Source organism: Periplaneta americana, chromosome 2 (assembly GCF_040183065.1).
Source record: "Periplaneta americana isolate PAMFEO1 chromosome 2, P.americana_PAMFEO1_priV1, whole genome shotgun sequence".
Lineage (NCBI taxonomy): Eukaryota > Metazoa > Arthropoda > Insecta > Blattodea > Blattidae > Periplaneta > Periplaneta americana.
The window spans coordinates 73,931,149-74,003,237 of NC_091118.1; the positions used below are offsets into that span (position 1 = coordinate 73,931,149).

Sequence of the window (72,089 nt, forward strand, 5' to 3'; positions counted from 1 at the left end):
AGTGAAACATGGTTTTTGGAGTAAGCTTGAATTAAGATATATAAAATGACATCTTTTCAATTTAAATAAAAAAATGAATCCAAGAACACAAGGTAAATGTGAACTTAAATTCTTCTTCTTTCCTTCAAATATTAGGCCTTATGGCCTGTTGCGATCAGTAGCGAAGCGTGACAAAAATTTTGGGTAAGCTGGGCTGAAGACATGGTGATCTAGGCCATGCTTTACGTCGCTAAAAGGTAAACGAAACACGGAAACGCTCCTGTTTTTAATTAACTAAATTCTAAATTGATCTTGTCCCGTCTTCGAAAATGTTTGGGAAAGCTCAGCTTACCCTGCCTACCCTGATGCTTTGCCACTGGTTACGATGTCACTGTTCAGTTTTCAACTCATCTCATTGGACGTCGTATTGGAGTACTGAGTTCACCTAAATGCTTACTGTGCACCAGAGAAGAGGACATGGAGATGGAGCACCTGGTTAATAGTGAAACTCTTAGGACATTTGTGGACCTTCCATCAAAATATTGGCAAGCAAGAAGGATGATGACTTCATTGTTAAATCCAGAGCATTAGATACACACACACACACACACTAGTTTGGACGATAGTGAACAAGGCTTTTGTAGTAAAATTGAAATTAAGATGTATAAAATGAGATTTTTTTTTAATTAATGCAAGAACACAAGGTACCTAAATGTAAACTTAAATAATTCTTTCTTCTTCTTCTTCTTCTTCTTCTTCTTCTTCTTCTTCTTCTTCTTCTTCTTCTTCTTCCTCCTCCTCCTCCTCCTCCTCCTCCCCCTCCCTTCAAGTATTATGCCTATGGCTTGTCACGATCTCATGGTTGTGTATTTTTCAACCCAACATTTCATTATACAACATAGAGATCTCTTGCCATTTGGACAATAGTAAAACATGGGGAAACTTAAATTGAGATAATATAAAATGAAATCTTTTCAATAATTTATATCATTAATACGTGATAAGAAGAAGAAGAATAAGAAAATTGAATGCGGGAATACAGAGTAAGTGTAAACATAAGGATAAATGTAAATTTAAATTAAGATATAAAGAAGAATCCAGGAGAAAAAGGGGGGGATGTTCACTTTCAGGCAAAATTCAGATTTCCATTCACTTATGTACTTCATATGAAGTGTATTCATTCTACACTTATAAAAGGGGAAGAAAGTTCACAGTTACCGAATAACTGCTGGTTAAATTAGCAGTATTATATTTGGAATGATAGAGTTTCAAATTTTAAAATTGATTTCCTGAGAATTGTTTAAAAGTGGACATCCCCTTTTTTCCCCTGGACTCTTCTATATATATTCGTAGTGTATCCAGCTATTTGCTGACAACACATGTTTCACTATGAATTTCCTCTTCTTACAAATGATGGGTAAAAAGCAGGATGCTGGTTGTATATTTCAGCAGCCACATTCCAAAGATGAGGTGTATTCACTATGTATTGGAGAGAATTGTCCAAGATTGCAGGGATTGCAGATTTTAGATTGGTTCTATGGATGTTTGTGACAGAGCTGTTTAAGAGGATATGTTCCAAATCTTCTTTGTTATTGTTGCACCAGCAACAACTACTAGAGTCAACAAGATTAAAGAGGTGAAGATACTTCTGAGTGATAATATTTTTTTTGTTATTTTATGACGCTGTATCAACATCTAGGTTATTTAGCGTCTGAATGATATGAAGGTGATAATGCCGGTGAAATGGGTCCGGGGTCCAACACCGAAAGTTACCCAGCATTTGCTCATATTGGGTTGAGGGAAAACCCTGGAAAAAACCTCAACCAGGTAACTTGCCCCGACCGGGATTCGAACCCGGGCCACATGGTTTCGCAGCCAGACGCGCTGACCGTTACTCCACAGGTGTGGACTGAGTGATAATATGGCCTGTCCTGGCTCTTATTAAGAAAGTTGGTGTTTACAATTACCCCCTCTTAAAGGGGTAAATGTAAACAGGTGGGGGTAAATGTAAACTAGCTAAACCCATTTTCAGGGAAAAGAAAGATCTAAAAATAACACAAGTTTTCTTCGTCATGCTTACAGTTACTGAGGTTTGTGTAATGTTGAAATATATTTGAAATCAGTGAAAAGTGTTTACAATTAGCCTGGTCTACCCTATTGTTGAAAGTATTTGCTGGCCTGTAGGTCAGAATTAATTTTTACCATAAAAATCAGGAAATAGAAGATTTTAGGATTAGGATGATTTTATGTATTTTAGTCGCAAGCAAATATTTTATTGTTTTATTACTCTTATAAATAAATGCATAAAACATCATACCAGGATGCATGCAGTTATATTCACATAATCAAAAAGATAAAGCACTTCTATAATTTCGAAAGAGCACAATTATCTATGCAGGTTTACACTATTATATATATGTATAATCATTTTATTCTGGAGAGCAGAAGGGTAGAAACTGGCTTGTACTCAAGCCAAGACTTTCTAGTGTTTTGTTCACTTCAGCCAAAGTTTCTTCCTTAGGATTTCTGGACTGGAACGAAATCCATATGAAACCTAAAAAGAAAGATCCATTGCAATAATATACACTTCATTACATACTTGAATGGGCAATAACCAAAAATTAACTTTTATCCAACACCACATAATAAAACAGCATGTTATGTTGATATTTAATACCACCTGATTCTGTGACTTTTATAAAAACTTTGAAGGATGGTAGAAGAAATCATTGTGAACAGTTTTCGTATAGCAACCCGTGTCCGGAAATTTATTATTGTTATTTTTTTGTAATTACAGCAATGTAATGTGCGTAGTCAAAATTTTTCTCAACCCATAAGAATTCGAGCATAGGCATGGAGTATACACGAATGTGACAAATCTAGAATTGTCGGTAGTGAAATGAGATTTTTAAGACCAACAGCACTTTATACACGACTGAATGAAAATCAGGTGACAGAGGATTTGAAAAATCCCTTTGATAGTGCCTACACAGGAATTAGAGTAATGGAATTAGAATAAATAAATACAATTTTCTATAATAATTAAGTTTGGAACTGTGTCTAATGAGCCGAGTGAAATGTGCTATGATTCAATCCTCCAATAATTAATTAAAACAGAATGTAGGCTTACTATTAAAAACAACCTAGGGACAGGAAGAAGAACATCAATAATATACAGATAAGGAAATAAGGGGAATACAATACGGACAAGTGTAAGACAACGAGATCAAAGAAAAACAAGGCAAACAAAGGTAAGAGGAAGAAAAAAGGCACATACAAGAACAGGAAGAGCTTGATAACGAAAATAACGGGAAAGGAAGAAGAAATAAAAGGAATAGAAGAAAAACAATGGGAAAGAAAAATCAACAATGAGAAGATAAGGATAACAAGCGGAATACAAGAAGAATAACAGTAATACAAAAAACAAAGGAAAGACAAGTTAACAAGAGGAATTAAAAAAGAACAAGGGGAAGGCAATTAAAATAAGAGGAAGGCATGAATAGCAAAGTCAAGACAAGAAGAATAATCAGAAATTAAGAAAAACAAGAAGAATATAGCAAGGAAAAGTGGAAAGCAAGTAAATCAAGAGGAGAGCATGGGGAATACCAGAAAAACATGACGGAGACAAGATAAAGAAAGGGAAGACAGGAAGAACAAGGGAAAGACAAGGAAAAAGGAACAACACACAGAATAAGGAAATCAAAGGGAATGGAAGGAAAACAAGGGGAATTCAAAGAGAATGGGGGGAAAGAGAAGGAATAGATGGGGAATGGAAGAAGGAGAAGAGGAAGATAAGTAGAACAAGACGAAACCTAGTAGCTGATAGAGCGTCGGTAGGACAATAAGCAGAAGTAAAGGATAACGAGTGGAATGCAAGAAGAACAAGGAGAAAGAGATAAGAAAAAGTGGTAGGTATGGAATGCAAGGAGAAAAAGAATAGAACAAAGGGAAGGCAAGGAGTAGAAAAAAAAGACAAGAAAAACATGAGGAATACAAGAAGAAAAAGGGACAGACAAGAAAATCAAGAGGAGAGAAAAAGAACAACGGGAATGTACGGAACACAAAAGCAATAGAAGAGAAGGTGAACACAAGGAAAACAATTGGAAAGGAAGAACAAGGGAAAGGTAAGGAGAAAAGTGGAAAACAAGTAAGGACAGGAATAACAGAAGCAAATCAAGGAAAACAATGGGAAAACAAGGAATTCGAGAAGACAAAATCAAGGGAAAGACAAGGAAAACAATGTGAAGACAAGGAATTCAAGGGTATCACAAGAAAATAAAGGGAAAGACGAGGAAAACAAGGTAAAGACAAGGAATTAAAGGATAACAAAAGAAAATTAAGGGAAAGACAAGGAAAACAAAGTTAAGAGAAGGAATTCAAGGGTAACAAAAGAAAATCAAGGAAAGGCAAGGAGAACAAGTTAAAGACAAGGAATTCAAGTGTAACAAAAGAAAATCAAAGGAAGACAAAGAGAACAAGTTAAAGACAAAGAATTAAAGTGTAACAAAAGAAAATCAAGGGAAGAGAAGGAAAACAATTAAAGAGAAGGAATTCAAGTGTAACAAAAGAAAATCAAGGGAAGAGAAGGAGAACAAGTTAAAGACAAGGAATTCAAGGGTAATAAAAGAAACGCAAGGTAAAGACAAGGAATTCAAGTGTAACAAAAGAAAATCAAGGGAAAGACAAGGAGAACAAGTTAAAGAAAAGGAATTCAAATGCAACAAAAGAAAATGAAGGGAAAGACAAGGAAAACAAGGTAAAGACAAGGAATTCGAGGTAACAAAAGAAAATCAAGGGAAAGACAAGGAAAACAAAGTTAAGACAAGGAATTCAAGGGTAACACAAGAAAATCAAGAGAGAGACAAGGAGAACAAGGTAAAGACAAGGAATTCAAGGGTAACAAAAGAAAATCAAGGGAATGACGAGGAAAACAAGGTAAAGACAAGGAATTCAAGGGTAACACAAGAAAATTAAGGGACGACAAGAAGAACAAGTTAAAGACAAGGAATTCAAGGGTAACACAAGAAAATCAAGGGAAAGACAAGGAAAAGAAGGTTAAGACAAGGAATTGAAGGGTAACAATAGAAAATCAAGGGAAAGACTAAGGAATTGAAGGGTAACAAAAGAAAATCGAGGAAAAAAAAGGAAAACAAAGTAAAGACAAAGAATTCAAGGGTAACAAAAGAAAACCAAGGGAAAGACAAGGAAAACAAGGTAAAAACAAGGAATTCATGTGTAACAAATGAAAATCAAGGGAAAAACAAGAAAAACAAAGTTAAGGCAAGGAATTCAAGGGTAACACAAGAAAATCAAGGGGAATACAAGCAGAACAGGGTAATGACAAGGAATTCAAGGGTAACAAAAGAAAATCAAGGGAAAGACAGGGAATTCAAGGGTAACAAAAGAAAGTCCATGGAAAGACAAGGAATTCAAAGGTAACAAAACAAAATCAAGGGAAAAACAAAGTAAAGACAGGGAATTCAAATGTAACAAAAGGAAATCAAGTGAAAGACAAGGAAAACAAGGTAGAGACAAGGAATTCAAGGGTAACACAAGAAAATCAAGGGAAAGACAAGGAAAAGAAGGTTAAGACAAGGAATTATATGGTAACAAGAGAAAATCAAGGGAAAGACAAGGAAAACAAGGTAAAGACAAGGAATTCAAGGGTAACAAAAGAAAATCAATGGAAAGACAAGGCGAACAGGGTAAAGACAAGGAATTCGAGGTAACAAAAGAAAATAGAGGGAAAAACAAGGAAAACAAGGTAAAGACAAGGATTTCAAGAGTAACAAAAGAAAATCAAGGTAATGACAAGGAAAACAAGGTAGAGAAAAGGAATTCAAGGATAACACAAGGAAATCAAGGGAAAGACAAGGAAAAGAATGTTAAGACAAGGAATTATAGGGTAACAAAAGAAAATCAAGAGAAAGGAAAAGGAATTCAAGGGTAACAAAAGAAAATCAAGGAAAAAACGAGGAAAACAAAGTAAAGACAAGGAATTCAATGGTAACAAATGGAAATCAAGGGAAAGGCAAGGAATTCAAGGATAATAAAAGAAAATCAAGGGAAAGAAAGTAAAGACAAGGAATTCAAGGGTAACAAAAGAAAATCAAGGGAAATCCAAGGATAACAACGTTAAGACAAGGAATTCAAGGGTAACAAAAGAAAATCAAGGGAAAGACAAGGAAAACAAGGTAAAGACAAGGAATTCGAGGGTAACAAAAGAAAATCAAGGGAAATACAAGGAAAAGAAGGTAAAGGCAAGGAATTCAAGGTTGACAAAAGAAAAACAAGGGAAATCCAAGGATAACAAGGTAAAGACAAGGAATTCAAGGGTAACAAAAGGAAATCAAGGGAAAGACAAGAAAAACAAGGTAAAAACAAGGAATTCAATGGTAACAAAAGAAAATGAAGGGAAAGTCAAGGAAAACAAGGTAAAGACAAGGAATTCAAGGGTAACAAAAAAATAAAAGGGAAGACGAGGAGAACAAGCGGAAGAGAAGAAAACAAGAGGAATATAGGAACAACAAAATTGCAAGCAAATCAAGGGGATGGAAGAAGAACAAGAGGAGATAAGGAACAAAATGAGAATATTATTATCACCAGGGGAAAGGAAAAAGAACAATAAGAATAGAACTACGGGAAGGAAAGAAGAACAATGAGAATACTAGTAGAATTAGGGGAAGGAGTGAAGAACAATGAAAATACCAGTAGGACTAGGAGAAGGAAAGAAGAACAATGAGAATACCAGTAGAACTAGGGGAAGGAAAGAAGCAGTGGCGTATACTGGTTAAAGGGTTTGGGCTACCGCTGACCCTATTATTACACAAAATATATCTAACAATTACTTTAATTTTAATTACTATGGTAAAACTAATAATACAAAATTATTACATTATGTTATATTATAAACTTTTTCTTTTGTAAGTTCCTTGGGCTACCGCCAGTAGCCCCGGTAGCCCGCAAAATACGCCCCTGGAAAGAAGAACAATGAGAATATCAGTAGAACTATGGGAAGGAAAGAAGAACAATAAGAATACCAATAGAACTAGGGGAAGGAAAGGAGAACAACGAGAATATTAGTAGGCCTAGAACTAGGGGAAGAAAATAACATTTAGAATACTAGTAGAACTAGGGGAAGGAAAGAACAACAATGAGAATACTAGTAGAACTGGGGGAAGGAAATAAGAACAATGAGAATACTAGTAGAACTAAGGGAAGGAAATAAGAACATTGATGATACTAGTAGAACTAGGGAAAGGAAAGGAGAACAATGAGAATACTAGTAGAACTTGGGGAAGGAAAGAAGAACAGTGAGAATACTAGTAGAACTAGGGGAAGGAAAGAAGAACATTGATGATACTAGTAGAACTAGGGAAAGGAAAGGAGAGCAATGAGAATACTAGTAGAACTTGGGGAAGGAAATAAGAACAATGAGAATACTAGTAGAACTAGGGGAAGGAAAGAAGAACATTGATGATACTAGTAGAACTAGGGGAAGGAAAGAACAACAATGAGAATACTAGTAGAACTGGGGGAAGGAAATAAGAACAATGAGAATACTAGTAGAACTAGGGGAAGGAAAGAAGAACATTGATGATACTAGTAGAACTAGGGAAAGGAAAGGAGAACAATGAGAATACTAGTAGAACTTGGGGAAGGAAAGAAGAACAGTGAGAATACTAGTAGAATTAGGGAAAGGAAAGAACAGTGAGAATACTAGTAGAACTAGGGGAAGGAAATAAGAACAATGAGAATACCAATAGAACTTGGGGAAGGAAAGAAGAACAATGAGAATACTAGTAGAACTAGGAGAAGGAAGAAAGAATAATGAGAATACTAGTAGAACTAGGAGAAGAAAGGAAGAACAATGAGAATACTAGTAGAACTGGGGGAAGGAAATAAGAACAATGAGAATACTAGTAGAACTAGGGGAAGGAAAGAAGAACATTGATGATACTAGTAGAACTAGGGAAAGGAAAGGAGAACAATGAGAATACTAGTAGAACTTGGGGAAGGAAAGAAGAACAGTGAGAATACTAGTAGAATTAGGGAAAGGAAAGAACAGTGAGAATACTAGTAGAACTAGGGGAAGGAAAGAAGAACAGTGAGATTACTAGTAGACCTAGGGAAAGGAAAGAAGAACAATGAGAATACTAGTAGAACTAGGGGAAGGAAAGAAGAACAGTGAGAATACTAGTAGAACTAGGAGAAGGAAAGAAGAATAATGAGAATACTAGTACTGGTAGAACTAGGGAAGGAAAGAAGAACAGTGAGAATACTAATAGAACTAGGGGAAGGAGAGAAGAACAATGAAAATACCAGTAGAATTAGGGGAAGGAAAGAAGAACAATGAGAATACTAGAACTAGGGGAAGGAAAGAAGAACAATTGGATAATACAAAAAGAACAAGTGAAAGATAAGAGAAGCAAGTGGAAAGGTAGAAGTACCAGGGAAATATAACGAGAACAAAGGACGTGGAAAACGAGCGGAAGACAATAAGACGCAGGCAGAGACAAGAAAACGAAGGGAATAGATGGAGGGGAAGGTAAAGGCAAAAGGAATAAGAGGAAGAATATGGGAAAACGGTGGAAGGGAATAGTAACAGGAAAGTAAGGAGAACAAAGAAAATATAAGAATAACAAGAGAAAGTAAGAAGAAATGGGGAAAGAAACAGAACAATGGAAAGATAAGAAGAAATTGGAAAAGGAAAAGATCAATGGGAAGATAGGAACACAAGAGGAATACAGGAAGAACAAGGGAGTGACAAGGAAAAGGGAATAGAAGAAGAACAGGGAGAACATAAGGAGAACAAAGACGATGTTGGAAGAACAAAAACAAGACAAGGATAACATGAGAAATGAAAAAGAAAAAGGCGGAGATAAGCAGAACACGGTTATTACAAAAAGAATAAGAGGAAGAAAAGGAAAATAGGGGTGAAGGACGAAATGATGTGAAAATAAATATGACAAGGAGAATATAATGCGAACGGGGGAGAGGAGAGAGAGAAGATAAAGGAAAATATGAATTGTGGGAAGAAAACGATAAAACAGGAGTATATGAGAAGAACAAAGGTAAGATATAGAGAACAAGAGTAAAAGAAGAAGAAGAGGGAGAAAGTAAGGAACCTTAGGAGAATACAAGTAGAAGAATAAGACAGGGTTAACAAGGGAAAAGGAAGATAATATTGATATTGATATTTATTTGTCAATCAACTTTACTATTCACAGTTATGGTGGACCTTCACATTTCTGTTTTTCGATCCACCATCCCTTTAATATATATAACTCTTTTCCATTAATGTATTCTTTGCCGAGAATATCTTGATTTTTTCTAACGTTCTGTTATGACTGAATTGCTATATATCCTTCACCCTCTATCCTCTTCTATTCTCTCCTTCTTACCTAGGCGAAAAGGAAGATGAACATGACGAAGGTAGGGGAAATATTGGGAAAGGAAGAAGGACAAGGGGAAAATATGGAACACAAGGAGAATGGAAAAACATCAATGGAAACAAAAGAAAAACAATAGATAAACATTAGCAACAAAGGGAACACAAGGAGAACAGTGGTAATAGAAGAACAAAAAGAACTTAAGGAGAACAAGGGGAGGCAAGAAAAACAATGAGAAAGGAAGGAGAGCAAGCAGAATACAAGGAGAATAAGGAGAACCGAGATGAATATAAGAAGAATAAGGAAAGCAAAGGAATTTAATGAGGATAATGTGGGAATAAATGAAAAAAGGGGAAACAAAAAGAAGAAGGGAAGTACAAACAGAGGTAAGTTAAGAAGAACAATGGGAAGACAAAGAAAAGAAAATAACTATAAAGAGAACAATTAGAAGAAGAAGAAGATGAAGACAATGAAAGCATGTGGAATACATGAGGAAGGGGAAAGGAAGAAAAACAAAGGGAAGATAAAGCAATATTGGGAAAGGAAGAAGAGCGAGAGGAAGATAACAAAAACTATAGAAAGACTAGAGAAGAGGGATCAGGAAGATCAGGATGGCAAGGGCAAAGGAAGTAGAATGAAGGGAAGACAACTGCATGACAAAGGCAACAAGGGGAGTAGAAGAAAAGCGAGGGAATGTATAGAAAAAGAAAGGGAAACGAAGAAGAATAAGTACAAGACATGGAAAACAAGGGGAAAGGAAGAAAAACAAGAGAAATGCAAGAGGAACAGGAGAAAAAGAAGAAGAAAACAATAGGAGCACAAGAATAAACAAAAGGAGTGCGAGGATAAAAAGAGCAATGGGAATAGAAGAAAAACAAGGTGAAGACAAAGAAAAGAGTAAATATGAAGAAGAAGAAGAAAGAGAGAATATAAGGAAATAGGTCGAAAAAGAAGAATAAGGTGTGCATAAGGACAACAAAGGGAAAGGTAAAAGAACAATGGGAAGTCAAGGCAACAATGGAAATACAATAAGGACATGGGTAAGACAAGACGAACAAAGGCAAAAGAAGACGAAAAAAGGAGAAGACAAGGAAAAAAAATTGCGTACAAGAGCAAGCTGAAAACAACAAAAATGAAGGGAGAGGAATAAGATCGAGAAGAATAGTAGGAAAACAAAGAGAAAGAAAACCATCATGGGGAAGAATAAGAAGGAAAGAAGAAAAACAACGGAGCGATAATAAAATTAGGACAAGGGAAAGAGAAGGAGAAAAAGAAAAAGACGAGGAAACAAGGGGAATACAAGAAGAACAAGAAGAAGGCTAGGACAAAAGGGGGGAAGACATGGAGAAGAAATGCAAGACAAGGAAAACAAGAAGCATAGCTGGAAACAAGGGGAAGGACGAAGGTAAAAGGGAAAAATCAGCAGAAAAAATAAGATCAAGGGAAATACAAAGAAAACAAAGGGAAAAAGGAAACAAACGGAAGAGAAGAAAAATGAAAAGAGAGGAAGAAGAATATATGGTAGACGACAAACATAAATGGCAATATAAGCAGAACAAGGAGAAGACAATAAAACAAGGGGAAGGAAAAATAAGGAGAACAAGAGGAATACAAGAATATCATTGGAAGTAAATAAAAAGGAAGAGAAGAAGACGAATATAAGGAGAACACGGAAAATACAAGAACATGATGAAAGGAAAAAGAGCATTGGGGAGAAGAGGAACACAAAGGGAATACAAAAAGTACGAGGGGAAGGCAATGGAAACAAATGAAAGGCAAGCAAGCTACGGTAATCTAAGGGAAGCAAGTGGAATACAAGGAAAGGAAGCGGAAGGCAAGAAGAATAAGTAAGAACAAGGAATGCAAAGGCAATAGAAGAAGAACATGGGGAGAAGAAGGAGAATAAGTGAAATGAGGGAAAAGGAATAGAATAATGCGAAGATAAGGCGAAAATAAGGAATACAAGAAGACAATGGGAAGACAAGGAAAACAAGTTGAGACATGAAGAATAAGGGAGAGTAAAGGAAAAGAGGCGAATACAAGAACAAGAAGTGAAAAGGGAAATAGAAGGAAAACAAAAGAATGATAAGGAACGTAACGAAAATGCAAGAAGAACGATGAAAAGAGAAGTGAAACAAGGGGAAAGAAAGAAGGAGGACAAGGGAAAGAAAGTAGAATAAGGAAAACGCAAGAAGAACAAGTGGGAAGAGAACGAAAGAAAACGTAAGAAGAACGAGCAGAAGTAAAGGAGAACAATTGTCATACATTAGGAACAAGAAAAGACGCGGAAAAAAGAAGAAAAGAAGAAGCACAAGCGGAAGTTATGGAACACTACGGGTAATAAGGGAAGAACGAGGGGAAAACAACGTCAAGGAATAACCTGGAAAAGATAAGGAGTAAAATGGGAATACAAGAAGAACTAGGGGAGAGGAAGAACAGGATAGAAAAAGAAGACAAGAAGAACAGGAGGAATACAACGAGAACAAAGGAAGACAAGGAGAACAAGAGGAATAAAATAACGAAAAAAGAAAGACAGAAAATCTAGAACAAATGAGAAAGAACAATAGGAATATACAGAATACAAGGGAAATACAAGAAAAACAAATGGAAAGTAAGAACGAGGGCAGAGCAAGGAGAAGAACGGGAAAGACAAGGAGAAGACAAATGAAACAAGGGTAGGGCACGGAAATCAAGGAGAACAAGTGTAAGACAAGAAAAGATGGGGAATACAAAAAGAAAAACAAAAAGACAAGTAAAACAAGGGGAAGTAAGAAGAACAAGGAGAAGTAAGAAACAAAATGGAAATACTGGAATAACTAGGGAATAGGAAGAAAAACAAGTGGAATTGTATTAGAACTAGAGGAAAGAAAGAAGAACAACGGGAATACAAAAAGAACAAGTGAAAGGCAAGGGAGACAAATGGAAACGAATAAGTACCGGAGAAAGATAAACGAGAACAGGTGACAAAAGAAGAACAAGGAGTGGACATGTAAAGCAATCGGAAGATAAGGATAAGGGAAATACTATGAATCAAAGGGAATAGCCTGATAGGAAGGGGAAGATAAGAGGAATAGAAGAAAGAATATGGTAAGAGGTGGACAGGTAGAAGAATAAGAGGAAAATGAGGATAAGGAGGACACAAGAAGAGCAAGGGGAAAATAACGAAATGAGAGGGAACGGAAGAAGAACAAGGGGAGATATTATGGTACACGAGTGACGTACAAGAAGAATAGAGGAAAAACAAGTAAATGAAATGGGAGAAAGAAGAACAAGTGGAATACTAGTAGAACTAGAGGAAAGAAAGAACAACGGGAATACAAAAAGAACAAGCGAAAAGCAAGGGAGACAAATGAAAACGAATAAGTGTTAGGGAAAGATAACGAGAACAGGTAACAAAAGAAGAACATGGAGTGAATATGTAAAACAAGTTGAAGATAAGGATAAGGGAAAGACTATGAATCAAAGAGAATAGGCTGATAGGAAGGGGAAGATAAGAGGAATAGGGGAAAGAATATGGTAAGAGGTGGACAGGAAGAAGAATAAGAGGAAAATGAGGACAAGGAGGACGTAAGAAGAACAAGGGGAAAATAACGAAATGAGGGGGAACAGAAGAACAAGAGAGAGATATTATGGTACACGAGTGGCGTACAAGAAGAACAGAGGAAAGACAAGTAAATGAAATGGAATGGAAAAGAACAAGAGGAAGATAAGAAGATAAGAAGAACAGAGTTAATACAAGAAGAATGAGAAGATAAAACAAGTTGAAAAGACGAAAAACATGCGAAAAGAAATAGAACAAGGGTAATATGAAGCGAATATGGAGAAAGTAAGGAAATCAAAGAGAAAGCATGGAGAAAGGGAAGACAAGGAGGAGTAGGGGTAGGCCCACAGTCTAGTATATACAGTTACGAAGCGCAATACGTAGTAAATATGCATCCATAGATAGTTGCTAAACACTAGGATCGCTACTATCGCCTCATCATAGACAATGCGAAATAGTTCCCGCACAGTCTATTGTTTCTAGTACCCTCACAAGTCAAGCTTCGTGACTGTATATACTAGACTGTGGTAGGCCTATGTGAAGAGAGTGAGGACAAGACGTGGAGAACAAGAATAAAGGATGAATTACAGGGAGGAAGTAAAGAACATAAGGGAAATGCAAGAAAAGAAGACATAGTTAACAAGGGGAAAGGACGAAGAACAGGAGAAGAGAATTAGAAGAAGGGAAATAATACATGAACAACGAGAAGACATGAAAACAAGGGGAATGGAAGACTAACAGAGGGAAGATAAAACAAGGGGAATGGAAGACTAACAGAGGGAAGATAAGGAACACATCGGGGAATGAAGAACACGATATGGGAATATGAGGAATGAAAGAAGGACAAAGGCAGGACAAGGATAACAAGGGGAAAGAACAAGAAGATGAACATGAGGGAATAAGGGGAATACAAGAAGAACAAGGGAAACACGAGGTAAACTAGGGTATAGTAAGGACAGGGGAAAGATAAGGGGAAAAAGAGAATATAAAAGGGTGAATGAGAAAACAAGGAAATTAAAAAGAGAAAGAAATAGAAAAATGGAAAGATAAGGAGGATAAAGGAAATAAAACAAGTACAAGAGAGAGACAATGAAAACAATGGGGAAGGAAATAGAACAACAGAATGGTAAGGAGAACAGGTAAAAAACAAGAAGAACAAAAGGAAGAAAAGATAACATGAATGAAGTAAGAAAAACATGGAATGAGATCAAAGGGAGTAAAAGAATAGCAAGAGAGAGATGAGGAAACAAGAGGAAATGGGGAAGAACAAGAAGATAAGGAAAACAAGGGGAACAGGAAAAAACAACGGGGAAGAATAGGAAAACAAGGGGTAATGAAGAAGATAAGTGAGAAGAAAAAAATAAAACAGGGGGAATTCAAGAAGAACAAAGGGATGGCTATGAAAGCAAGGGGAAAAGAAGATGATGCTGAAGTTATTGGAAACAATGGAAATATTTGAAGAATAGGAAAAACCAAGGAAACAAGAGGAAAGGAAGAAGCACCGAGGGGGAATAAGGAGAACGAGGGGAACACAAGATGAAGAAGAAGAAGAAGAAGAAGAAGAAGAAGGGGAAGACAAGAAAAGGAGTGAGAAATAAAGAAGAAAATGGTGAGACAAGGAGAACGAAGGGAAGACAAGAAAGACATGGGGAAAAGAAGAAAAACAAGGGGAATGTACGAAACACAAGGAGAATGTTTTCCAAAATTTGGCACCACTCTAATGTTTATAGTAATTTCCTGCCCATTGCATGCTAAAAAAAATTCTACATCCCTCTATCTTGGACATCCCCGTTAGGATGGACAATTTCTTTATTGAACTGTACGTGTCCAGGTTAGAGAAGTTTCACTGTAACAACAACAATAATAATAATAATAATAATAATAATAATAATGCATTAAAACATGAAGTAGTACTGTAACATTATGTATTCTTGTAAATATTATACTTAATTTTCATTGTATTTTGTCAAGATCTAGTACAATTTTAATTTACTTATATTAAATTCTGTATTATCTATAGTAATCTCAGACCTCGAGTGACATTCATTATGACTATTTCGTGAATGAAATAAACAATATGTAAATAATATATCCCTAAAATTCGCTCACAAAAATTTAATTATTGTATATTTATGAATACTTAACCTATTCAGATATTAAGAAGTCGAAATAGATGAATAACGATTACTGTAATAAAGAAATTGAATGCTATTCAGTAATGTCAATTGAGGAAAGCGAAATAAAGGTTTAAAAATGTTAATTACATGTATTGCGATTTTCTTTTGTTATTATAACAGAAATACGTTTTCATCATCTGCTGAAATCAAAATTTAATTTAAACATTTTATAGTTTAATTACAAATAACCTGATTAATACATTAATTAAATGAACAATGGTTATGAAAGAGTGTCATTTTCTTTAGATACAATGGACATGGAATTAAAAGATGAAGTTGTAGATGTGGAAGTATGATTTCGCACTTTATTTACTACAATGAATTCATGCTAATCGATTTACGTGGAAACAATAATTGGAGACACTGACTAAACAAAAGAACGACCATGCGATAAATTGGTAGTGATAAATGGAGCTGCAGAAATTATCGCTGCAGAAATTAACTGTGATTGATTGGAATTTAAAATTTCATTACACTTCATTGGCCGAAAATGGAATGACGTCATATAAACGAAATAGTCATTGTAAATTTTTTATTGTATCCAATTTTTAATTCTACACTATTATCGTATCACTTGTGCTAGGCTATTACTGGCTTATGGCTTGTTGATAAATAAATAAAAAATAAATAAAATAGTTATCATTATCATTATAATTATTATTATTATCATTATTATTGTTTTTGTTATTATTATTATTGTTATTATTAATACTATTATTAGTAGTAGTATTATCATTATTATTTTATTACTCTCATTATTAATATTATTATTATTATTATTATTATTATTATTATTATTATTATTATTATCATCATCATAAATTAACTGTTATTCAAAGCTAATTTTATTCCGTTTTTCAGACATACTTAAGTGATACAGTAAATATGTTATTTATTTGGGCTATCCTAATTCCATTGCCCTAATAATTCCTGTACTGACGTTACACGCAATCTTAGGGATTTCATCACATCCTCTGTCACATAAAGATTTTATTTCTGCTTAATATACCATACTTACGATTCGGGTATGCATCAAGACATCCGCCAAGGACAGAGTAGCTAGTATAATCTGTGGCGTAAGCATAGTAGTCACCGTTGAGATCCGCTGCGAGTAAAATATATGCAAATTACTACCACAAACAACAAATGAATAGGTTATTTGAGAAACCACACATGTCCTTAGCTATAAGTTTTGAGAAAAAAGAAAAGAAAGAAAGAAAGAAAAACTGTCAGCAGCGTATAAATAGTGTAAGCACGTTCTTATCTTTTCAGGGTGAATTTTTCATATGAATTGCAATAATTTTAATCAAAAACTTCCAATAAACTCACAATCTTCTCCGTAGAACACTCTGTAGGGATTGTTCTGCCAATTGAGTACAGATCCCTCGTATTTCTCTTGTTTTCCTTCTCTGTAAAAAAAATATAAGAATTAATTTTAAAGTCACAATATTGGTTCATTTCTATCGATCATTTATTTAAAGCTTTAATTTTCTTTATTTTCAACGTGTGTATTTCAAATACGTTCCTGACATCGGTTTTTTAGGCGTGGTCTAGATCTTGTGTCAAAATTACCTGCATCGAAATTTTTGTAGTTCAACGTAATATATATTTACCAAGCAATATTTTACAATTTTACTATTTCCCTGCTAAAAATATATTATTATTTTATAACAATCTTCAACGTGAAATAAATACGGCACTAATATTCATATAGGCCTCCAGAGTTTTTACAGTTAAATTGAATGAGGAGATTTTGGACAAAAATCTCAGGCACGTCAAACCTTATATCGTCGTTGTTCCTGCAATAACTCCTATGTGCAAAATATGACATTTTTCAGTAGGAAAAAAAAAACACATTTATTCATTCTATGGCAGTGGTACATAGGAGATTATGAATTCTTACATTTTCGAAAGAAAGAAATATAATTACATATAGAATATTTCATTATTTGCTGTATCACTATTTTAGTTATTTAATAGAGCAAAAATCTGAAAATCGATAAATATGTCACATAGGAGTTATTGCAGGAACAACGACGATATTTAGAAAGGAATATTTTATGGAAACAAAATACGTTATTTTTGCATTATCGTTGTGTGAATTATGACGTCAATTGAGAGAATTTTTAAGTGGTACCCTGTAGTTTTTAATAGCATCTGAAACAGCTATTTTGTAGTATTTCATTTGTTTTGTACAGAATACAGAATCACTATGATTATAGTTTCTATTGAACAGTTTTATTTTTGATACACTGTATTTTGTTAGTCCCTGTATTATTGTAGCAGGTTCATTGGTGAAATCAAAATAAAACAAGATGTTCTTAACAGAAAATAATCTTTTTATGTCTGATATGTCCATGTTCTCTGAATTTAGCTTTTATTCTAATCACAATTGACAGAGAAATAGGTGGCCGATTTGGATGAGTATCGTTAAAAAATGCGCATGCCTCTTGTTGTGTAGCCTATATCATCTGTCACCAAACCCTATCTTCATCAGAATGTCAATTCTCCCATTTTCTGTTATCTTGCTTCATGCTGAGCTCATGAATAAAACAGATTTCATAATACAGGACCAACAAAATACATCAACAATATTTATTGTTACCATAGGAACCATAAATATAGTGCTTCTGTACAAAACAAGAGAAATACACATTAAAAAATGATCTCTCTGATGATATTAATAAAACTATAGGGTCATTTAAAAATATTCTCGATGACGTCATACAACGCACAACAAGAGTCACAAAAATATTTTATCTCCAACGAAATATTCGTTTCTAAATATAAGTTTTGTTGTCTCTCATCTTTTTGTCAAAAATCCCGTCATTTAATTTTAATTGCAATTATGCGTCACTTTTGAAAAACCTTTTATATGTTATTACATTATTATTATTATTATTATTATTATTATTATTATTATTATTATTATTATTAATATTACTTACTTACTTACTAGCTTTTAAGGAACCCGGAGGTTCATTACCGTCCTCACATAAGCCCGCCATTGGTCCCTATCCTGAGCAAGATCAATCCAGTCTCTATCATCATATCCCACCTCCCTCAAATCCATTTTAATATTATCTTCCCATCTACGTCTCGGCCTCCTCAAAGGTCTTTTTCCCTTCGGCCTCCCAACTAACACTTTATATGCATTTCTGGATTCGCCCATACGTGCTACATGCCCTGTCCATCTCAAAAGTCTGGATTTAATGTTCATAATTATGTCAGATGAAGAATACAATACGTGTAAGCCTGTAGCTTCATCCCTCTTAGCCCCAAATATTTTCCTAAGCACCTTATTCTCAAACACTCTTAACTTATGTTCCTCTCTCAAAGTGAGAGTCCAAGTTTCACAACCACAAAGAACAACCGGTAATATAACTGTTTTATAAATTCTAACTTTCAGAATTTTTGACAGCAGACTGGATGATAAGAGCTTCTCAACAGAATAATAACAGGCATTTCCCATATTTATTGAGTGTTTAATTTCCTCCCGAACATCATTTATATTTGTTACTGTTGCTCTCAGGTATTTTAATTTTTCCACCTATTATCATTATTATTATTATTATTATTATTATTATTATTGAGTTAATTTTTCTCATTTTTCTACAAGCAAAAAATGGTACTTGGCTTAATGATACGAATTTACATCAAGTATAACAAATTATTCAGCATTTAGGAAACGTCGGACAATGTGACATGTGCCTAAAATTACTGATTTTGATATAGTGGTAAAATATTAAAATATTTTCAAAATATTATAACGTATCAATAAATCGTATTATTCAAGACATATCCTGTGTTATTTTTATATTTCTAAATCTTATGGTCACTTCAGAACAGCATGCTGAAATTTGTCAGAACCAACTGTTCGACCGTGTATGAGAATCTTAGTAAGGACAGAAAGAATAAAGTCAAGAAAGTGGGAATAAAGAAGAACCAAAACAATGCAGAAGGAATAAAAATAATATGATCGAAAAAAATATAAACATTGCAGAAAGAATAAAGGAAGGACACAACCATGAAGAAGTAGTAACAAAGAATAAAACAAGACTGATAAAAAATTAGGGAAAAATAAAAGGAAGAACAGAAAAAATCAGAAAGATTAAAGAAAGGTATAATGAGAAACAAGGAAGAGAATAAATAGAGCAGGAAGAACAGAAAAGTGAACATAATCAGGGAAGAACAGTAGAAAAGAAGAATAGAAATAAAATGGAAATGATAGGGAAAGAGCAAAGAAAGAATATAAACAAGGAAGACTAAAAGAGATTAAAAAGAAACAAACCAGAAAAAATAAAGGCAGAACATAATCAAGGGAAAATAGAAACAGGGAAGAATGTAAACAAAAAGAAAACAGAAAGATAAGAGGAAGACAGAAACAAAGCAGAAAATGAAAAGAATTTAAGCAAGGAATAGGAACATGGCAGAAATAATGAGAGAATACAACGTAGGAAGAAAACAAAGAAGGAAGAAAAGCAGGAAGACAGAAAAATAAATAAATATAATCAATAAATAGAAACAAGATATAATAAAAATACATAAATACAAAAGGTAATTAATAAGTAATAACGAATATACTGTACAGAGTGCGAATTATTGGAGGGGGATGGGGAAAGTTAGAAAATTATCCCCCTTTCATAAATTTATATTAACATCCCTGTCAGGGTTACCTTCTACCCCTCCCCCTCACAAAATATAACTATTTTAATACGAGTATACTTATTAAGTACAGTATAAAGTAAGCAAATAGAATAATATTGATGTATTATCATCACCGGCAAGCTGATAACAATCAATAACTTAGGAATTACACATCTTAGCTTATTCTTGCTCATGGATATAATTATTGAAATAATCAAGATGCAAGACAAGCAACTCAGTGCGACCAAGGGTTGAGCGGTATCGAATGATGATAATAATAATGTTATGTATTCTCTATATAGGATTCTATTCCTCCCCCCCCCCCCCACCATCAGAAATATTAATTCGCACCCTGCGAATATATCTTACCGATTGTTGAAGATGTCTGTTGTCAGTTTGACATTCTCTTCGTCCACCTGGTGGTAGTTGTCTTGGCAGCAAGAGTAGGCATCTGCTATCTCTTTGGATGTTATGTACATCACGGTCCAGGTACCCAAATACTACGTTAGAGATATACATTATACAGCGGCTCCAATCAGGAAAGTGGAACGATTGCTTTACAAATTCTCCAAATTAGTATTTAACTATTTATTTTAAACAACAAAACATTATAATAATTTGAATTTAAATTACAATGAAACTTTTAATTAGGCTACATAAACTACGAGTATTACGCAGAGTAAACAATAAGTGTGGAATCTTGCTAACAACTTCTTAAATTTTAATTTTACAAAAAAAAAAAAAAAAAAAAAAAAATTATACAAAAGCTGTTGGAGATAAGCTATACAATATGATATCAATGTTCGAGAAAAGTTAGTTGTTCATATATACAAGGTGTGACAGTTAACTTTACTTTTTTAAATGACACCCTATATTAAAATTTACATATTCCAATCTCCATTAAATTTTATGTATGAATATGTAGAAATTTTACCCATTTTATATCTTTTAAATACCTATTAAACTTGTTTCGTGGACTTCAAACTTGAGGCAAATAAGTAGATCTATGTAAAATCATGTTGAGTAGGCCATAAAAGTTACCAGACATTCACAGCCAAACAATGTTCGAGTCTATCACGAAAACAGTCTACTCTACAGTAAATATGGGTTGGAACAGGTGTCATGCAACTATGAGGAAGTTTCCGTTGTAGACTGGGCATTGTTTGGCTGTTAATGGTTCTCATTTTGAGGGTTTGTTGTCAAGTTTGGTTAGCCATAGTGTTCTATCTAGTTTTATGGCCTACTCAACATGATTTTACATACTTATTTGTATCAAGTTTGAAGTCCACGAAAAGAGTTTAATAAAATAGTTAACAGACATGAAACGGATGAATGAATTTAATTTCTACATATTCATACGTACAATTTAATGGAGATTCGGAACATGTAAATTTTAATATAGGGTGCCATTCAAAAAGTAAAGATTACTGTCACACTCTGCATACCTGAATAACATTTTTGAAACACTGGTATCATGTTATAAAGGAGTCCATAATTGTACCTATTTTTAAGAAGGGGGACAAGACTAACTGTAGTAACTTTCGAGGCATATCACTTTTGTTGACGTCGTACAAAATTTTGTCCAATATTCATTTGAAAAGATTAACTCCGTATATATATGAAATTATTGGGGATCATCGTGCGGTTTAGGCGTAATAGATCGATTTTTGATCAGATTTTTGTATTCGACAGATATTGGAGAAAAAATGGGAGTATAAGGGTACAGTACATCAGTTATTCATAGATTTCAAAAAGGCATTTGACTCGGTTAAGAGAGAAGTTTTATATAACATTCTTATTGAATTTGGTATTCCCAAGAAACTAGTTCGATTAATTAAAATGTGTCTCAGTGAAACTTACAGCAGAGTCCGTATAGGCCAGCTTCTGTCTAATGCTTTTCCTATTCACTATGGGCTAAAGCAAGGAGTGCACTATCACCTTTACTTTTTAACTTCGCTCTGGAATATGCCATTAGGAAAGTTCAGGATAACAGAGAGGGTTTGGAATTGAACGGGTTACATCAGATTCTTGTCTGTGCGGATGACGTGAATATGTTAGGAGAAAATCCACAAACGATTAGGGAAAACACGGAAATTTTACTTGAAGCAAGTAAAGCCATAGGTTTGGAAGTACATTCCGAAAAGACAAAATATAAGATTATGTCTCGTGACCAGAATAGCCTATTGTACGAAATGGAAATATAAAAATTGGAAATTTATTCTTTGAAGAGGTGGAAAAATTCAAATATCTTGGAGCAACAGTAACAAATATTAATGACACTCGGGAGAAAATTAAACGCAGAATAAAGATGGGAAATTCCTATTATTATTCGGTTGAGAAGCTTTTGTCTTCTAGTCTGCTGTTAGAATTTATAAAACAGCTATATTACCGGTTGTTCTTTATGGTTGTGAAACTTGGACTCTCACTTTGAGAGAGGACCAGAGGCTAAGGAGTTTTGAGAATAAGGTGCTTAGGAAAATATTTGGGGCTAAGAGGGATTAAGTTACAGGAGAATGGAGAAAGTAACACAATGCAGAACTCCATAATTAGGAACATTAAATCCAGACGTTTGAGATGAGCAGGGCATGTAGCACGTATGGGCGAATCCAGAAATGCATATAGAGTGTTACTTGGGAGGCCAAAGGGAAAAAGACCTTTGTGGAGGCCGAGACGTAGATGGAAGGATAATATTAAAATAGTTTTGAGGGAGATGGGATATGATGATAGAGACTGGATTAATCTTGCACAGGAGAGGGACTGATGGCGAGGTTATGTGAGGGCGGCAAGGAACCTGCAGGTTCCTTAAAGTCATTTGTAAGTAAGTAAGGTATCATATTATATGGTTTATCTTCAACAGCTTTTGTATAAAACTTTTTTTTTTGTAAAACTAAAATTTAAGAATTTATTAAGAATATTCCATACTTATTATTCATTCTGTATAATTCAAGAGCACAATAAAATCTATTATATAATGAGTGATGACCATAAAATATGAAGTTTCTCGTTTATATGATAATGACGAAATGACGATGGTGATAAGATCATAAGTGTGATGATGAGGACGATGACGACAAAAAGATGACAAGAACAATATTAGAGAGGAAGCTCAAAGTATTTGTGTCACAATTTGCTTGATATTTTCCCAATAATTATTGCTTCTTACATTATTTCGATACTCTTCTTCTATAGTTTCTTTAATCTTTCTTCCATTGCTTTTTGGAACTCATTTATTTTGTCGGTATTCTTAAAGTTAACCCTGTTAGGTTTGTTTAGCCTATCTTCGTGATAAACCTTTTCTTCCTCTATATCTGGTAGGCTACCTATATCTTGCACTTACTAGTATATAAGCAGATTGTGAAACCTTCCTGTCCTTCCATTCCTTCAATAACATACTTCTTGGACGCTATTTTTTTTTCTTTGGCATTTTAGAGGTAGTTAGCATACCCAGCTAACAAGCAGATTGAAAGAAACAATATACTTCGAGTAACAGTACGAAACTGAGAGGAAAGCAGCCAACCTAATGTCATATTTATCTCGATATATTACTGGAGAAGCGGTTTCATTAAGGGCGCAAATTTATTAAATTTATTAATATATGTAATGGAGGGGGGAAAGGAACTGGCCACCCTACCTCGTTATCTCCCGGCTTAGTTACCTCATGAGTAATGCCTTATTGGTGTCACTTATGAGGTTCAAATCTGTCTTCGGACAGTTGATTAAACAAAGAAATAACATTGTATTACTCGACCAAGGCCAATGGAGTCCTGCGGCCCGGAGCCGTGGCGCTACTCCTATTTTTCACAAGTCGTCTATCTTGTTGATTGGTAAGAGTTTCAGTTGATTATATCAACCCTTCCTCTTCAATTATGTAATATTTTATAATCTTTGGTATCCGCATGGTATCTAAATTCCGTCGACACGAATGCGTCCAACGGAATATAAATTTGTTTCAGCTATGGTAGGTGGCTCTGAATGAGTATAGTATAAATCTTGTGGCTGTCATTTTATTGGATTGAGTTTATGCGAGTAGTTGTTTTGGTTGTCGATGTTTGTATTTCCTGTTTATATCATATCTACCAAGAGAATTTATTAGTTTGTTGTTACACGGCCGACTTGATGTGCTCGCTTCGCTTCTCCTTTACCGGCCTTGACAATTCATTTTGATCCCTGTGTTAAAGCCGTAATCGAGAAAATATGAAATTCCCGCCAGATGCCACTGACTCCCAAGGTTCACTGAGGAATGTGTGTATGGTTTCTTGTACGATTATAATTAGTAATATTGCGCTTCTTTCTACCGGTATGTGAGTTTATTTTGATATGATTCAAAGTGACGTATTGTTGTGTACTATTGTGTACTTCGAATAGAAAAAAAGAGTGAAGGAGCAATATCATTCCACGAATTTCCGAGTGACAGGGAAAAATGATTATATTTCGTGGCCATAATATTGTACGAAATGGAAATATAAAAATTGGAGTTGTATCCTTCGAAGAGGTGGAAAATTCAAATATTTTATTTTATTTTAGTAGGTTATTTTACGACGCTTTATCAACATCTAAGGCTATTTAGCGTCTGAATGGGATGAAGGTGATAATTCCCGAACGGGAATCGAACCCGGGCCACCTGGTTTCGCGGATAGACGCGCTAACCGTTACTCCACAGGTGTGAACAAAAATTCAAATATCTTGGAGCAACAGTGACATATAAATGACACTCGGGAGAAAATTAAACGCAGAATAAATATGGGAATGCCTCTTATTATTCGGTTCAGAAGCTTTTGTCATCTAGTTTGCTGTCAAAAAAATCGGAAAGTTAGAATATATAAAAACAGTTATATTACCGGTTGTTCTGTAATTATGGTTTTGAAACTTGGACTCTGATTTTGAGAGAGGAACAGACATTAAGGGTGTTTCAGAATAAGATTCTTAGAAAAATATTTGGGGCTAAGAGCGATGGAATTAGAGGAAAATGGAGGAAGTTACATAACGCAGAACTGCACGCATTGTATTCTTCACCGGACATAATTAGGAACATTAAAATAATCCAGACGTTTGAGATGGGCAGGGCATGTAGTATGTATGGGCGAATTCAGATATGCATATAGAATGTTAGTTGGGAGGCCAGAGGAAATAAGACCTTTGGGAAGGCCGAGACGTAGATGGGAGTATAATATTAAAATGGATTTGAGGGCGGTGGGATATGATGATAGGGACTGGATTAATCTTGCACAGGATAGGGACCAATGGCGGGCTTATGTGAGGACGGCAATGAACCTCCGTGTTCCTTAAAAGCCATAAGTAAGTAAGGGAAAGATGCGAAAATGGCTTAAAGTGATTTCACGCCAAGACTGTTCCTAAAGCAACTCCCCATCTTCAGTCGTTTGTAGTTTACATTTCAGGGAAGAAGATTATTCTAATAATGGGAAATTTAGACTATTAAAACCAAATGCTGTGCCAACAATATTCCCTCATTATTCTAAGTATAAGTGACAGATATCAGAAGACCATGACGAACAGTTACTAAAACTGATCTCCCTCCACCCAAGAAACGCAAATCTTTTAGTAATATTGGTTTTTCACTATTTGACCACGGATGTTCCGAGTGGCTCAGTATCAGTTAATGACATTCCCTTCTTGCCAGTTGAAAATGACCATAAAGCGACGCAAACAGACGTTGTCAACTTTGTGGAGCTGAAAAGAAATAATTAACAGATTGCATGTGAAAATTACACAACTTAATCAGGTGTTATAAGAGAAGCAAGATGAGATAACGAAAACAACCGAAAAACTCCAACTAACTGAAAGAGATCCGTCACATAAAGAACAAGAAAATGTATGGAAAGAGGCCGATGAAGGCAGTATTCATGCAAAATTGATTCTAGATCAGCTGCTTAATCATCGAAAGAGAATACCAAACAAGAATATATTAGAAAATTTGTGTTCAGAACTTGAGCCGTTACTGTGTAGATGCCCTCTCTTGCAATGCCAATTTGTGATGAAAACGGCCAAAACGGTCTTGCTAATATCATTACTATGAAATTTGTTAGGCCGCTTCTAGATAGCATTGCAGCAGCTTTAACTGAAAAGCTTGTTCCTTCGAATAATGCGGCTTATAATCAACTGAGTCGCAAAATCTTCTAACTATGATTCTTGAATCTGCAATATCAAGTGGAAAGTATCAGTGCAATGAGTGAAATTATAAAACTTAGTACAAGTTATGGTAAATAATTACCCAAGTGATTACTTTGAAACATCGCAGTTTAGTCTAGGGGTGCTACTCAGCGAATGAACTACAAAATTACGTCTCTGTCATCATGTTACTTAAACTGAACAGGTTACTATGTGGTACCTTCCCCGCTTTTAAACTCACGCTTTTACCATAATTAACAGAACTAAACATAATAATACTTATTATTTTCTTATTTATTATTTATAAGTGTTATTATTAATCTTTAATCATTTATTTTAATTCATATTGATTTTTTTTCTGTGGACACCAGAGCTTGGCAGACAGCGCCTAGTGGTGGAATTTAGAAATTATCCAATTTCAAGAAAATATTACTATTGTCAAGGCCGTATACAAAAAAGCGAAGGAAACATCAAGTCGGCCGTGGTTGTTATTGAGTGCTGCCTTGTGATAGAGTTTATTTGTGATTTTTTGTATATATTCGTGAAGATATTCTATTTGGAGGTCATCATGAAGTTGTCGTGTACTTGTTCCCCATCCACTGCCGTGAATGGTTCTCAGTATTTTGTTCTGGATAACTTGTATCTTGTTCATAACGGATTTGCTAGCATATGCCCAAGCTGGTGCTGCATATGTTATCATACTTCGAATTGGGGCCTTATAGACATGCAATTTAGTTTTATGTTTTAATGCTGGAATTTTTATTAGTGGATATAATTGAAGAAATCTACCCATGGCTTTTCCTGTTATTTGAGTGACATGTTGGTTCCAGATTAGTGTTTTATCCATAGTTATTCCTAGATATCTGATTTTAGAGGTCCAGTTGATGTACATATGTATTGAATAACTTGAGTCGGGTCCTGGGTTGGGCATGTCGTTTTTTTTTAAATAATTGCAGAGCTTGTAAGAGGATTTATTTTAATTTTCCATCTGTAGGTCCATGTTTCGTAATTATTTAAGAAGTTCTGTAGTCTATTGATTGCAAATGGTAGGTTTTCTGCGGTTGATAAAAATGCGGTGTCGTCGGCATATTGAAACTTGTGAATATATGGTTGTGTAGGGATATCTGCGGAGTAGAAGTTATAAAGTAAGTTATACGTGATAGCTTGGATCCTTGTGGCAAATCTGCATATAATATGTTATACTTTGTTGAGGAGGCACCTTGATGTAAAACTTGAAATTTTCTGTTGGAAAGGTATGACTTAATAAGGCGTATTCATTTTGGGTTTGTTCCAACTTGAATCAATTTATAGTATAGACCTGTATGCCATACAGTGTCATAAGCTTTGTTAACATCAAGTAACATCATCGCAGCATACTCTTTGTTGTTGAAAGCAGTGGTGATTGTTTCAGTTAAACAGAGAAGTTGCGTTGTTTTGCTTCGTCCTGACATAAATGCAAATTGTTCATCGGGTATACATGTCTCTGTAGATGTGGATATAGTCTGTTATATATCACTCCTTCGTAGATTTTTCCAAGTGTGCTGAGCAAACTAATTGGTCTTCTGTTTTGTGGTAGTTGTTAGTTTTTCCTGGGTTTGGGAATTGAAATGATGCTCCTATGTTCGTAATACCGTATCGCGATATTTCACATTACGCCCGCGGCTCCACTCGCCTTGGTCGAATACGTTTTAATCCTGCGAAGCGCCGTGAATTCGCGGATGCAAACAGCGGGGACTGCCGCTGGTCAGCCTACAGAAAACATCGCGAAAGTTAGCTGATAATAATTGATGTACATATGAGCCAGAACCTCAATCAAAGGCAGGGGCATTATATACACAAATTAACAGGAGTAGGAGGTATGCGCTTTGAAAGCACAATATGCAAACGTGTTTCTAGCTCAGAGAGGACAATAAATGATGTTTCTGAAAATGCAATAGAGTGGAATGAGTCTTACATTATACCGGGTGGCGCACGAAAAACCAGCCCGCCACGAGCAGATACAAATAACAAGTGAAAGAAAGAAAAAATAAGCTAATGCAAAGGTCTGTATTTACTGAAACGATTTTGTCTTTTACAGTAGGTGCTGAAAATGACCTCCTTGTGCTTCAATGCAATTTAGGGCGCGCCCTAAATGTTATTATACACTTTGCGCAACTCTGCTGAATCAATTCTCAAAATTTCATTATGAATATTGTCCTTCAAGTCCTCTAATGTTCTTAGAATATTAGCGTACACTCTTTCCTGTAGACTGCCCCACAGATAAAAGTTACAAGTGGTAAGGTCCGGCGAACGCGACGGCCACAATCCTTTGCTGACAGTCCTTTCTTCTGTGAATCTTTCATGAATTCTTGAGATTGACTCACGTGAAATGTGACAAGTCGCCCCATCCTGTTGAAAGACAGTGTACAAGCGTTCATGGGGCGTCAACTGTGCATAAAATTCCTCAAAGATTCGCATATACACATCAGTATTTACTGTTGTTTAAAACAATATGGGACCCACAATCCGACTTGCTGACACAGCACACCACACTCCGATTTTTCTATCGTGAAGAGGTTCCTCACGAATCGTATAGAGATTGTTTGTTGACCAGTATCTGGTGTTCTGGGAGTTTACATGTCCTGTCAGATGAACCAGGCTTCATCACTCATGAAATACAGCAGCGGATCCGATTGTTTGACGTAGCTATGTCACACATTTTGCCTTGTCTTCCTCCTTCAGTTCTTGGACACGTGTCATTTTGTAGCTCTTCGTCCCTATATGGTGTAAAACGCGTTAACAAGACTTATGTGAAACATTCACTTGTTGCGACAATTTACGTGTCGACTTCTTAGGACTGTGGATCTTTCGTGCTTGAATATCCGCGATCATAGCAGGTGTACGAATGGACGGGGCTCGATTCTTTTTTGCGTTTGCAACTAACCCTGTAGTAAGCCACGTTTTCACCAAGTCCTGTATACTGCTCTTTGCTGGTATGGAAACGCCAGGAAACTTGTTTGCAAAAAGTCCCGCGTTTTCTTAAATGAACCGGTAGACACGTACGCCTCCACTATTGCGATTCTTTCTTGAAGAGAATACATAATCATCATAATTATCATCATAACCATCATCATATCCTCTTCTTTTCTGACGTCATATCCTCCTTGTGAAGGGAAGATTTTGGCATCCTTCTGTTTGCAAATCGTCCCGTATTTGGCGCTTTTTACAACCACAAATGTATTACCACCCGATCTATGATTACAATTTCATTTTACACATCTTCATATGTTGATAGAGAATACGCCCCAATATAATTTCATTTCCTGAAAGTGTATCTGGTAGTTTCCATGGACCATAGCCCAGGGTTTTGCCTATATTACATATTAAATCGTCAATTGCGTGTTAATGCTGGTCACATTGGAAAAATATATGATTAGTATCCCCTGTGGCTTTTTGACAATTGCACTGTGGTGATTCTTTCTGACCTATTAAATATAAATATTGGGGAGTATGTGTCGTCTTCAGTTTCAAACATGAGATAAAAGAAATAAACGGCCGGTTAACGTTGTTTCTCATATACCAGAGCTGTAAGGATCCCCCTGATAATTCTGGTATCTGTTCGATTTGTTGGCGAGTGAAATCTTGAAGGGTAATTTTAAATAAATTATGGTGTTGCCATGTTGTTGCCTCTTTAGCCAATTTGTCCGCCATATTATTACCACTTATATTGGAATGTCCCGGGATCCAGATCAATTTTATTGAATTAGTTTGAGCCAGAGTATAACAGTGTTGTTTGATATTAATCTCCAGCCATGAATAACGAGTATGGATGTGAGTGTTTGTAATTGCCTGGATAATACTTTTTGAGTCTGAGAAAATTAAAATAGAGCTGTTTGTTATCGTGATATGTGATATTAAGGCTTGCCGTAGAGCTGTAAGTTCGGCAGTGTACACTGTCATTAGGTAGTTTCACTTTGGCTGATGTATTCATAGTTTGGTTAACCCAGACTACCCCCACTCCCGCCTTGGTTTTTCGATCCATGGGTAAATAAAATCTGTGAATGTTGTGTCGGATGTTGAGCTCTTGTAATATATTCAGAGAATATTTTATGGGTTTGCAGATCCTGTTTATGGAATGTGGTGATGTCATGTGGGATTGGCCAAACTAAAATATTATAGGGGATATAATATACTGGGAACCTTGGAAAAATGGGGGAATTCTGAGGGAGATATGACGATTGAAATATCTGGTATATCGAAGGTAAATGAAATTTGTAGGTATGCATTTCTCTTGCATACAATATGGTGATACCTTTTAGTTTATTGTAGAGCGGTGAAGTGCAATTGGTAACTATGGATGCCAGAAATTTGTGGGCCAGTCGATTTTGTCTAGTATGTAGTGAGGGTGTATGCTATTTCACGTAGTGTTGTCTCCTTTTTTGGGTTGCCGCTAACACCCATAATTTTCTTGGCCACCGTATAATATATTTGTTCAATTTTCTTATTAATTTGTTTATTAGGTTCTGGTAGTATAGGGAGAACATATTCAAGAACTGCAGAATATGTTGTTGTAAAACATCTGTAGGTTTTTTGGATGATTACCCCATTTTTTGTGAGCCAAATATTTAAACAGTGTGGCTCTTTGTTGTAGCTTAAGAATAATGGTTTCGTAGTGGTTATTAATTTTTAAATTATGATGAAGAGTAACTCCTAATATCTTCATTTTGTGTTGGGCCATAATTTCTGTATTCGGAATAAAGAATCGGTGTGGAATGGATGACATGGTATGCTGGTGAGCAAAAATCGTATATTGAGTTTTGTCAGCTTTTAATATTGTAGTCCAATGTTTTGAAGATGATTCAGTGTGGTAATGATATCACTTTGAATCTGCTGAAACTCGCTGAGATATTTACTTCACGTGTCTGAACCAAGCAGTGTTGCCAAGTCAGCGGTTTTGTAGCTAAATCTGGTGTTTTCAGGACTATGGTCAGCGGCTACCTATTTATTTGGCGTTTTTTTTATGATTCCGGCAGAGGGAAATGATATTTTTAAGTTTTCCTTTCTGTAAAGATGTTGTAATTGTTTTTATTTGTATTTACGGACAACAAATTTAGGTAATGATAAACCTGGGTTTAATATGGTATTATCACACTTTTTAATTGAGATAGTATAAAATACCAACGTTTTACTGTATGTTGGCTCGATTGCAACCATGTCCATTTCCTGCCTCAACCATTGTTGTTGTACAAATAAGGTATGACACATTCGTTAAAGTGAATCACATGTAGGCCTTGTTTTTGTAAATGAATTTGACATATTTAATCATAAGCAGGGAAAGGATTTATATGTAAATACATATTTACTTATAAAGCTAATATAATTTATATTTTGCATTATCTTTATGTTTCACAATGTGTAGGGTTGAAAAATCCTACTTTTATTTTCCATATTTTTCCATATTTTAGAGTTTAGTACATATTTTCGTTAATTTCCATATATTTTCCATATTTCATATAAAACAGTCCATATTATATTAGGTTTAACAATAAAACAAAACAAAATTCCATTAACTTTTAAAAATACATTTCAACAATAGAGATTTAAACACATGTTCAGTAATCCCTTTAACATCAGAGTTATTTGAAAATTAGCAGTCCTATCAACAATGGGAAAGTAAGTTACAAAACTGTATTAATTTAATTTAAAATTTTTAACAGACTTCAGTTGTGCAGCTCAACAGTTAAATGCCAGTCAGAGTACACATAGGTTCAGTTTTGTAAATCATACTATAAAGACGGTAAATATGCCAAAAGTACGTCATTCAGTCAATTTAAAATCAAAACTAACAAGTTACATTTCAGAATTTAAAGAAGATGGTTTATCAACTGACAATAAAATATTATTTTGTAATTTGTGTCAGTGTGCAGTATCATCTACACAAAAGTTCCTGGTGCAACAACACATTACAACTAGTAAACATCAGGCCAACAAACAACTAAATTCCAAGCAGAGACAATTGTTTTTAACACAACCAACAACATCGAATGTAAGATCTGAGTTTAACATCGACCTGTGCCGTTCTCTCATCTCTGCTGATATTCCTCTCTACAAACTAAAGAATAAGGTCTTCAGGGAATTCCTTGAAAAATATACTCAACATACAATCCCGGATGAGTCAACACTTAGGAAGACGTATGCTCCATCCATCTACGATGAGACAATACAGAAGATAAGAGATGAAATTAAAGATAGTTCAATTTGGGTTTCCATTGATGAGACTCCCGACAAAGAAGGTAGACTTGTTGGTAATGTAGTTATCGGTTTGTTAAGTGAACAATATTCTGAACGAATTCTTTTACATTGTGATGTTCTAGAAAAGTGCAATAACAAAACTATAGTTAAACTGTTCAACGAAGCTATGGGTATCCTGTGGCCAAAGGGTATTATGTACGATAATGTGTTATTCTTTATTAGCGATGCTGCCCCTTATATGGTCAAAGCTGGACAAGCATTATCTGTTGTATATCCTAAATTGACTCATTTTACTTGTGTGGCGCATGCATTTCATCGTGTGGCAGAAGTGGTCAGAGACAATTTCCCTAAAGTAGATTTGTTGATTTCATCAGTGAAAAAAGTATTTCTCAAAGCTCCCAGTAGAGTTAACGTGTTGAAAGAAATGTACCCTGAAATTCCATTGCCACCAAAGCCAATTTTAACTAGATGGGGTACATGGCTAGAAGCAGTTGAATATTATGCCGAACATATAGACTCTATTAACAATGTTCTCCTTGCATTGGACTCTGAAGATGCAGTCTCAATTGATACTGCGAAAACAGTTACCTGTGACATAAGTGTGAAGAATGACTTAGCTCACATTCAGCATACATTTTCATGCATCATAAAAACGCTCAAAAGTCTCCAAAATAGGCACCTTTCACTATCTGAAAGTTTTGAAATTATAAATAGTACTGTGGAACAACTGAATCGTGGTAGAGGTAAAGTTGCAGATGCAGTAAGAGCTAAGGTGGACACTGTACTTTCAAAAAACCCTGGATATGAAGAACTACAAAAGGTTGTTGCTGTGATGAGTGGTGAATCAACAGTGAAGATTAACTTGGACTTATCCCCAGCAGACATTGTGAAATTGAATTATGTACCAGTTACTTCTTGTGACGTCGAACGCTCTTTTAGTCAGTATAAATCTATCCTCAGAGACAATAGAAGAAGATTCACTTTTCAGCACTTGAAAGAAATGTTTGTAACCTATTGTTATGGTAACAGACAATAAAAATTGTGTTTTGTTGAAACTACATTGGAAGATAAGGTACGTCCATTATATTTTTTGTTTAGTTTGATTAAAATGTACCAATATTTAACGTACATAGTCATTTTTTTTATAATTTTAAGTCCATATTTAATTCCATATTTTGGTAAAAATCCATATTTAATTCCATATTTTGGTAAAAATAACTACATATATATTTACATATTTCATATATTTTTAGTCCATATAAATCCGTTCCCTGATCATAAGTAATAGATAATGAACTGAATTATTATTTTTATTTATGGTAACCTATTATGATAAATTATTTAATTTACTATTCCGCATTATAGTTTATGTAACACATATATACTTAAAACATAACGAATGTTATGCTTAAAACTTAAACCGTGCTACTCATTATTGGCAGGCATGTCTTCAGCTCAGTGTGAAATCAGATTTCGAACCGACTGGTGTGATTGTGAATGTGTTAGAGATGTGTGGAAAAACATAATCGGAAGCTTGGTGTAAAATATGGTACAAGGTGATATTGAATGCAAAATATTATTAAGATTTAATAGCGAGTGTTTTTGTGTTGCTCGGGAACAGTTGCTGAGTGAGATACAGTGCCGGAAAATTAACTTTCTAGAGTGGAGAAATGTTTCCAACACTACAAGCTTCTGGGCAGAGGTGAGTATTATTTTAATTTCCAGAAGATTAGAAATAGTATATATATTAAATTTTAAATCTCATTATGTTTCATTCCATATTTTAGATTGCGATTTTCAGTGATGCATGTAATTCGTGATCATCTCTTCAAAAACTGATATTTTCTTGGATTGGAGTATTGTATGAAACGAATAAATGCAATTGAAGTATAGACAAATTGCCTTTACAAGTTTTCATACGTAACGTTATACTTAATTATAATTGCGAATGTAGAAATGTAGTAAGTAGTGATAGAGTAAACATAACCTATAATTTTAACAGATCAAAATATGCGTGCGATGCAACTGAAAATTATTGAATCGTGCATAAATGAATGTGCAAGAATTTCGTAATGAAGCATACTTTATGTCAATTAATGACAATATTAGGTACTGTAACGGTAATGAAAACTATTCGATATAATTTTTGATAATATACTACCATATCTCGGTTTTAGTTCTAATTGTGTATATTGTCAAACATGTATTATTTTCAATGCGAATGCGACTCTGGTATAGTAAAAAAATAACAATAATTAAATGTCGGGAATCGAATTCGGCAAATATTGGCCTGATTGGATTCGAACTGAAGACATATTCCGCGAATGCGACTCTGTGTAGCCTTTGCAAACTACGCCCATACATGAAACCGAAAGCCTTCTGTTATGTATCTTGTGAAAGATAAGCAGGAACAAACAGGATGGAAAATCCCATGGTAAATACAATTTTGAAATTCGAGTAGGATTGAGAAAATTTGAAAAATGTTGTTGCACTTATGTATTGCCCCAAGATGTACTTAAGGAAATAGGTAACTTATGATGATAATAATGTCAATGTTACTTATGTCCCGCCCACTATAGAGACATAGGCCAATTTTACACATATTTAGTATAACTTGTTGCTCCTTTGACAGGTTAGGTTTGGTTAGTTTAGGTTTTTGTTATAGCCTATCTTGCATATACGATTATAGCGCAACATTGGCAGTGATAAAAGTGAAATATTCGTTCAGTGGGCTTTGGATAATCTACAATGACCAATAATAATAATAATAATAATAATAATAATAATAATAATAATAATAGGCCTAATAATAATTTAAAAATAATATCACATCACAAAAATATTTTCATAAGAAACACGACATGAGTATGATTTCTTCTGTTTAGGTACAATGGCTGTGTTCATACCTGTGGAGTAACGGTTAGCGCGTATGACCATAAAACCCGAACACGGGTTCGAACTCCGATCGGGACAAGTTACCTAGTTGAGGTTTTTTCCGAGGTTTTCCTTCAACCCAATATGAGAAAATGCTGGGTAACTATCGGTGCTGCACTCCGGTCCTATTTCACAGGCATTATCAACCTCATTTCATTCAGGTGCTAAATAATCTGATATGTTGATACAGCATCGTAAAATAACCCACTAAAAATGGCTGCATATAAGTCGGGTAATGAAGGATAATCATCTCGTGAGTTGAAGGGCTGTATAGCATCCTCCTGTACGAGGATGAAGTCGATTTTGCGTAGAACATAGAGCCTAGAAAATGATACACACTTTTCATAATTCTACTTTTATATAAAATTCTCTAGTTGCTAAAACTGTATAGTTTGTATTTCAAATTTGGAAGTGATATGTTAAGAGAAATCTGGAGTTTTTTAACTGCAGTTTAGCAGTTTTTTAAGCTTTTGCAGCAGTAAATGGAATTCTGAGTTGGCAAAACTGGAACCAAGTCATACTAACAATACAATACAAAACATAGTCGCAACAATAGGTGACAAATTGGCGGGCGACAATTTGCAGTCTGTACTCGGGCCGGTTTTTCGTGCATCTCTCTGTGTATATAATATATAATTTGCTATTCATTTAAATTATTTATGCTTTCATTATTTTTTTTTTTTTTTACTTTCTTCGTTCTTACATTTTTTCACTATTCTCTGTTTCATATTTGTTATTCCCTTTAATATTTATCTAACCATCTTTTCATTAATGTATCTGAGAGCTAGAGTGACGCAAGTCACAAAACAATTTTACAGGAGAGCCTAAAATAAAAAATAAAAAATTCTCATATTTTTGTTATTTTTGCGCTCTTATTCGTTTCTTATGAATATAATATTTATGTTGTATAGACTACTAGCCTACTTACTCTTTGCATGATCAACACCTTTTATTTTCCATCGGTTTGTTACATTGGAATTAAATGGACTTGCGTTATTTTAGCTCTAAATATAAGTAATACTTTCTGGACTTACATTTTATTATTCACATACAAAATAGTCATATTTTTTATTCTTATTCATATATCAAAATACAAGTGACAGTAGTTTAATATAATAGATCAGGCCTGCACAAGGTTTCCGCTCTCCGAGCCGGCTCACAGCTCATGAGCGGAATGCAGATATTAGCTGCGCTCAGTATAGGGTGGACTGGAAGAAGGGGGTGATCTCGTACAAAATATACACAAAAGGGAAGTACTAGTACGAGTGTTTATGAAATGAATTCCCGTTCAGTGTTTGCAAAACTATCTCGGACTTATTAATTAATACAGAAATATTTATTTTACAGAAATAATAGAAATTTTATACCTACTTAAATGTACAATATCATTTTGTTATATTTTTATTTATCAGTACATGAAAACGAGGTTTTATGCTGTTGGCAGCTGAAAGGAACAGTAGCCTACTGATCGTAATGATCGTTACAGATGTTCGATGCCTGCCTTTATTAAAGTTACGATGAAAGAGTAATGGAACGGAAAAAAATTCCCTCCGGCGCCGGGATTTGAACCCGGGTTTTCAGCTCTACGTGCTGATGCTTTATCCACTAAGCCACACTACATGTACTTCGGTACATTAAAATAAAATAATATAGGCTATATAAGTTAATATATATTTATTAAAGTTGATTATAGAAAACAGTTGCTCACAAACATAAATGTTGAGCCAAACATAGCAATCATTTTCACAGCCAGCCTGTGTAGTCGTGGATATCATTGCTAATGTTTAGTCTTGTAAAACTTAACCAGGCTAGTAGTATTATTCAAACGATCTTTAGCCCTTAGGCCACATTGAAGATCAATAAGTTCGAGCTGTAAATCGTTAAATGTTATGTTTTATTTAACGACTCTCGCAACTGCCGAGGTTATATGAGCACACTTAAATGCAATCGACCTGGCCCGGAATCGAACCCGCAACCTCGGGCATAGAAGGCCAGCGCTATACCAACTGCGCCAACCATGCCCACCTGTAACTTATATGACATTGTTTCAACTGGTGTTGAAGAATTTATTATGATAACTTTAAACTTCTTTCCAATTAAGACAAGATTTTTAGTAGGTTATTTTACGACGCTTTATCAACAGCTTATGTTATTTAGCGTCTGAATGAGAAGAAGGTGATAATTCCGGTGAAATGAGTCCGGGGTCCAACACCGAAAGTTACTCAGCGTTTGCTCATACTGAGTTGAGGGAAAACCCGGAAAAACCTCAACCAGGTAACTTGACCCGGGAATCGAACCCGGGCCACCTGGTTTAGCGGCTAAACGCGCTAACCATTACTCCACAGGTGTGGACCTTAAGACAGGATCTTGGAACATAGAATTAAAGTCATTTTGAATTTCAATTAATATTTTCACATAATCGTTTAACATGGCTTCATCACGAGCAGTTTCTATCGTTCGAAAGTAAGCCATATTACCTTCCCGAAACTGACTTACGAAAAGTGTAAGTTTACGACTGAAATCCCGTAATTTATTCAACATATCAACACTGAGCTGGCCTTTTCCCTGAAGAGAGATATTTAAATTGTTGAAGACTAATATCTTTAGTATCTTTATGTCTGGACTCGTAATGACGCATTACAGTATGTTATGTTTCTTTCTACCTTTCAAAATGTTGTGGCAGATAAAGCACTGAGTATTTACTCCAGCACCTATGAAAAAATAAGCATTTTCCCATGCAACATTGAAAGAATTTGCCTGATCACTACTTTTCCGTCTTTTAAGTGCCCATAGTTCTCTGAGGTAAAAACTTTGTAAATTTGTGAGATATGGAGTGGGCAAGCACTTTTACAGATCAGCCATTATAACTGTGTTTTTTCAATGTTTTTTGCGGTTTCCTTATACACCTGTTTCAAGCAGTACCTCATATTTACCTCTTCCATATGCATATCTTGTTTTTTTATGGTTTTAATCTCTTTTTCTGTTGTAGCATCATGCAAGTGTACACAGTAAAGATCGCATGTATCACATGTATCAACATCTGGTTGGTGGAAATCTAAATTGAAATCTTCATTAAAGATAGCCTACGCCTAAATAGCCATTTTTTCGCTTCTTTATCTCCGGTAGCTTTACATTCATCAAGTAAAGTGCATATATTTTAGATATGTTAAGATGACTGCCAAAATATTTCTTCTTTGTTCGTTCTCGACTATAATGGCTTTCATAAGAGGGATATTTTCTGATGTGGGATTTATTTGCTCAATAATGCAATCAGGAGTTTTACTGAATGAAGAATGTCTGCCACGTTTATCAGGTTTCACCATTGCAACTTCCGATGTTTTCACCAATGCTACTCTCATAAAGGATTCTAAGATGGCTAATGCATTCAGAAAGAATGTCTTACACACTGATTCTTTTGCAGTTTCTATTGTAAAAGAATACACATTACTTTGTGTCCTCACATTTGCCCTTGTTGAGTCTCTTGGTCTACTCCGTTGTACAGATTTACTCGTGACACATGATGATATAAATTGACATTTTCACTCCAATATTCCTTATGATTTTCATTTCGGGTAGTTTCAGTCATGCGTTGTGTACATTTTAGCCAAAACCAAAGAGCAAAAATAGCTAATGTGGACTTACATTGGCTTCCTATAAAAATTATTAGAGCCAAATAGTAGTAAGTGGACTTACTTCAATTTTGTTCTAAAGTGAGTTGGACTTACATCATTATAATCTTGTTTATTTCGTTTATTACTATTATTAGAGATTTGTTGCATTGTGGCACTCATGCATTGCAATAAGGGCACTTCAAATATGTAATATCATTTTCAAAAAAAAAGTGGACTTACGCCACTCTAGCTCTCAGGTACAGATTATAGGAAAGAGATGTTGATTGCATCATTCGCGTAATCATCCTTCCCAGAATTCAAACGCACTTTAAATGAAGAACGAGATTTTATTCCTGAAAGTCTCTGGAAGTTACTCATTTCATTCAGAGAGTGCTGAAAGTGTAATGTTGAACTGAATTTTGCAACAGGTGTGAAAGTTTATTAATCGAAATAAAAGCGTCAAATTGAATTATTCACCCGAACAACATTATAAGTTGTGATAGAACTACGGTATGTCTGTCCGCCCGCATGCGATGGAAAGCTTTAATTTTTCCTAAATCAACATTTGGCACCATTACAGATACATGACATTACTGTTTAGTAGAACGTTATAATTTTTAAAACTATTACAATTTTTTACTCACCTGTAATTTTTTTTTTTTACAACGGCGTTCGGGTAAATGATTCAATTATGAAATAGAATATGTAATACACAACCACCTTCCTTCATACAAAATTCTATACAGAAAGTCATGTTTCGCTAAGCAAGAAATATAAACTTGCAAAATTCTCAAAGATAATACTGAAATTTAATCATCATTAGAGCATTCATTTTTAGCCCCTTACCTTTTAGTTGTGTGCACATGGAATTCACGTCGTTGTTTGTTGGCATCAGATCGAAGGGGTGGAGTACCCGCTGGGACACACTGGACACGTACACTCGTATTAATATGAAGGTAAAATTCCGAGTCCTTAACCTGATTGTCAGTAGAGCTGGACGATTGTTCACTGCCTACCCTAGTGAACAAATTTACGTGGTAAATATGTTTCTTCAAATTACAATGTTGTTTCAAGTACTTTTACTTCCCCTTATTGACGTCTTACACAGAACACATATTATAGAGTCGGCATGTGACTTTATATCTTCATTTCCAAAGTCCTTCACATTCTTATTCAAACGATCCTGAGAACGTTTTGCTTTTGGCATTGTAAATGCACCGAGCTTGTACAACTAAAAATAATTGACACGGTACGTTCGCTCTGTGCTCTACGTGGACGGTCTGTCTTACAACTCCGCAACTATTTTGTATGTGATCCGTACGTACGCAAGGTCAAGTGACGTCATCCATACTGCGTACAGCTAACTTAACATTCGCTGTCTGTCGTGTTATGGGACTAAAAATGAATGCTCTAATCATCATCATCACCATCATCATCGTCCTTGCAGGCATTAGGCATAGTGGCCTGTTACGGTCTCCGTCCATCTTTTCAGGGGGCGTCTCAAAGATCGTCTTCCATATTGTGGTATATAGCGGAGAATTTGTCTTGGGAGTCTGGAACGGACCATCCTATTGACATGGTTAAGCCATTTTTGTCTATAACTTAGTGGTTGAGATTGGAGATGGGGGAAATAATTTAAATACCGATATATTGATATTGCAATATATTGCAAACCTAATTTCGATAAACGATATATATTGCAGACAGTGGCGGCTGATTGACTGAGGCAAGTGAGGCCGGGCCTCAGTCACTTGGCTTAGCAGAAATCAAATTTTGTGTTTTTATATAATGTATTAGTTATTTGAATGAAGCATCGCTGTAGAAGCATTTTAAAACTTTGTGAGGTATATAGACCTGTTTTGCAGTAAAATTTACTCCTGAGGCCAGAATCGCTCGTGCCGGGTCTGGTTGTGGTGTATATAGACCTGTTTTGCAGTAAAATTGGTTCCTGAGGCCAGAATCGTTCGTACCGGGTCTGTCTTCTGAATTTCCTGTATTTTCGCGGGGTTTGAGCTTGCGCTTAAAACGTTGTAGCCGAGGCACAATTCGTCTGGCCTCGTGGCCTGGTCAGGTTTCACTCCTCACATGCATGGGCGGGCCTCAAGGGTAGAGTGGGGTGGGAATAGCAATGGTGACTTGTCTTCCTAAATAGGTCATAAATAACACAAATTCCAGCTCTTTGGCAGGCAGAGACCCACACTGATCTCTCCCCTTATGTCTTAGTTTATGACTTAAGCGAGGGTGTTGTACTATTGTGTCAGAGCTGGTACAGTAGTGAATCTGGGTCAATGTTGTTATGTATTTCGGGAAAATATAAATAGAAACAAATGCGAGAAATAACGCTGGTGTAGTTAATTCATTGTTAAAGTGTCCTTTTTTCAAGAAGAAATAATATTGAAAGAAAGGAAGTTTTAAATAAAGAGAGAGACTACCGACGCAGTAGCGGCTCGCGGTTATAAAGGTTGGCAGTTCTGCATGAAAAATAGTGTATTTAACAAACGCATGCTGTTTATTGCATCTAAATCGGATAACGCGTGTAATTACAGCCCCTTCTCGAAGTTGACTGTGCACCCGAAATTGTACTCCAACCATCCGCGCGCCCTATCCACTACGTGCGCTACACCTATCCCACCTGGCACTAGTTACGTAGTGGAGATGTGCCCCATACATTGATACCTGAATGAACAACCATCAGGAACTTTCTATCGTTCGAACGCTTTTAACTCCTATCGAATTTCTTTACGTCAACTTTTCTAGCCTATACCCGTACCGGAAGACGGAATTATAAAACAGAGAGCTGGAAGTTCCCACAGACTTGCAATAAAATATCGTAACTTGACCAGTTTCTGAACATGTTTGTTGCATTATTAAATTTAATTCTTTGGCAAGAAATGAGCTGTGGGACACATAAAAAATTCTCCGTGTTTCCCACTCATTACGTTAGCCCCGCCATTAACCTGCAAAATTAATTCATGTTGTTCAATTATGACTGAATTTCCGTTAAACCTATATCCCATTAAGATAGTTTGCATCAAACTTTTTGCGTCATGTTTTGGTGGCAATGAAGAGAAATTTCCAATAATTTTATTGCTATCCAGCAATTAATTTTGAATTGTTTCCATAGTTCCTTTCAATTGTGACGAGCCCTATAAATGGTCTTTGGAAGTTTAGGCCTAATCTAATTGTGGAGTAAAATCAGTCAAACCCAGAAATACATCGCGGTTTGTTGAATCTCCTGATTCAGCAAGTCCTCGCATCGCTAATTCAAATGCGGCACAGAATTTCACACAGTTAATTATTTTAGATAGACCATATCTCTCTTTAGAAACATTTCCTTCTTGTTTCTGAATGTTAATCCGATACGCAGAATCAAGCTGTGTTAGAATATTTTAATATCGTTAACAGTGACAAATCTGTTTGCCTTGAAATGAGTTTTCGAATTTTCATGCTCTTATAGTTTTTTAAGTCAAATTAACTAAATCCTTCACTCCGGTCTTTGTCCATATATTTTCTCCTCTAAACAGAATACATAGGTGGGGGAGAAAGCGTTTTCATGAGCGCAGCAAAAAAACCAATCGTTTCCATTACACATTTCGGTATTAAAATGACTAGTAGGCTACATGATTTCCTCGACTTTTTCCAGAAATTTCCAAATTTAAATTTGGTGTAGGACGTCCTAATTTCTTAAGTTAACGTGCAATTTCTCTTTTAATTTCGAAAAGGATTGGTCGATTAGGATTTTATTTCATTCATTTTTAATATAAAATATTTCCTTAGACACACTGACTATTCACATCACACCACCCACAGTACTATAACACACTGGAACTGTAATGACATACAGTAAGTCCAGAAGCCTGTGTGTTCTAACGCAGGTCATAAAGAGATAAGGGTATTGGCGGTTCTTTTGTATATTCGAACAGATCTGCTTCGGTTGCAGCTCCAATGCAGTCTTATGGGGCGGTGAAGAAAACCAGTTTTCTGCTGCCGACTACCCTGCGTTGAGCTCCAGGAACTGCCGATCACAGATTCGAAAAGTACACTACAGCTAAAATTCTCGAGCAGTTCAAGGCTCCTACAGACAATAAAATCTCGAATCAAAGGAGAATGAATTGGAAAAATAAATGAAACAATGAACTAGATTGCATAAAAGCACGTTTTGCATTTTTAATTTTACAGGTCCATTTAAATGGCGGTTCTGCAGCTCTGCAGTTCTTATTGTAGATCCGCCCCTGCACCGAGATACCTACGACATCGCTGACAATTTTTCTGACAGATAACCTTAAAACGCGAGTTTCTATTGCATCCTGGTATGGGCAACATAAATGGTTAAGTGGTAATGTTGTGTAAAATAAACTTCTCTGTTGGCCTTGTTCGTTGCTGTCAAGGGAAAAAAATAAAAAGAACAGAAAGGAGAGGATTTTCAACACATAATGTGGGTTGCTTTATCACACTGAAACAATCACTGAAATTCACAGCATAAAGGCTCCCCCAAACAGACGCGATACGGAATGCGTTACGATAGCGTTACGATTTTGCGATAAATGTTTTCATTGCGTTCAATGATTGTGTTGACACACACGCGATTATCGCAATATGCGTTATTATCGCAGCAAGTAGAACGCGACGATTTTGCGTTCTATTCTCCCGGAGATGTAGATCGCGAGAACGCCACGAGTTTATTTTGATGCTGGGTTGAAGTGTGTCATTTATGGATTCATCTTCAAAGGAAGAGGAACTTCTCTTTCTTTGATGAGAATCGTCGCAGGCAAAGCAGGCGCAGGTAAATCCATGGTAGTCATGTATGGTTAAGATAAACAATATAAAAAGGTATAAAGTGATGATTTAGCTTTTCTTTGCCAAGAACGTGAAATAAATAACAAGTACGCCTACCCGATTATAAACTTTATTTATTTTTTTTTTAATTTGCTCCTTTTGTTGCAGAAGGTTGTGGATTCACGAGTTAAATGCCACAAGGGAAGAAAAAGATTAATTTTATACCTTAGTTCAACAACTAACCTTAGCACTCTGCTAACCTTGAAGAGCCTACTAGCAAAGAATTTCAATGTTTAGAGTACCCATAAAATAACGAATTTTAATGTGATGTAAATTCAGTAGTAATTTATTCTAAACATACCTACGTCTAATGATTTACTTACATAAGTATATCTAGAGTGTGGTAAGATATTGAAAGTAATAAAACTCCGACAAACAAATTACATAACTTTTTGTTTCCACATACTTTATTAATTTTATATTTCTGCATAATTATTTATAATATTGTACAAGCATTTTGCAATTTGCACAAATATATCTTTTTTTCATTTGTGCATTTTTGCGACAGTTATTTATTTTCTAGCTTGAACCCCGCGTAAGTCTGCAAGCCAGTATGACGTCAAATTATAAATAAATAATTGCACTTATTGTTTACATCTAACTTTGTAGCTATCTCCTTCCATTTCTTCTCCTTTTCCATGCCACAGATTTTCCTTTACGAACTCAATAAAAAATTCCACGTTCGTTTACAAGTAATCCGAAATCGCAATCTGTGAGCACAAGTGATATACACCTGCTGAAGGTAACTGGTCTTTGCGCTGTGGCTGGAAAACTAAAATCCGCATATGTGGTCACCCATTACGATAATCTGATTGGCTGGGGACGTTAGAATATCGTATATCGCGGACGCGCCAGTTTGGGCACCTCTTCGCGATAGTGCGATATTGCGTTATCGCAAAATCGCAACGCTATCGTAACGCATTTTGTATCGCGTCTGTTTGGGGAGGCCTTAACAGCTTATTTGGTGAGTGACATTATTTTTCATCAATAGTAGGCTAATAATAATAGACATAATAATAATAATAATAATAATAATAATAATAATAATAATAATAATAATAATACAGTAATCATGATATTAATAATATAACAATAATTAATATCATAAATAAACATTTTCTGTCGGAGGCACTTAAACTAGTTGCATCTGGCCTCACCGAGGATTTCGATCACCGGCCGCTACTGATTGCAGAAAATATATCGGTATATCGAAACGATTCGATATATCGCTATCCCGTAAGCAAATTAATAGATAGGCCTACTAATGCAATTACATTTGTGAGCGTACATTTATTACAATAAACTTACATTTTAATAGCCTATTTCTTATTAGAATTGAAATTAACATCATAACAATCAAAAGATTAAGTGTAAAATTGCAACGATATACAATACATTTTCAATATCATAATTGAAGACATTATTTCAAAAACAGCCCTTGTCAAAAATTTCGATTTTTCAGGAAAACGAAAAAACAACCCCCAGCCCATGTAAATTATAACACCGAAATAAAAAAAGGTAGACTCTTTCTTCAGGATATAAGAATCAGATATATGATAAATACATTTAAGTTTTTAAATATTAGAGACCTATAATTAATTATTGAATGTGGGAGCGTGTGACATGGGCAATTTTTGTATTAAAACGATACAAATGGAGATTGTAATATTATTATTTCAATATTTAATTCAATATTTAATATTGTATTGCATTATCAGTAAATTAGCAAGAAATAACAACACATGTTAATAACTTTCTTCTCCACTGCTGTTGACGCTTCAATGTTTACAACATGTGTATTGGCAGTTTCTGTTTCTGAAACAAGTTGGAGACTTTCAAAGAACCGGCGGCTTTCTGGAGACAATAGTCCATACAGTTTTTTCAGGTCCTCCATTTTTATTGCTTGATCTTCAAGGGTTCATTGTAAAGAGGGGCAAACGATAGTTCTTGAGGTATTAGTACCCTTTTACGGATATGCATAGATCTCTATGGCCCCGAATAACTGTCCCTTACTCCTACGTGTGGGAAGTCTCTGTCAAGCCTATACATTCTCAGCTGCATTAGCTTCAGTTGACATCTAGAAGACTGAGAAAAATAGGGCTCCACTGTAGTCTTGATGATGTTGAGAAAATCTGGTGTATGAACCTCTTCACTTCAAAAGGTTTTGGATGTACTCTGCAGCTATAACTATTATATCATCCCACTGATTTGGAGTTTGCACGAAGGCAGTTCATTTTTTCTTTGCAATTGAGGAAAAGTTCTGATCATTTGACAAAAATGAGTGGCCTCTTATGAGGAACAAGTGCGTAACTCGTTTGAAAACTTGAAAACAGTGTACTAGCATGTACAAGAAGTACACCATACAAACATTTTTATTTTGGTCTGGACAGCCTTTTAATATTATAATTAACTCATTTTTTAATAATTTCTTTCTTTTAGGCGATCAAAGAGCAAAGACATGACTTCATTTGTCCCTTCTTACCAACTGTTTCATGATAGGTAAACAGGTTACCTCATCATTTGGCAAATGATACTCAAAAACAATAATGCCAAAGCTGACAAGAGTAGTAGATTACATTGGATCTTAGATGTGGGACAGGCAAATTCTGCATGTAATCGAAACTAAATACTGCAGCTATGCCTTTACGAGCTCTCTGTATGGTCGTTTCATGACATAGAAAGCCTCTGTTTTGAAAGATGTATTTGCTTCTGATCCATAAGTTTGACATTTTTCATCATTGCTTTCACAAGTTTCTAGCTGTTGGGCCAAGGTGTCACATACGGTTCAGGTATCAGACCTAGGTAGTCTGAAGGAAATATTAAATTTTTATGTAAAAATATGTCAGTAGATATGGTAGGATACTTGAATGTGATGTAACTCCATAAACATATTGCGCATTTCTTTAACTGAAAGTGTTTCTAGCAGGTACAATGTATGAAGATTTCTTCGTATAGAGTAAGGGGACTGCCGGGGTTTGAATGAACTAATATGGTGCATAATCAGAGTTTCAATTTTCTTTGGAACCGCCTTGGGGCGATTATTGTGTTTATCTCTGGAGTCAGTAGAAGATTTCTGATAGTTCAGCAATGATGTTTGTACAGTACGAAGACACCCTCTTGTTATCCCATGCAAACTCATAAACGCATTGCGACAAACAGGCACATCTTCGGATATACCATCTGAACTTATTCTCACCTTATAATACAAATATTTCCCTACGTGATTAGTATGTTATTTTCCCTCTACTTTAATTTTCTTAATAAAATCTTCCTTTGTGCCCTTTCATTTTCTTTTCTGAAAATTTAATGTAATCTACTTCCATCGTTACTAGCTATGATGTACAAGAAACTAAAATGAAATGCTCAGTGACTGTTTATTGTTGCAACGTGAAACATTTAAATATTTATTCAACTTAACACAATGCTGCCAATAATTATTATATAATGCATAATGTATCTAATTAATTCAGTGCTGAAGACATTTAACAAAAGAACAATCCATGTCAGTTGACAAGGGCAATTTTTGTTCGAAAGCAGAATGACATGGGCTGTTTTTGTAGAATCGGTGTTTTTTCTTATGGCTACTGCGCCTGACACAGGTCGTTTTCGGCTTTTAAACACATTTCAGATTATGGCAAAAATGCGCCTCCACGTGATGGTGCCCTTAACTCATTTTCGTTAAAAATTGACAAGGGCTGTTTTTGTAATAATGTCTTCAATTTTATTATTATATAGTTCCTAACCTAAATCAAAATTATGGTGGAGGTAAGATGAGCTTAAATGATACCATGGGAAAGTGTTAAGTGAACTCTATATGGGTCAGTATTTGACATTGAAACATTCATTCATTCATAGTGTTCTGCCAAAAGGCAGGTCTTTCACTGCAAACAGAGCATTCTCCAGTCTTTACTATTTTCTGCCTTCCTCTACTCGTATGTCTCTTCATAATTATGATCCATATATCTTAATGTCGTCTATCGTCTGATATCTTCGTCTGCCCCGAACCCTTCTCCCGTTCACCATTCCTTCTAGTACATCCTTCAGTAGGTAGTTTCTTCTCAGCCAATTCCTTTTCCTCCTCCTGATCAGTTTCAGCATCATTTTTTCTTCATCCACTCTTTCCAATACAGCTTCGTTTCTTACTCTGTCCATTTCACACGCTCCATCCTTCTCCGTATTCACATTCCAAATGCTTCTATTCGCTTCTTAGTAATGTCCATGTTTCTGCCCCATACAATGTTACACTCCACACAAAGCACTTCACTAGTCTCTTCCTTAGTTCTTTCTCCAGAGGTCCGCAGAAGATGCTCCTTCTTCTATTGAAAGCTTCATTTGCCCTTGCTATTCTTCTTTTGACTTCTTGGCAGCAGTTCATGATACTGCTTATAGTACACCCCAAGTATTTAAAGCTGTCCACTTGCTCTACTGCCTCATTTAGAAATCACAAGTCTACCTTCTTTACTTTTCTTCCCATGGTTTGCGTCTTGTTGGCAATTATCTTCAGTCCATATTGCTCACAGCTGTCATTTAGCTCCAGTAGCTTATCCTTTAGTATTATCTAACAACACCATATCAGCAAATCTTAAACATTCTATTCTTCTTCCTCCTACTATCACTCCTCCCATGTTCTGAAAACAGTTCTTCACTAAATCCTCCAAGTAGATGTTGAACAGGGTACGTGATAAAGGGTATCCTTGTCGTACTCTTCTCCCTATTTCACTTGCTTCTGACATTTTTTCTCCTTTGACTCGTTTCATTTTTAGGTTACTGAAAAGCCTTCTCTCTTTCCAATCCACTCCAATTTTCTTTAGGATCCCCATCAGTTTTTTCCAATCCATGATTCAATTATTCTAATTTTATATAGGATTCAATCGAGGATACAAATATAATGCTATTTTCTAGATAACAACGTAATCATTTTTAAATGTAAGCAAACAGTTCTTGTATTCATTTTTAAATGTCAGTAAACAGTACTTGTATTCATTTTTAAATTAAGTAAACAGTACTGACAATGTTACAAGTTTTAACAAACTTCACAATTGATTTGATACAAACCTTCTATAGTAAGTTCCCATTGCAAGTTATTGTTACACTCCACCATTCAAAATCTCAATGGTGGTGGTGATGGTGATAATAACGATGGTGATTATGGGGATAAAATTTTTATCTAGTAAAATATAGGCTATAATAAGAAAACAATGTCAGTACTAGGTTGTGCATAGAAATCCTAGCCGTAAACAAATCTCAAACCAGTATTACATCCTTGTTTCTCTTTCCATTTAAAAACACAGAAATAAAAGTTTTGAAGTCAAATGGTTCCTTTTCAGAGTGGCGGTTGCTCCTGGCTTGGAGAAATTAATACTAAAACAGTAGTAGATAAACCTCCCGTCTCAGTCTCACGTTCGCACACGTTGGATTTTGAATTTGGTACTGCATATTAAATAGTTTGAATTCGAATTCTAGACCAGCCAATCAGAGAAAGGCATTGATTTGATTGGATATTTCAAGATTGCACAATTATGTAACTGCCCACTTTCATTAACGCCATCTCTCAGGGAATTATCGGAGTTAACTAGTGTGGATTTTGTTGTTCATAATAATTCCACAAAAGCAAAAACAAATATAAAAAAACCGATAAATTTATGAGAAAACCGATGTATTATACGATATATTGAATAAAAATTTCGATATCGATATATCAAAACGAAAATATCGGTATTTCGTAAAAACCGATATATCGTTCCCATCTCTAGTTGAGATGTTCATAAATAGGTGTAATTTTCAATTATTTTGTAATTAGTTAATTCCTTTTGTGGTCAAGCAAGCTGCAGCCGGCAATCCTCCTTAGAAATCTCATTTCCGCAGTTGTTAGACGTCGAACATCTGAGTTTCGGACAGTCCAGGCCTCACTACCATACATAAGGACAGGTCGGTTCAGAGGCTATAAGGTGGCAACCCCACAACTGAACTTACTACTCCTCGGCTAGCAACCGATTAGTAGGACATTTATTTGCTTTCAAGTCTCCGAACAAAATAACCCCGACCGAAATTTAATAGTTAATAAAATACACTTCAAGAAACATACCCAAAGGAGTTGAAGAGTTAATTGAGATATATTTACTTACCTTCGTCATATCAAAGTCTTCCATGATTCCTGTCCCAAAATCGCAATTACTAGCACCTACTGAAATGCTAGTCGCTAGTAAGGTCGCTACGACAACCAACATTCTTTTATTTCTGTGAAGGAAATGAAATAATTAACAGAAGTTCCAAAAATTACGCCACAATCTGATAAACTTAGGCAAAAAAAAAAAAATGATAGGAGATTTAAGAAAATCCCTATTATTGGACGAAACGTCTATAGGCCTACTCGAATAAATTTAAGTAACAAAATACAATATGAAGCGCCCACTGCAAAAAGGGGGAATATCGTAAATTTGTGAAAAATGAGATGAAGGTTCAGTACTATAGATCAAAGGGAGTAGAATATAATACACTTTTGCAAGAAAGATGATAGTTCCAAATCAACATCGTGCTGAAGAATTGGTATATCACAAAAAGAGTGGGAATCTCAAAGTTTAAATTGCATTTCCTGCAAAATGCAATGCATTCGACATTCCTCCTTTTTGCAATGGACTCTTCTTTCTTTCCTTAACACTGTACTGTATTTTATTTGATATTCATAACTCACATAGTACTCAATATTTCCATGACTGTTGCCTACAAAATTGAATTTAAACTTTACTTATAGACAGGGGCAGGTATTTATGCAGATTAATTTTATCATTTTTTTTATATTGGTGTCGGCGAATATTGTTGGAGATTAATTTGTACTCTTGGCGGAAATTAATGGAAATTTTGGAAAATAGTAATAATTTGGAATTGGAGTATTAATTCAGAATGAATATTACTTTCCAAATAATTAACATTAAAGGTTCGTTGGATTCTGGTAAAAGTGCGTAACGGCCAATAGACAATAACTTATTTATTTTATTGAGACTGTATTTAGCACACATCCATAAAAAAAAAAAAAAACTCGCAGCCCTCAAATTAACACTTTCAAATTATTGGTGAAATGTTGAATTCTCCGTCTTTTGAGTTCACTAGTGTAATCAGAACACCTGGAATACCATATAATGTAGCCTACTTGGATATATAACAAATTCAAGTGAAACAAAAATCCGAAAAAAACTCAGAATATGAAATTCGCTATAAAACGACGCAATAGTAATAATTCGCGAATGTGTTCATATTTCGCTGTTAGAATTTTATTTCGCGATTGTTTTATCCGCATAATCAGAATCTCTTAATCCGTAAAGATTAGTAAAAATCTATTTATATCTATTATGTCGTGATTTTCGCGATCTACATAAATACCCGGCCTTGCTTATAGAACATTACAGTATTTATGTTCTACTTGTTTCATATTTGTAAGATTTGATGTATCACAGTCATTTCAAACCGGCCAACCTGTGACGTCAGAGCGAGTTTCCCCGTTAGGCTTCAGCACGAATCGGAGTCACGTAGTTATCATGATTTAGTCATGACCATCTTGACAATCGCTTAAGTTCAAAGTTCTAAAAAACAAAGGAATTGCTATATTAAACTCACGTTAAACTTACATTTATATAGGTATAAACTAGTTCAATGTTGGCCATGTTATGACTAAGAATGTTACGTCGCGCCGTAGCCTGTCTTTTTCGTTAGCCTCGGTTTCCCCTCTTGGACTATAGCTGGAAGAGCACGTGAGAGAAGGTAATATTTATGTCTCCGCTATTTAAACATCTCCATCCTTTCCACCACCACTCCCCTACATTGCTCTTTCACCTATGCTTCCCCTCTCAAGGAACTCGAGAGCAGAGACGTGTGACGTCACAGAGCCAGCAGTTGGAAATGCCTGAGCTATCATAATAATAACTGAAGTAAGTAATAAAACAAGCAACAGAATCAACAGCTTCTGGTAAACACCATATGAATACAGGAATTATTCTTTGTTGTACTAATTTTACTGCACTATAGTAAGTCATGGATGTCTTCAGTAACCAGTATTTAAACGTTTTAACTTTTTCTCATTTTCATTAGAGATATGAAAATAATATTCTACGGCTTTGTATAAGCCAAACATTTTAATTTTCTTGTATTAACAATGTAAAATAGTTCTCACATTTCGTTTTATGTTCCTAATCATTTTAACACTTTCATTAACAAGGTAACTCTTTTTAATTGATTTAACCATTTGACTCAGCATAAACACGTTTCTAAGACTCTTTCGTTTAAAAGTATTGAAGTATTTTAACTCTTTCAATTTGAAAATGTAAGGCTGTTTTGCTCAGGTCAAATATTTCATCAACAATGTAGAAATATTTCTAAAGCGTCAACCTCTTTTGTACGTTCTTAAGTACTTATTGCCCTCTTGACTTTGAACTGTTGGCCGAATAACACTTTTATCAAAATCGTCAAATTCAATGATTTTCTTAGGGACATTATGTTTATTGTCCCTGTCTTCTCATGTTTCTTTCGATTCCTTATGATCTCGAAACAAAATTTATTGACATTTCAGTCTCTACTTACTCTTCCAAGCACTCTCTGAATTTCTTATAAAACACTGGCGAAAATCCTTGTTTATTCTTTTCTTCTTTCAAAAACAATTACAACAATTTCCCTGCTTGGCTACTGATATTTATTGACATTGCAGTCTCTTTACTAACCCTTCCATGCTCTCGCTGAATTTCTTACAGAACACTGGCGAAAATCCTTGTTTATTCTTTTCTTCTTTCAAAAACAATTGCAAGAATTTCCCTGCTTGGATATGCAATGTATTGTCTTTCAATTTTAATACAATTTAAGGCGTAATATTGTAGAAATCAACAGTTAAATGTTAACACAGACGTCTCATCTCGATTTAATAACGGATTGGGGATGTAATCTGATAACACACAAAATAAAGATCAAGTAAAACATTAAACAATACCTCTTTTTATGCACTTAGTTCATAGAGTTCGCTGCTTTTTAGCCTCCCAGAACAACACGAGCCAATCGTTCTTAAGGAACGTTGCTTATTTGTAATGTTAAACTCAGTCACTGTTAGTTGTAAACTACATGCGCCAAGACAAAATATTGTGGCCACGAAGAAGATGAAACGTATGAACTAAGTCGCGTGTAAAGAATTATATCTCCGATTTCAACACGAACACTCCTGGTACAATCGCCTCGCTTCAATTTCAACACGGACTGTACAATGTTCAGGGAATATGGAAGTTAACAGACATGCGTCTGTGATTTTGGTTTCTTGGGTCAAGGCAGGTCAACGTGAGTGCGCGATGGTAACAGCCATAACATTTGCTCACAGACTGGATTACACGTTCAACATGGGCAGACGTCAAAATCAATCAAGCTATAGCGATCTTCCTTTGTTTACAAAGTATGAAATATTTTACGTAATGTGAGCCCTGATAGGGAGATATCCTCCATAAGGTTTTTCCATGGTTTTCCTAAGGCACTAAGACAAATGCCGGGATGAGCCCTTAAATAAATGGACCATGGATCTACATCCTCCACCCTACAAAGTTTTGCCATTTTACCCAAACAGAAGCCTTCAATATAGGAGTCTTGACTTTGGCTTCCGCATATTACTCTGGTACATGGGCTACTTTACTCGACTTCCACTTGCACTGCGAAAGGACACAGCACCTTTCAACGTGCAGGCTTACATCTTTCGGCGTTTCTTCTCTTTCTTTTAAGTCCTGATAAAATTTAACTCCCTCCCATCACTATCTCTCTCTCTCTCCTTCACTAACCACATAATAGTACATTATGCAACGAGCCTATAATGGTAGTAATTAAGCCGCGAGTATGTTTATGAAACGAGCGCAAGCGAGTTTCATAATTTTCATACGAGCGTCTTAATTACCATTATAGTCAAGTTTCATACGACTTTTTATGCTCGACCATATTCATTTTTTCCGGCATTTGGTGAAATGAATTTGCGGGAATGTGCTTTGTGAAAGGCTAGAAGATGACGGTGAATTGATGTTTGTGTGTTGTTTTTTTCGACTGAGTTTAATATTGTCTAATCTCGCGCTAGTTGTCTTTCGATTGCATATCCGAGAATAATCGATACTTGCGCTTTCATATTGCTACAATGGTATTTTCTGATTCGTGGAACACCTGAACTTTAATGAATAGATGTACTTTAATGAGGTCCAGTAAAGGGCTGCTACCAGGTGTATAATTACTACATTTCGGCATGGTCGAGCATAAAAATATTAATATAACACTTTTGCCCTAATCCAGTGTTTCTCAAACGTTTTCCACAGCGGAATCTTGTAATCCATATTCTTTGTTTTGCTATTATTATTATTATTATTATTATTATTATTATTATTATTATTATTATTATTATTATTATTATTATACCTCTGATTGAGATTCTGGTTGATACATAGCTTGACGTAACGTTTAGAACAGAGTAGGCGACCTCTCTGGCCTTGTCTCTCTGCTCTGATGATGGAACCTGTACATAGTTGTGTATGTGTATGTATTTATTCACACTGCAAATGAGTAGGCCTATATACCCGGTGGCAGTGGTAACTAATTACACTCAATAATGACAATTAATAATAAACACAACTAATAATAATAATAATAATAATAATAATAATAATAATAATAATAATAATAACAAGAAGCATCCTAAATTAAATGAAGCATGGTCACTTAAAATAACATTTAAAGTAAATATAATTTGTATCTTAACCCTAAGTTCGAACTAAGACCCACGAGTGTGACAGGTTCATACCTGCACAAGTACCTATCGGCACTACACTTATTTCGCTGTCAACTCGCTCACTGCACTGATTCTACCTGATTTCACTAACACTTCTAACCATTTCACTGTTCAAATACTTTGCACAGCCACTTCACTTACACAATAGACTTCACTGACACAACACACTTCCTCACTGATAGAACACTTCAAATAACAAGATTCAATTACACCCTTTAAATAGTGTATATAATATACTACCGTCTATTAGTAAAGTCCTTAAGCCTATTTTTAAATACATTTTTGGTTATTGGTAAAGCCTTTAGTAAGTCTGCATGTAAAGCATTCCAGTCCCTGAGAGTACGATTGAGAAAAGAAAACTTTCCAGTGTCCGTCCTCTGTCTTCTTTCCCTCAATTTATATGAGTGGTCGTTCCTTGAAGAGTTATTTGGCGGCTGCAATCTATTTTTTATTTCTCTCCAGGCAGGCTCACCTCTGTATGTTTTGAACATTGCGCATAATCGAATTCGCGTTCTCCGGTTACTAAATGTTTGAAATGTTAAATTTGAGGAAACGGTGGAAAACCAAACACCCTAATTCTGATCACAATCACCGTGAAAGCCTAAAACTATTCAGAGTCAACCGTAAGTAATGTCATTAATTTCAGGGGGTTATTCTTTGAGATATTTCAAAAAAGAAGTTTAATAATTTTTGCTCGTTTTTGCTTCCTTTTCGAGATAAAAACTGTTTAATATGAAACATTTCATAGCGTATTTTGGGAAAGTCATGATTGAATTTCCAATATGCTCAGTCAATTTAAGAGAGCAGTGTATTATGAAGGAGAATAAAAAATTAACTTAATAACTGTTTTATTAATTGAATATGTACAATAAGACTACAAACACTTCATCACTTTTAACATAGTATAACAGGAACGCTTGCATTGAACGTAGTTGGGACTATGTTGAAAAGTGATGAAGTATTTGTAGTCTTATTATTCATATTCAATTAATAAAACAATTGAAGGGGTTAGTGGAATAAGGGGGTATTCCACATTTTGGTAAAAAATGAACTAACTTCATATTATGAAAGCTGAGTCCATCTACTGTTAGTTTAATGTGTTATTTAAGTAAGGGACTGTTAGTTTAATGTGCTAATGATCGGAAAATCACAGTTAAGCTTTGAGCGCTAAGCATTTCAAACTTTCAATTGCTTCTCCTGCAAAATGTATTCCTAACGACATCCATCATTCTTGCAGTGGACTCTTCAAATATGAACATATGAAAGGGCTTTGTAAGTTATATAAAAATTCTGAATGGAATAAGGAGGTATCCCACAGTTCTTTGAAACCTTGGTTCTGATTGGCTAGCTGTTTACCTAACTGACCAATGGGAGAACTGCTTTGATACAATAAGTTTCCAAGCAACATGGCGGATGCAAATCTAGTCTTTCAGGTGAAGCTCCCTGTAAAGCAGATTTAAATAATTTCAAGGGAAAAATTGTTCCGGGGCCGGGTATCGATCCCGGGACCTCCGGTTGAACGTACCAGCGCTCTACCACTGAGCTACCCGGGAACTCCACCCGACACCGTCCCAACTTCTCCCTTTATACCCACAACTCGCGTGGGCTGACGAAACGCCAGAGACCCACAACGAGTGCACACAATCTCTGTGTGACTTGGAATTGTGGTTTTCTGTTAACGTACACAGTAACGTATATATTTTGAATAATTTCAAGGGAAAAATTGTTCCGGGGCCGGGTGTCGATCCCGGGACCTCTGGTTGAACGTACCAGCGCTCTTACCTACTGAGCTACCCGGGAACTCCACCCGACACCGTCCCAACTTCTCCCTTTATACCCACACAACTCGCGTGGGCTGACGAAACGCCAGAGACCCACATCGAGTGCACACAATCTCTGTGTGACTTGGAATTGTGGTTTTCTGTTAACGTACACAGTAACGTATATATTTTGAATAATTTCAAGGGAAAAATTGTTCCGGAGCCGGGTGTCGATCCCGGGACCTCTGGTTGAACGTACCAGCGCTCTACCACTGAGCTACCCGGGAACTCCACCCGACACCGTCCCGACTTCTCCCTTTATACCCACACAACTCGCGTGGGCTGATATACGTTCAACCAGAGGTCCCGGGATCGATACCCGGCCCCGGAACAATTTTTCCCTTGAAATTATTCAACATGGCGGATGCTGACCGTATTGTTTTTGTAAGTGACGAAATGGTGAAAATAAGACAAATAACAGCAAAAAGAGGAAAAGAAATCCATAAAATGGAAAGACAACAGCAGAAAGAAGGCACGAAACAGTGGACAAGAATATATTACACGCATAGACAAAGTAATGTCTGCTAAAGTGTTCACTAACATACAGGAAAAGAAAAGCCACCAAATATAGAGTGTTAAAAAGTATCCAATATTTTAAGAGATGATAGTATGCATCAAAATAAGAAAATGTCTAATAAACATGGGTCCTACAACACGTTCTTTCTGACATCTGAACACTTGTTCATAGGTGGTGCTCAATGTGACGTTCATTCATGGCAATGCATTTCTCTGCCCTACAATACAGCAGACTACCAGATATACCGTAGTTGACATCCTGGCAAGGAATTATGAGACGTCGCAAGGAATACTGAAAACAGAAGTCTGGTTGCGGATATGACCGGGGTTCAGCAGAGATGCTGTTGTGAATTTTTGTAATCAGCATATGTAGGCTGATGAAAATTCCCATGAAACAAGGCATCAGCACCCATTCTCAATCAACGTATGGGCCGGCGTTCTTGGTGAAAGATTAATAGGGCCATACGTACTACCACAGAAGCTTTTAGAACTTTCTTATTAACGTATTGCCTGCATTGCTGGAGAATGTATCATGTCAGCAAGACTACAAATGTGGTTCATGTACGACGGCGCACCAATACATTTTCTCCGCAATGTGTGGGAACACCTGACGTTGACATTGCAGGACCACTGCAATGGTGGGGGAAGCCCCACACTTTGGCCTGCTCGTTCCCCAAACATAAATCCCCTAGACTTTTGGTTATGGGGAACCAGGTCAATTTTAAGAGTGCGTGATTCCTTACTCCAAAGGGCAGAGGAATGCATTGCCATGAATAGATGTCAGATTAAGCACCTCCTATGAAGAAGTGTTCAGATCTCAGAAAGTATGTGTTGTAGGACTCATGTTTATTGGACATTATTTTCTTGTTTCAATGCATATTAGCACCTCCTAAAATATTGGACACTTTTTTAACACTCTGTATAGCAGGCACAGCTATAGAACCAAAGCACTCCAATGGAATGCCCATCAAAACTGCTTAGCGTCCTGAGATACTGTCCATATTAAAGTTCATACCTCCAATTCATCACAACTTTTATTTAAATTCGAAATCAGATAATGGATGTGAAGTAGATAACAATGATAATAACCCATTACCTCCTGGTCTAGTTGCCTCATAAGTGGTGCCTTGTTGGTATCACTTATGAGGTTCAGACCTGTCTGCGGACAGTTGACTCAACAAACAAACAAATGAATCTTATTTAAGTGTCTTTTGATTAATGTCTTTCAAAGTTTGTTTCTTTCTTTGTTGTAAAATATAGTATATCATAAGTGAAATTTTCCTATAATAATAACAATAATAATAATAATAATAATAATAATAATAATAATAATAATAATAGTAATAATAATAAAGATATTTTGCTCTACATTTGCAGAAAGTTACTCCAATACCTATCTAACACATTACCCAAAATACTTTGTGATTCTTATTATTTTCCTTAAGTTACAGAGAATCTAACAAAATGCTAAATATCTCAAAAACATACTTTTGAGGGATACCCCCTTCTTCCACTAAGCCTTTCAATTATTAAGGTTACTTTTTGACTCTCCCTCGTATGATAATAAATGATTGAAACAATTTTAATTTTGTCCTTTAAATCTGGAGAAATTTGATCCGAAAGAATGTAACTTTCGTTATGAAAAGGAATTTTTAAACGTTACATTTGTTCGGATCAAATTTATGCACATTTAAAGAAGAAAACTAAAATTCTTTGTATCACTTATTATCATAATACACTGCTCTCTCAAATTGACTCAGCATAATAAGAATTCAGTCAATGGCTTTCCCAAAACACACTATGAAATGTTTCATGTAAAACAATTTTTATCTCGAAAAGGAAGCAAAAACGAACAAAATTGTATTAATTTTTTTTCTTTCAAATATCTCAAAGAATTACCCCCTGAAATTAATGACATATATGGTACACTCTGTATGATCAGCCTCTATGGCAGACGTGCTCACAGTGGGTAGGAATCGGGCGTGCCCTGGGCGAGGTGGGCATGTATTGGACGGACGAGGAGTTCAGTGGCGGCCACTCAGCCGCTAATCTCCTAGTGAAAGGGTTCTTAACCTGGATTCCATGGACCTCTAGGAGGTCCTTGGATGAGCTTCAGGGAATCTGTGAAAGTTACATAAAAATTAGCATGTATATTCAATATATTATTTCAACGTAAAACGAAGAAGCGTAATTAAATTACTTCTATTTTTTTTTACACTTTTCTAGTGAAGGGTCTGTAGTTTTCAGCAAATTTTCGAAGGGGTCCGTGATTCAGAAAAAGATGAAGAATCACAAGACTGACAAGAATATTTTATCGCTTTATTTCAAAATTATGTCTCTTAAAATCAGGTAGCTATATTTATAATATATTTACATTGTCTAAACAACAAAATATTTTGCTTTATGCATTTTATTTTATGTTTTTGACAACAATACTTAATTACTTCATTTCAATTTGTCTTTTGAAATTATATATCAATATATTTGCATTATCTACACAACAAAATGCTATTATGATTTTTCTTTATGTATTTCCTTATGTGTTTTGCAATACGCAGGGTAGTATCACAAACAATAATTTACTTTCCTAAAACAACTTATCTCATTGACGACAGATTGCTTTAAAATTTCTGTCATTTGCATACCGTCGTCTCCAACAGTATTATCTATACTGATAATAAATCTGTAGCCGAAATTTTTCTGGTAATTTTCGATTTTCCAAAAATAATTGGTCCTAACATATATAATTAACCACCCTGAAACCGAAAATCGCTTTTTTGAAATTTTTGTTTGTATGTATGTCTGTCTGTCTGTATGTATGTTTGTTACCTTTTCACGCGATAATGGCTGAACCAATTTCGATGAAAATTGGAATATAAATGAAGTTCGTTGTAACTTAGATTTTAGGCTATATGGCATTCAAAATACATTATTTAAAGGGGGGGTTATAAGGGGTCTGAATTAAATAAATCGAAATATCTCGCTTATTATTGATTTTTGTGAAAAATGATACATAATAAAACGTTCTTTAAAAATCATTTCCGATAAGTTTTATTCTTTGAAAAAGTTTGATAGAACTGATATTTAATGAGATAAATGAGTTTTAAAATTAAAATAACTGCCATCTAAGGCGGTGTAATGAAATAAACAAATGAATTCGTCTATAAGGGGCCTTGGTCATCAACAATCGAAAGCTATGAATCATAGCCTACAGAGAATGTTTCTGTGTTTGTATGAAGTAATATCGGAAGCTAAATTAACCGATTTGTGTAATTAATTATTATTTCACCATTGGAAAGTGTAGTTTCTCTAGATGGACATAATGCTATAATGTTATTACAGTAACTTCTGAGTGAATTGAGGACAGGTAAGATTAAAATAGCTTCTTATGCACAAACAACTTGATAGACTATTCTGTGTATTTGTTTCCTGTATTTCTTAAAATAATGTTTATCTCAGAGAATTAACGAACCACAAGAGTGTATTGATTTAGTATGCAGTAATAATATGTTAGCTTAGCATTCCATTATTTTATAATCCAAAATTTAACTATGCTCAATTGAATTGTGTTAAAATACATAAAATACATATGCATTAAATGCAATGCAAAAAAATTGGGTAATGAGCCAAGCAGATTATGTTGCGCTGTTGTAAAATAAAATTTGTTCCTCCTGAGACTCAAGAGCCCCCATAACAAATTAAAAACTTACTTATCGGTGTACATCCGTTATCAACACACTTTTTATATAATATAATATAATATAATATAATATAATATAATATAATATAATATAATATAATTTAAGTTATTTAAGTTATTTGAAGGGTTCAGAACCATAGTGGCCCAAGCGCCATTTACTGAATACGTAGAAAACAAGGGTTAAAATTAAGTTGTCACAATTCAATGGAAACATATAGCAAGTAAAATGAAGTATGCATATTAAATCTAAATGATATGTCAGTGTTCATTAAAGTTTGGATGCATGTAATAAAAATTAAGAAACATGTTAAAGGAATTGTCATTGCACCAAATGAGTGCTCTCTGGACCAAAAGATCGCATTTTAATTATTTAAATATAATTTAAACTAAGTACCATATTAAACGATTTATCCTTCTATCAAACACGAATGTTCCCTGGATCAAATGTCCTATTTTAATTATGTAATTAATTTATATTTATTTCTAACGGGTGCAGCGGAACGCACGGGTACGGCTAGTTTATAATATGTTTGAGCATGCCTGGTGTTGTTCTGTTCTCTTTGTAAATAGTCCTCTTATTGGAGTGACCTCCAGTAATTTCATCCCAATATAATATTATTCTACGTTTAATATGTATTTCAGTAACTAATACTTTCTTTGTTCTTAAATTCTACAGTAAATTGTCAGGTAATATTTTAGTACTTCGATATTATTGTAATTGTAGTTGTAATCCCCTGGTAGTTGAAAAGAGAAGGCCTGGTGACTTTATCTCTACCAGATTAAATATATATATATATATATATATATATATATATATATAAATGAAATAAATAAAGAAAGACAGAAATAAAGAAAAGAAAGAAAGAAAGAAAGGAAGAAAGAAGTGTCAGGTAACGAAATAAGTATCTCAATAATAAATAAATAAATAAATAATAAATAAAAGAGGAAGAAAAGAAAAAAAGGAATAAACAAATAAATAAAGAAAGAAAGAAAGAAAAAGAAAGAAAAGCAAGAAGAAAGAAAGAAAAGAAAGAAGAAATAAACCAATAAATAAATAAAAAAGAAAGAAATAAAGAAAAGAAAGAAACAAAGAAGTAAGTCCGGTAACGAAATAAGTATCTGAATAATAAATAAATAAAAAAGAAAAACAAGAAGAAAGAAAAGAAAGAAGAAATAAACCAATAAATAAATAAATAAGAAAGAAAGAAATAAAGAAGTAGTCCACACCCGTGGAGTAACGGTCAGCGCGTCTGGCCGCGAAACTAGGTGGCCTGGGTTCGAATCCCAGTCGGGGCAAGTTATCTGGTTGAGGTTTTTTCCGGGGTTTTCTCTCAACCCAATACGAGCAAAAGCTGGGTAACTTTCGGTGCTGGACCCCGGACTCATTTCACCAGCATTATCACCTTCATTTCATTCAGACGCTAAATAACCTATATGTTTATACAGCGTCGTAAGATAACCTACTAAAATAAAAAAAAATAAATAAAAAAGGAAAGAAATAAAGAAGTAAGTCCGGTAACGAAATAAGTATCATAATAATAAATAAATAAATAAATATACCGGTGTCGTGTTAGTAGATCTATACATTTTCAAACCGCTATCAATGTTACTGCTAGGTTTAAACGGCCGACACTGTTGACATATGGAGCAGGTTTCCAGCGCACGCATACCTAATGCCCCGGGAACACACTGGGCAAAATGCACACCGTGAGCACGTCTGCTCCATTGGGAGGAAACTCACAGTAATACGAGTATAAGGCTCAGTCCAGATTTTTAATTATTCATTTATTTGACCTATTATTATTACTATTATTATTATTATTATTATTATTATTATTATTATTATTATTATTATTATTATTATTATTATTACATATCTGATATTTTGAAGTTGAAGAGCGGACTTTGCTACTCTTCTGCAAAATCATATAGCCTAAATACGAGTTTGTTGTTTTATTTCGCCTGTAATCTGTTTTGCAAATTGAAAATTTAGAAAATTAAGTGCTACTTACAGCTAGAAGATACTCCCACAGTCTAGTATATAGAGTCACGAAGCTCAATACGCAGGGAATATGCATCCATAGATAGTTGCTAACCACTAGGATCGCTACTATCGCCTCATCACAGACAATGCAAAATAGTACCTGCACAGTCTATTGTTCCTAGTACCCTCATAACTCAAGCTTCGTGGCTGTTTATACTAGACTGTGGTACTCCTTAAACATTTTTGCATCTGTAAATGGCTTAATTTCTGCTACATGGTACGATCCTCTTGTTGCCAATTCCTTTTTATGTACATTGGAATGAATACATTACTTTAATGAGTAGCATTGGTCTAAGAATATCAGTTAGACTTCTTTACACAAAATTCTTAAACTCTTAAAATATTATTTGATGCTGTTCAAATATTAGCAAACAAATCTGTTGAGCCAGTGAATACTTAAAACCCTTTCCTCAGCATGTAGGCCTGTATTACTAAGACATTATTCCAAATGGTTCTTAAAGTATACAACTTTTCATTGTCTACTCTACAATGTACGTAGAATAAATTTAATGCTACTCTCACCTGTTTTGTCCTCTGTTTTCCTTCTTGCAAAGTGCCTGTTGTCCACTGAGCGCGAGCATATTTCAACAATATCTCAAAGTCATAATTATGATTAAGGTCTTTGAATCAATCTGCATACAAAATATACATCCGTGTGTCTGTCCACCTAGTTCCATTCCAGTTTTTGCATAATGGAATCAAATAGAGGCAATCGATAAGAATAGAAAATTGAATCGAACGGAAGCAAGCCATGTAGAGCAAATTACGCTTTCGTGATCCTTCACAACGTAATTTCATTTTATATTACGTATGTCGCGAAACCGGCCGTAGCTCTGTGAGTCATTTGACGACTTCTCACCAAGGCTCCTCCAAGTGCTATAGCTGGTAAGGCTTTCGGTATACAAATGATCATGAACACAAGATTTAACCAGGTATTTCGGTTGTCTGCGACTGTAAAGTTTCTAATACTCAATTAGCGGAGTATCGTCAACTCATTCAGTCTCCGTGGTTGACGTTCAATATTATTATTATAGGCAAAACAGCAGACATACAATGGGGAGAAAAATTGAAATCCACTATTTACGTATTGATGTATTATAACATGGTTCATTCATTCATTCATTCATTCATTCATTCATTCATTCATTCATTCATTCATTCATTCATTCATTCAGTCGACCTGGTTGGCGAGTTGGTATAGCGCTGGCCTTCTATGCCCAAGGTTGCGGGTTCGATCCCGCGCCAGGTCGATGGCATTTAAATGTGCTTAAATGCGATAGGCTCATGTCAGTAGATTTACTGGCATGTAAAAGAAATCCTGCGGGACAAAATTCCGGCACATCCGGCTGATATAACCTCTGCAGTTGCGAGCGTCGTTAAATAAAACATAACATTAACATTCATTCATTCATTCAGTCATCCGTCATTGATCTAATCACCATCCATCCATCTCTATTGTTCCATCTGTCATTGATTTAGTCATCCATCCATCCATCCATCCATCCATTTAGTCAGCCAACCATCTATCGATCCATTCATCCGTCATTGATCTATTCACTATCCATCCATCCATTTTATTGATCTATTCACCATCCATCTATCCATCCGTCATTCCATCTATCCAACCTTCCATTTATCCAGTCCACACCTGTGGAGTAACGGTTAGCGCGTCTGGCCGCGAAACCAGGTTCGATTCCCGGTCGGGGCAAGTTACCTGGTTGAGCTTTTTTCCGGGGTTTTCCCTCAACCCAATATGAACAAATGCTGGGTAACTTTCGGTGCTGGACCCCGGACTCATTTCACCGGCATTATCACCTTCATCTCATTCAGACGCTAAATAAACTAAACTGTTGATAAAGCGTCGTAAAATAACATACTAAAATAAATAAAAAAATCCATTTATCCATGATCTATTTACCACCCACCCATCCATCCATCCATACTTCCATAAACCATCCATCTTCCATTTATTTCTCCTCAATTATCCTATCTGTCTATACATATTAAGTCCTCCATCGATAAATCCTCCATCCTTCTATTTATCCACTGACCTATGGCCATTTATCCAACTTTCATCCACCTATTGTTTATCCATCCATCCATCCATCCGTCCATCAATCAGTCCTATCTATCCATTGTTTTTATCCTCCATCCGTCATCTATTCCTCCATCTATTCTCCATCCATCTACCCTCGATCTATCTTCCATCTATCCCCCATTTTTCTATATATCCGTAGTTATATCACCTCTATTCATCCTCGATTTGTTCTAAATTCACCTATCCCCTATTCTTCGATCTATCTTTCGTTATATTCTTAATCTTTCCACACTCAATCAATCCTCCATACACTTATCCGTCGGCCTCGATAGCGTAGTCGGTATAGTGCTGGCCTTCTGTGCTCGAGGTTGCGGGTTCGTTCCCGGACCAGGTCGATGGCATTTAAATGCGACAGGCTCATGTCAGTAGATTTACTGGCATGTAAAATACTCCTGCGGAACAAAATTCCGGCACATCGGCGACGCTGATATAACCTCTGCAGTTGCGAGCGTCGTTAAATGAATCATATTTTTTTACACTTATCCCCCATTCCTTAATCTCTTTGATCTATCATCCATCCATCCATTCAGCACCATTCCTCCAGCCATTCATCGATCAACTCTTCATCCACCTATCTCCTACTCCCCTTTCTATCTATCGATCTATCCTGAACACACCTATCCTCATTCCTTCACATGTCTATCCTTCATCCATCCACCCTCGATCTATCATCCGTCCGTATATCCCTCATTCCTCCATCCATTCAGATATCCATTGATCATGTATTTACGTTCAGTACCTAACTATGTATCTATTCATGTACGATCCACCTCTCATCAGACCACTTATCTAATCACACACGCATCTAGTCGTCTGTAATCAATAGATCGATCAAGCTGCCAATAATTTCTTAGTCAATTAACAATTAGCAGTTAGTCTTTCCGAAAGTCTGTCAACCTATATTATTATTATTATTATTATTATTATTATTATTATTATTATTATTATTATTATTATTATTATTTCCCTACTGAGCTCTCTTTCTCTTCTGTCTTTTATTTATTAATCTGTTGTATAGTGAGGATCACGTAAGTGTAGTTCCTGAAAGTCTAATTTGTCCGTCACTTCAGTGTTACCAACTACTACCAAATATCACCAAAGAGGGTAAAATCACAATGCTACATACCGAAATAATAATAATAATAATAATAATAATAATAATAATAATAATACCAACAATATTGTTATAGTATTAACAATAACAATGCCTTCTTATTTACCATATCTCATCTACAGTATGTTGCGAGGTGTTTCTTAAATGGTTCAATAATTTATGGAATATTATATTTTCCTCCTGGACGTCTCGTATATTATGTTTATAATTAGTAGACTAATATGATTTAATATTAAAATTTATTTTGTCTGGCAACATGAAATTCATTGCTTTGACTACACAGTCTACGATTCACGAGACCCAACCTAAAAATATATTTTGTTTGATCACGCGCAACAAGTTAGAAGAGGGATTACTCGCTGATCACGTGAAATGATTAGTACAAATCCAAAAATAGAATACCACTTTGAAATGTACAGCCTACTTAAAATACTTATAAGCACTATGTTTCTTGGAGAAGTCGCTATCATGCTATTTCCTTCCTTGTGTATTTTAATAAAAATTTAAACACGGAAGAAATTCATTAAAATGTGAAATATATTTCTGTCCATGTTTCATACCAAGTAGGTCTGTAAGCTAATTCTTATTTAATTACATTTACCTGGATATACCTGAATAAAGAGTTGAATTAGAATCACAACGCAACAGAACTGAATTCTATATTGATATTAATATTAATACCGGTATTACTAATTAATTATTAATTCACAAGCTTAGGTACTTGCATTTTAATCAGTTTACTTTACTGAAAATTTATTGCTGCCAACATAACAGTTAGGAAATAACTGCCAGTTGTAGTATTTGTCACTACCCGAAATTCGAAACGAAGTTGGTAAAAGAAAATTCAACCTGAGAGTTAGACGATCACTATAATCCACTAGCATACAGGGCGATTCAGACCACCCGTAACAGTCATTTATTTTGGAAACTAGTGCATTAAAACTTTCGAGACAAAAATATTTATAACTAAAGCACATGCGAACTTTCACTTGAGCTTGATTTCATTAATCAGTCTCAATAGGAAGTAGGATTAGTGGCGTATTACTTTAAAATTTCAAATGTGAATCGTGATCAAATATGGTACCATTTGATAGAGCTCTTCAAAACAAACAACTTTCATGGGAAACTTTTATTAATTCCTACTCTTTCAATGAGAAAACGTACGAAAAGACAATGGGTGATCCAGACCACCCGTAAGTCATTTATTTCGGAAACTAGTGCATTAAAATTTTCGAGACAAAAATATTTGTAACTAAAGCACATGTGAACTTTCACTTGAGCTTGATTTCATCAATCAACTTTAACAGGAAATAGGGTCAGTGGCGTATCACTTTAAAATTTCGAATGGGAGTCGGGGTCAAATAAGATACCATTTGATAGAGCTCTTCAAAACGAACAACTGTCCTAGGAACCGTTTTTATTAATTCCTACTCTTAGAATGAGAAAACGTACGAAAAGATAATTACATTAATAATGAGAATGTTACGAGAAGAAAATGTAAACTAGATAGGCCTAATTACATTTAATGTTGACTTAGTACACACGCACAATTACCTGGTTGAGTGTAGACCTGGTGGCCGGCAGCACCGTCGAGGGGTGCATACAAGAAAACCACCCCTACACCTTTGCTCGCTCAGCAATGTTTCATTTAGTCACTGCAATACAGTATCTACGGCCAGGTCTACATGTACACTGCACTTAGCCAGGTAATAAGCTCAGTGGCCTTGCCCAAAATGTACAATAAGAAGGAAGTGTTTTGTTTTTTCTGTACCTAGGTGTGTACATTTTTCTAGTTTTGCAATTACTTTTGTGACTAATAAAATAAGTACCTAAAAGTTAAGAGTGATTACAAATACCTTCTACGTACTACAAACAGATGCATGGCCAGGACGATCTCCTGACTTGAATCCTTTGCATTTCTATCTTTGGGGATGGTTAAAAAACATCGTCTATCAAAATTGTCGCACAACAAGAGATGACTTGAAACAGCGAATCCGGGAGACCTTCCAGTCACTTGACCACGGCGAAGTCTTAGGAGTCAATGGCAATGTTAGAAGAAGAGTACGAGTGTGTGTGCTGCTCAGAACGGCAGACAGTTTGAACATTTGTAAAAATTAATGGCATTGTCCAGTCTTTCAGTAACATCTGTCAACATAATTGTCTTGTTTACATTTTCGTATTGTAACATTTCTCAATATTGACGGCTTTATCTTTTCGTACGTTTTCTCATTCAAAGAATTGATAGAAATGTTTCGTATGAAAGTCGTTTGTTCTGAAGAGCTCTATCAAATGGTACCCTATTTGACCCAGACTCCCATTTGAAACTTTTTAGTGATACGCCACTAAACCTGGTTGATTGATGAAATCAAGCTCAAATGAAAGTTCACATGTGCTTTAGTTATAAATACTTTTGTCTCGAAAATTTTAATGCACTAATTTCCGAAATAAATGACTTACGAGTGGTCTGAATCACCCATTGTCTTTTCGTACGTTTTCTCATTGAAAGAGTAGGAATTAATAACAACGTTTACTATGAAAGTTGTTTGTTTTGACGAGCTCTATAAAATGGTACCATATTTGACTACGACTCGCATTTGAAATTTTAAAGTAATACGCCACTGATCCTACTTCCTATTAAGACTGATTAATGAAATCAAGCTCAAGAGAAAGTTCACATGTGCTTCAGTTATAAATATTTTTATCTCGATAGTTTTAATGCACTAGTTTCCGAAATAAATTACTGTTACAGGGGGTCTGAATCACCCTGTATGTAGTAATAGGAGAAAATGGTTAGATTTCACTCCTAGAGTATTAAATAAGCTGACACGGAGTATACGTATGTGTTATTTATTTTATTTATTTATTTGTATAGTCTTCATGTGTGTAGGGTTGCCAAATCTAGAGGACGGAATTTTTTTTTTTAATTTTAGTAGGTTATTTTACGACGCTTTATCAACAGCTTTGGTTATTTAGCGTCTGAATGAGATGAAGGTGATAATGCCGGTGAAATGAGTCCGGGGTCCAACACCGTAAGTTACCCAGCATTTGCTCATATTGGGTTGAGGGAAAACCCCGGAAAAACCTCAACCAGGTAACTTGCCCCGACCGGGAATCGAACCCGGTTTCGCGGCTAGACGTGCTAACCGTTACTCCACAGGCGTGAATTAGAGGACGGAAATTCAGGACACATCAAAATAATAAAAAAGCACATAAACTTATAATGGATGTCAATGTATTTTTGACGCTGAATTAAACAATTACAATTACCTTCGTGTTATTATTTGGTTTTAGCGGTGTATCCCTATATTAAAGAACATGCCGTAAGTCTGCACACATTGAAAAGCAAAGGGGTTGTTAAGTATACACGTCTCTACACGCACTTAATTAACATTGTTTAAAAGAATACTAATTGCTTCCTTTGCTTTTGTTTAGCAGTTCTTTGTTTGTTGAAACATAATAAAAAATACTCTACATGACATATTAAAGTTCGTCTTAACTGAGATTTCTGATTTTACAAATTCTGGCCTCATCCGGCTCCTCTCGTCAGTCCAGAGATATTTATTTAAAAAAAAAAACACGCTCCATATGAGCATTGCTAATTGGAAGAGCATGTATGTGTTCAGCAATTTTCTTTAAGTTTGACACACTACGTGTCTTCAAAACAGTGCCCTAGCGTTCTTGAGGAGTTGGTTGATCTTTCAGTATTGGCATCATCTCTTTCAATAGGCAATACTCTCGGTACAATGCACCACCATTTTCAAAGTCTGGTTCTATATTAACATGCAATATATTTACAATTTCAGTAAAGACACTGAATGTGAAAGTATCATTAAGGCTTAGAAAAGTGATTTTCTTAAGATGTGAAGAATCGTAATCAAACCATTTTTGCAAATAGTCAATGGCCATCTGATACACATTCAGTGTTTCCATCTTAAAGATATGCACATCGTAATCACTCAAGTTATTCAAATGCTTATTTACTACCAAACATTGCAAACTACGTCGGATCTCTAATAATGAAATATCAATATTAAATTTCAGAAAACAGGGTTGTTTCCGATCTCTGATAACGAATTTGAATGAAATCATGTGCGTCAGGAGTCACACGATAGCTGAACTGTGGGGCGAGGTGACAGATTAGTAGTGAGTGATCTCATAGTCAGAGTGCACGGCAGAAATTCGAAGAAAATCGAGCCTTTCTGGAAGGGATATATTACGACCCTTTCCAATGCCAAGTACAGTTAAGTGAAAATAAAATAAGCCTGCAATAAACGATGTTTCGTTATTTCCAAGAAAGACATCTTCTGTGTACTTAATAAGATTGGTAAAGCTCGAATGGAATTAATTTGTATCATCTCGTGGGGTGCGGCGACTTGTGACGGGGGTGGATTTGCTTGCTTTTTCCACTCTGGAATTAATCCCATCCGAGCTTTGCCAATCTTTATTAGGCACACACAAGATGCCTTTCTTGGAAATAACGAAACCACGTTTTTTGCAGGCTCCTAGGTTTTTTCACGTAACTGTACTTGGCATCGGAAAGGGTTGTTATGTACCCCTCCCAAAAAGGCTCGATTTTCTTGGGCATTGCTACTGTGATACACCGTGCACTCTGATTATGAAATCACACACTACTGGTCTGTCACCTCTCGTCGTAATTCTGCTGTCGGTGTGAATCCTGACGCACATGATGTCATTATAATTCGTTATCAGACATCGGAAACAACTCTGAATCATATTATAATGAGCGAAATTTCGGACATTAAGCGTCTTGAAAAGAATTTATTTTTTTTTCCTGCAAAGAGAACTGATTTCCTGACAACCCGAAAAAATTCCGGACGGTTGGTAACCCTACATGTCTGATTCCGAATCGTCGGCTGCTCCCGTTTCGAAGGAAGCATTGTTCTGAAAAATGTAGGTACATATCGCTCATGACCTGCGAACTTCTGATCTGGCAGTTCCACCACCGAGGACTTTTACCCATGCCTCCACAGCATGAGAAACTGATGCGTCTATGTAGCTTTGCTACTTTGTATCGGAAGACAGCAATATGTGCACTTATGTCACATTAGCAACATAGTCATTTGTCCATTGAAATTTTGATCAGGATTGCATGAATTCGATTGAGTTACGTTATTATCTCTTGAATGCACCACACAAATGGCCGGAAATTCGTCAAAAAGTCGGGTAACAAGCTTATTGTTGGGCACGTGTCCGGCTATCTCAGCGCATGCAACGCGGCCATCTGTTACGGTTGGATTCATTTCAGAACAACTCCGGAGAGCAGGTTTCAATGCAGATGGGCGTTTCCACGTATTCCGTCCTCTATGGAAAATATGACATAGCATGTCAATGTAATAATTGAACACGAATAAATGCTTTAGTCAACTGTCCGAAGATATATCTGGACCCCAAAAGTGACACCAACAAGGTATCACTCGTGAGACAACTAGGCCAGGAGATAATGGGGTAGGGTGACCAGTTCCTCTCCCATCTATTGCATACATTAATGACTATATATATATATATATATATATATAATCAGACTTCAGATGCCACTAATAAATAAGACTAACAAATTTAGAGGGATTGACTGGTTAATATATAAGCGGATATATGGGTAAAAGGGAAGCATTGAGTTCTTGTGATTTGATGATTTAATTAATAAATACATAATTTCCCATAATCTTTGGGACACTTCCATAAATAGAGTAGTTTAGTGTATCTAAAAATGTTACAGGGTTGATCTAAGCTTATTTTCAGGAAAACTTGTCGATTTAGTTTTCGAGAGAGAAGTTCAAAACAACTGCTGATTGGATTTTCTATTCCACCCCTTCAGCCCATTTTTCAATTTCAAATGCAGTCCCTATCTTTAGACACATCATTTTGAAGGGGATGATAAACCATATAATAATAATAATAATAATAATAATAATAATAATAATAATAATAATAATAATAATATATGCTACTGGAAATAAATGACAGCTGTGAGCAGTATGGGATAAAGATAAATGCAAACAAGACGAAGACCATGGTTGTCCGAAGAAAAATAAAGAAGACAAACGTGCGAATTCTAAATGAGGCAGTACAGCAAGTAAACAACTTCAAATACTTACGGTACTACAGAGGCAACGAAAAGTTATCGCACTATGCAGGGGACGAATTAATCATCAGTTAGTGTTTCAGTTTACCGCTAGATCGTATTATTTCATTGAGTTGAATCTGGAAATAAAATGAATAGGTCTGTAACTTAAATAAATTATGAAGGACATACCTAGTTAATTTAGTATTTTCCCATTCTCATCCCATACGATCTTTTTGCATATGACATTGCTATAATTCTAATTTCATAAATTATAAAGCTCTTCATACTGTTGGACTTTATTGAATGAGCTTCTCGTCATCCATTTCATTATACGTGATTATACCACAGTCTAGTACATACAGTCACGAAGCTCAATACGAAGGGAATATACATCCAAGTTGAACTTTAGTTGCTAGCCACTAGGATCGCTACTATCGCACAGTCTATTGTTC

General features: G+C 35.3%; 1 protein-coding gene across 2 annotated transcripts; it reads right to left on the reverse strand.

Annotated features, from left to right (window-relative positions):
• Positions 1-2,245: 2,245 nt before the first annotated feature.
• Positions 2,246-49,709, reverse strand: LOC138694334 (lazarillo protein-like). Of its 2 annotated transcripts, XM_069817951.1 has the most exons (6): positions 39,743-39,841; positions 39,485-39,655; positions 20,106-20,236; positions 16,419-16,498; positions 16,108-16,194; positions 2,246-2,533 (listed from the first exon to the last, which is right to left on the reverse strand). In XM_069817951.1, the coding sequence occupies exons 3-6, from the start codon at positions 20,213-20,215 to the stop codon at positions 2,409-2,411; spliced, it is 402 nt and encodes a 133-aa protein (XP_069674052.1). In that variant the 5' UTR covers positions 20,216-20,236; positions 39,485-39,655; positions 39,743-39,841; the 3' UTR covers positions 2,246-2,408. The 2 variants fall into 2 exon arrangements, with proteins under 2 accessions (XP_069674052.1, XP_069674051.1); XM_069817950.1 differs by lacking the exons at positions 39,485-39,655; positions 39,743-39,841 and adding an exon at positions 49,600-49,709.
• Between the last annotated feature and the right edge of the window lie 22,380 nt (positions 49,710-72,089).

What these genes read in the sequence shown, in the direction of transcription:
- LOC138694334 (XM_069817950.1), bottom strand. Translation starts at nt 49,701, where the DNA reads ATGTTGGTTGTCGTAGCGACCTTACTAGCGACTAGCATTTCAGTAGGT. An exon ending in AAGACTTTGATATGACGAAG is followed by an intron (nt 20,237 to 49,599) that starts GTAAGTAAATAT and finishes TCTCTAACGTAG; the next exon opens with TATTTGGGTACCTGGACCGT. An exon ending in TCTTGATGCATACCCGAATC is followed by an intron (nt 2,534 to 16,107) that starts GTAAGTATGGTA and finishes CTTTCTTTTTAG; the next exon opens with GTTTCATATGGATTTCGTTC.